Source organism: Mus pahari, chromosome 20 (genome assembly GCF_900095145.1).
Source record: "Mus pahari chromosome 20, PAHARI_EIJ_v1.1, whole genome shotgun sequence".
Classification (NCBI taxonomy): domain Eukaryota; kingdom Metazoa; phylum Chordata; class Mammalia; order Rodentia; family Muridae; genus Mus; species Mus pahari.
In genome coordinates, this window is record NC_034609.1 from 46,944,039 (window position 1) to 47,004,088 (window position 60,050).

Below are 60,050 nucleotides of genomic sequence, written 5' to 3' on the forward strand. Positions count from 1 at the left end.
TGTGTGAGTGTGTGGTGTGTGTGTGGTGGGAGTGTGTGTGGTGGGAGTGGGGGGTGAGTGTGTGTATGTGAGGGTATGTTTGTGTGTATGTGTGTGTCAGTGTGTATGTGACTGTGTGTATGTGTGAATTTGTGTGTGATGTGTGTATGTAAGTATATGGTGTGTGTATATGTGTGTGGGTGTGGGTGTGAGTGTGTGTGCTCAAAACCAGGCTTACAGCAGTGCAGAATTCCAGCTGCAAGGGATCGTAGCAGCAGACAGGGTGCCTGAGCTCAAAGTTCACTGAAGAGGCAAGCAATGAGGCCAGTCCTTGAACCGATATGAGGATGGTAAATCTGTGTGTGCACAGAGACTGATAAGGAGCTGAGGAAGCAGTTCATTAGGAAAGAACTGGTGAGCTCCAGGTTCCATGAGAGGCTTTCCAAAAACAAGATGCAGAGGGCCAGAGAATGACGCCAGAAAGGCAGAGAATTGAGAATAAAGAATGGACCAAGGGAGAGATGGCTCGGTGGGTAAGAGCACTGACTGCTTTTCCGAAGGTCTTGACTTCAAATCCCAGCAACCACATGGTGGCTCACAACCACCTGTAATGAGATCTGCCGTCCCCTTTTGGTGAATCTGAAGACAGATATAGTGTACTTATGTATAATAATAAATAAATCTTTGGGCCAGAGAGAGCTGGGACTGAGCAAACAGGGCCGACCAGAGTGAACAAAGGTTCTAAAACTCCAATTCCCAACAACCACATGAAGACTCACAACCAGCTGTACAGCTACAGCGTACTCACACACATAAAATAAATACATACATCTTTTAAAAAAATTGACCCAGTCTGGCTTCCATGTGCATGCTTATACACGTGACTGTGAGTCCACACAGACATGCACATATATATCACACACACACCCCAAAACACACACACAAAAACATGTACATACACATCACACAGAGAGAGAAAGAGAGAGAGAAAAATATTATTGTCAACAACAATATTTATTTAAGAAGTCCACAGTGGTAACATACACCTTGGCACATGGGAAGTGGAGGCAAGTCAATCAAGGAATTCGGGGTCAGCCACGGATATATAGAATTCTCAAGGCGAGCCTGGGCTCCATGAGACCCTGTCTCAAAAACAAAACAAAAGACTAACATTTGGGTCTTACAATGTTCAGCATGGCACCTTTGTTGGGTCTCCTGATCCTTGGAGAAGCCCTGAAGTAATAGTTCAGCTATCAGCTATCAGAAATGGGTCCTAGACATGCAAAGGGACTTACGTGTGCATGGGAGCACATCTGGGAAGCAGGCGTGGGGAGCGAAAGGCACAGGAGAGGTTACATAACGTAACAAGTGGCCGGCGTCATCTAAAGAGTGTCAAGGATGCCCAGTGTCCATCTTTAGCCCTGCTACCCTAGAAACCAAAACAAACAATCCCACAAATTAAGTGGTCAAGACTGCTGTGTCGGGCTGCGCCATAGGAAACCAGCTGCTACCCTCCTTGGTTGAACATCTATTCCAGCACCAGGACCACCGGGACCCTAAGCCAAGCAGTCATGAGGCCTTGGGCCACGGGAGCCCAGGCGTGGCAGCTTCACAGTAAGTCGTCTTTCAGGTTTTGAAAGGAATGTGGCCTTGCCAAGGACACAGAGAAAGGTTGGCAGAGACACAGAGACACCTGAGCCTCACTCCAGGTCCTGAGACCAAGAACCCAAGTTGCCCTCACTCTTTTCTCCCCTGTGAGGTGTTCTGCACTGCCTGTCTGGCCAGAGAGGCCGTGAGCCCAGGGTAAAATCCGTCTTGACTGACTTCAGGAGACTGGCTCTTCCCCAGACACACAGGCTGCTCTGGGGCCCCCAAGGAGACAGAAGCCATCAATTGACTCCCGGTGATAGAGCAGTGGCTGTTGCCCTGTCAAGGAACATCAAGGTCACCCTGGGACCATGTCTCCATTCCACCCAGAGGGAAAAGCAAATGAGTAGGGTTGCGGTGGAAAGTGGCTGAGGCAAATGAGTTCGAACCTTGAAACCTGAGACCCAGCAGGTCAGGCCAGCTTTGTACCTACTTTCCAAGGAAGGACCCTGGCTCCAAAAGTGCCCAGCCAAAGTCAAGGACCAAGCTAAGTTGGCACAAGCTAGAGCCCGATGTGCCAGGGACATTCCGTTAACAAAGCACAAAGGGTAGAGGAGGAGCAAGCTGTCCCGTCTCTGTACAGGCTAAGCCTGGCTGTGCTTACCCAGCAGGACAGAACATTCTCTGTTGAAAGCTCCTTGGTGGCCCTACTGTCAAGTCCTCAGACCCCAGACTCAGGTCTGTGTACAGAGTGAGCCTCCCACAGCATTGCTGGAAGAAGCCTATCGCGAGATCCTAAAGCTCAGCTCAGTTAGATGTGGCCACACGCCTCTTCTCGGGCTCTCAGAAGCAGCAGGAAAGGAGCTGCTGGGGTCCCACTGAGGCTGGGCAAAGAAGGCCTTTGGGGACAGAATGGCACAGAGAACTACTTCCTAGTACCTACATCTTACTACTTCTGGTTATGGAAACCTCCCAGCTGGGCGCTCTGCAGCCCTGAGCAGCCACATTAGCATTCAGAGGCTCAGCCTCAGCCTCCCCAGCACCGCCTCTTCCTGTCTCTCATCTCTGCTCGGTGAGATGACTGACAAGGGACAGTGCCTTGCATCAGCCTAGAGACTATCCCAACCAGGCTGAGGCAGGAAGCTCATTTAGAGTTCCAGACAACCTATTCCAGACAACCTAGGCTACAGAGTAAGTAAGACTTGGTCAAAATGAGAGAGAGAAAGAGAGAGAGAGAGAGAGAGAGAGAGAGAGAGAGAGAGAGAGAGAGAGAGAGAGAGAGAGAGAGAGAGAGAGAGAGAGAGAGAGAGAGAGAGAGAGAGAGAGAAGGGGAGAAGGGAGGGAGGCGAGGGAGGGAAACCTTGAAAGGACTTGGTAGTAGTGCATTTCTTGCCTAGTGTGCAAGAGGCCCTGGGTCCACCGGAAGGAGGACCACCCTTGGTCCATAGGAGGGAGGAAAGGAGAGAGACAGGGAGGAAAAGAAGGGGAAAGAAAGAAGGGAGGGAGGGAAATATCAAAACTGAAAACCTATAAGGCTCAGAAATAAAATAGCTGGCAAAGAAGGTTCCAATACCTCATCCTGTCACTAAGCCTTGACGCCAACACCTGACCCACCAATATTATCTCTAAATGAGTTCTGTTCCCACTGAACCCTGCTGGTCTAGTGTCCCAGGCCTCTGTGTCCTCTCATCTCTACCCCATCCTCACCTGTCAGATCAACCCTAAATACCTTTGAGCCCTCGAGAAGCCAAGGAGAGGAAATAGAAGGCCATGTGCCCCACAGCTGAGGGGCGTGGCCCCTCAGGGTGCCTGCAGTCCAGGGAGCAAAAAGCAAGGCAGAGAAAAGGGGAAAGCGGACAGGAAATAGCACAGGCAGCAAGGAGCTGAAATGGACGTTAGGAAGCAATCGACCCGGAAGGAGACTCCAGGAGACTCTCTTCTGAGCAGAGCTGCGGTCCACAAAGTGGAGATGAGCATTTAGCACTGTGCACTGTGTCTGGAGCTCTGGGATCACACCAGAAGTCAGCTCTGAATTAGCTCAGCTTTTCTACAGACACCTCAAGTGTCAGAGCCTGCCCCGCATTTCTGTTTCCTCTCTGGATGTTACGAATTATCTGGACACAAGGAGACCAGACACAACGTTCTACAGGTGAACTCACAGTTCGAGGCAGTAGCTGGCTAGTGGAGGTGCGGCTGCTACTGCTGGGGTCGGGGGGTAGGGAGGACAGTGGTGGTGGTGGAGGTGGAGATGGTGATGTTGGCGGTGGTATTAGTAATAACGGTGGAGATTCTGGAAGAGAAGTGCAAATTGCAAGTTGCAAATGACTTGACAGCCCACAATTATAATCCCAAAACAAATAAAATAAAATAAAATAATAACAACAGAGAAAATGAGTGATTCAGGTGGTACAAAATATAAAGGTTTCTCTAAGATCCTAAAAAACACCACAGATCTTAGACATTCAAAGACTGACTCTGAGGCTGGACCAGCACAAGAACAACGTACCTGGCATGTCGCAGGGAATTTTCTAAAAAACCCAAAAATACAGAGAAGAACCTTAAAGGCAGCCCAAAATAAAACAGCTTGTGTGGGGTTCAAAGTTGGCAGAGCTGCAGTTGGCGACCCAACAGAAGCCACGGACACCAGCAGGCAGCACTGGAAGAAGAAAAACCTGCTGACCTAGAATCTCACGCCAACAAATAACACCTGTCAAAGCTGAGAGAAATAAGGTTTTCAAACGAGCAAGGGCTAAGACTTTAAGACTTTCACTGTAGGTATCCTTGTTCCGCAGAATGTCTTGGTGGGGGTGGGGGAGAGGGAAGGGGGGAGGGCAGGTGTGGGAACATGGGGGGGGATTTTTAAAGCCTTTTGCTTCAGATGTGACTCTTTAAAAGCCTGTTTCCCGATTTTGAACACAGAAAGCTTTTTTTAAAGTCTATGTTTGTCACTTCGGTGTTCCCGTGACGGAAGTGAGTAATTGCCACAAGGACTCTGTGACCCTCAAGGTCTGGAATTGTACAGAACTCATGCCGCCACCGCTGGTCTAAATCAAACCGTGGAGCTCGCATTGCATGAAGCATATATTTTCCTGGCCTCAAATTCTGCCTCTGCCTCCTCCCAGGGACTGTGATATGTGCCACCTCGTTTATGTGGGATGGGACCCATAGCTTTGAACACGGTAGGCAGGCATTCTACCAAGGGAGGGACAGCCAGGGCCCAGAAAGAGAAAATTTATTTCAGATCATGTTTCTTCTGTGAAGTTTGGGGTACATTTACTTAAAATAAAAGCTACCTGTGTTAGCAGAGTTCTGGGAGCTTTGTTTATTTTTTATTTTTTTTTTTTGTTTAAATAGAATAAGGAGCCCAATCCAGTCTCTCTGTGTGTCTCTCTCTCCATGTCTGTCTCTCTCTCTCTAGCTCTCTCTCTGTGTCACTTGCTAGGCTACAAAGAGGCTTTAGCAGTACCGTGTCTCTCATAGCTCAGGAGGCTAGAAATCCACCAAGATGTGAAAACCCAGTTGGAACTGACTTAGGCCCTCCTGGGGCTACTGGTTGGTAATCCTCATACTTTTTTGTTTATAGATGCTCCCAGCTCTGACCTGCTGTCATGATGTTCCTCCCTCTGTATGTCTCTTCTCTTCGTAAGACACAAGGAACATTGGCTTAAGGGGCTACCCTGGGGATCATTCTTCCTTTCTCTTTACAGTGTGTGCAGGAGAGTGTGTTCACACATGCACACGTGTGCTGCATATGGGAGGTAGAGGACACTGGGCAGGAGACAGTAACATCCTTCCAGGGGTTGAACTCAGGTTGCCAGGTTTGCTGCCAAGTTTATTACCCAGTAAGGAGGAGCTATCTCAACAGCCCGTGTCTTATCTTCCTGTTCTTTGGGTATGAGTGCTTTGCCTGTCTGTCTGTCTGTCCGTATGTATTGTATATGCCCCCTATGCTTGCCTGGTGGCCAGCAGAAGCCAGAAGCTGGAGTTCCCGGTGGTTGTGAGCTGCCATGTAGGTGTTGGGAACCAACCCCAGGTCCTCACCGGGAACAGCAAACGATCTTAACTGCCAAGTCATCACTCTAGCCCGGGTCCTGTCTTTCATAATAGCATCTGCAAAGAACCTTTTCTCCAGGTAAGTCACATCCCTGAGGTACACAGCTCAACCCACAATACTTCTATGAACAGCACACTCCATCAGCAGATAGAGTGTTGGATGGTCACTCCTTCTCAGGCTACCGTGACTGTCTGGCTCTGCCGGGAGCTAGAGATTCGGTGCACAGGCCACCAGGAGGCGCCACAGGACCAAAAATGATCTCCAATGAACTTTATTGTGTTTCCTATGCATGAAGGCTCAACTGTTTCCAAAACAAGGGTCTTCAGGCATGATAGGCAGAGAGGGGGAGGACGTCCCCGGGTCTCAGTCACGGGTCCTAAGCAGCTCTAAAGCTCCCTGGTCTCTTGGGCGGTGATAACAATTTTAATCCCAGCACTTAGAAGGCAGAGGTAGGCAAATTTCTGAGTTCAAGGCCATCTGGTGTACAGAGTGAATTCCAGGACAATCAGGACTACACACAGAAACCATGTCTCAAAAAACAAAATGAAACAACCTCACTGGTCTCATGTGTCTCATGTGTCACGGCCCTGGGAGATAATGGAGAAGCTGGAACTCCCCAGCAGCTCTGAGAATCCAGAGAACAGTGTGTCCATCCAGCAATGGCTTAGAACAGACGACCAGTGTGAAGTTGGAAACCCAGCCTCATCCCTGAGGGGAGAGGGGACATTTTAAGGCTTCAGGGAGGACATCGGAGGTGGCCACTTCCCTGCCGGTCCTATCACTGGTCTCCTTCCTAGTCCCTCCAGCTTTCACCTGATGTCACTGTGCAGCAGGCTTCATGGAGCCTCCAAGTCCCAAAGCCTTCTGCAATCCAACTTCTGGTTATCTTACACGCAGTGGTGAACAACAGTTCCTCCTTTCCTGGGGGAGACAACATTCTCTTGGTCCTCTCCATCAGCAGGGGTGGGGGAAGAGACACCAGGGGGCAGTGGGGGCACACAGAGAGAAAGTGGCATACACACACAGAGACACACACAAAAGAGAAGCACACACCCACATACACACATACACAAATGAGAGAGGCACACACACACACAGGCACAGAGAAAGAGGCACAGAGAGAGAGAGAGAGAGAGAGAGAGAGAGAGAGAGAGAGAGGCATGCCCATAAAGAAGAGAGGCGCATACACACACACACACACACACACACACACACAGGAGATAAAGGCTCAGACAGGCCTCTTGACTACCTCAGTGGGAATCTGTCTTAAGATTTAATGCCTGGCTGGCCCTAAACAAGCTCCTGGGCTGGGCCTTCGTCGAGGCTCACACAGCTCCGCCGCTCCCTTTCTGCCTGCTTAGGGCTGTGTGACAGACAGCACGCTCTGGTTCTAGTTCATTGATTCCGAAAATGTTTGCTTGGGGCCTAAACTGCACCTAGGTCTGGAGAAGGCGCTAGAGGAGGAGAAGTGAGAACAAAGACAGGTCTCCAGGCTCGGAGCTCGAATCCAGGGTCAGCGGCTACAAACTCCGTCAGATCAGCACAGAACTGTCCTGGAAGAGAGAGGGCTACAGGGGGGAAGGGAATTGGGAGATGTTCAACAGCAAGAAGACCAGCGACTGCAGTGTTCAAGGGGATGTTGAGGAGAGCTCCCAGCCAACGCCCTCCCTGGGGACCACAGGGAGCACAGAAGGGCAATGCAGAGTCCTCCCCACCTTCTGGAGAGTCTTCGAGGCCTGTGTCCTGCAGCTGCTCTGAGCGAAAGAGGAATACATGTCTAACCATGCTTTCTTCTGAAGGACTCGCCCAGGAGGGTCCCCGAAGATGTCCTCACTGCCCAGACACACAGTTATCTGCACTGCTGGCACGCATCAGCCCCTCCCTGCCTCTCCACTCTGTTCTCCATAACGGGCTGTAAATCAGTGGCCCCAGGAGCAGAATCACTCCCTGGGCCCCCAGGCCTGGCCTTGGGATGCTAGACCTGGACCCGAAAGAGGCCAGGGTTCCACAGAGATGACCAGCTGCTCAGAACCACCCATCAGTGACCCTGTCAGGTGGGCATGGGTGCTATGGCCTAGCGGCCTCCCTAGGAGCCTGCAAAGACCATCAGGTGTTTGGCTTGCTGTGGTGTACTGATACCCAACGTACTTCCAATATTTGCCTTGAGTTTGCCTAGAAATACACGCAAGGCGTGTCTTCAAAATGACCTCCCTGTCAGGGATGGTGGGTCATGCCTGGAATTATAGTACTTGGGTGACTTTAAACAAACCTGGGCTACATAGCAAACAAAACTATCTAAAAGAAACAAAGTAGCAGGGGCTGGTGATACGTCACAGGGGCAAAGCACTCCCTGAGCATGCGTAGGCCCTATGCTCAGTCCTAGTGCCAGCAAAGCAAAGTAAAGCAAAGCAAAAGGCATCGCGCCGTGGCTAAACCAAGAAAAGAATCACAGAAAAGCAGTGTAGATGATCAGGTGGTCATCAGACGCTCAGGGCGGAAACCTATGATGCAGGTAAGTAGTGACTCAAACATTCAGACGCAGGGCTAGAGAGCTGGTTCAGTGGTTAACAGCACTTGTTGTTCTTACAGAGGATCTGGGTTCGAGACCCAGGACCCAAATGGAGGCTCACCACCTCCTCAGGCATCAGGTACACAGACATACAGGCAGGCAAAAAGACTCACACGCATAAAATAGTAAGCCTAAAAAGTTAATCTAGATGCAATATCGAAAAACGTCTAATCCAGGTGTTGCGTAACTGGATTAGAGGTGGGGCTCCTTCCATCTGCATGGGAGTGCAGCCCATCAGAGTTAGCATCGGTGATGTGTTTGACAAAGGGGAGCTGCTGTGCCGTGGGAGATTTTCCATCAGTTAGAGGCTGTGTGGGGTTCTAGCCTGGCTACCCAAGGAGTTATATCTTGAATTTCTCCATTTGTTTTGAATTCACTCACTTCTAGACACTCAGCCTACTTTATTGTTTTTAAATTAAGTTGCAAAACGAACAGTAGCTGCCTTTGGCAGAACACAGGGACCAGTGATGCCCAGAAACGAAGACATCCAGGAATGAGTGCTTTGTGGTCCTGTGTCACATAAAGGGAGAAGAGAACTGGAGGCATCTGCTTTTAGCGTCAGTCTGAGGAGACCCTGGGGTCCGTTCTGAATAGGCATGGGTTTTGTCCTGTGATTCGGATACACAGAGCATAGCAGCGGCGGAGAACTCTGCTGCTCGATTTGTTTATCAGCTTTGGAAATGGGGGCTTTTCAGACACAATAACCGAGGTGAAACCTTGATGCTGGACCTTCATCCATATGACTGACATCTTCACAGATGGGGGATGTGAGGAGCCCAGCCATCTGACAAGCATGAGAACTGAGTCCAATCCCCAGAACCCACAGGAAACAAGCAGGCACGGCAGCCCAAACCTGTAATCCAGCACTGGGAAGACAGACAAACAGATCCCTGGGGCTCGCTGGCCAGCCAATATAGCTTACTTGGCAAGACCAGGATGAGACCCTGTTCCAAAAACAATAAACCCCAAGGTAGATAGCATTCTGAGGAGCAATGCCCAGGCCAGCAAGATGGCTCAGCAGGTAAAGGTGTTTGTCACTAGGTCTGCCAACACGAGTTCGATCCTCAAGACCTACATGATGGGAGAAAACTGACTTCCTACAAATTATCCTCTGATCTCCACAGGAGCATCATAGCAAGCTAAGGGTGAAGGGCCAGCACTTCGAGACCAGCCTGGGCTACACAGAGACCCAGTCTCCAATCATACACATACACACACACACACACACACACACACACACACACACCTTAATTAAAAAAATAAAAAGCTGTGAGTTTAGCTCAGCATTAGAGTACATGGTTGACGTTCAATCCCCAGCACCAAGGGAAGAAGTTCCTAGTCCCACTATTTATAATAAAATAACCTCATAATTCAAGTATACTGTGTTGAACAGAGTGCTCTCAGGATGTGGCAGGGGCATTAAGTTGCTCCTAAGTGATTTATCTGCATGTGAGAAGAAGGCTCAAGCACATCATCTGTAAGTAAACATCCCAGAGCCTGACAGTCAGTGACAAATCACCCCGGATGTGAAGTGGGCAAACACTGCCCATGAGGAAGAGAAAAGTCAGCCACCAGAAACAACTTCACAAATCACTCACATGACTGTACTCAGTGGAAAGCAAGACAAACTCCAGTCTGGACTGGAGAGAAGACTCAGGCGGCAAAACGCTTGCCTTGAAAAGACAAGGATTTTCCTGTGAGCCCCAGATCGCACACAAAACAAACACACAAACTCACGCTTGCTGCACATGCTTGTGATGCTAATGCTGGGAAACAACAGGCCGATCTGTTGTGTAGGTCTCTGTGGGGCTCGCTCACTGGCTGTCTACCTTAGTGGGTAAGCTGCAGACCAGGGAGAAACGCTTAAGAGGCTCTCTGGCCTCTACAAACACATGAACAGAATTTCATGCACATCTACACATCTACACACACACACACATACACACTCCACACACGCACTCTCTCACACATACACACACTCCACATATACTCCACACACACACACCCTCACACATATACACACTACACACCCATCACACACATCACAAACACACACTCTCACACACATACACACACTACACACACTCTCATACATACACACACTACACACACATACTCTCTTTCTAACACATACTACACATATACCACACACACACACACAGTCATGCACACACAAATGCACATACACAGACACAAAGTAAAATAAAGACTGTGCAATCAAGAGGCTGGCCCAGGGATGGGAACTAAGATGCAATCACAGAGCTCACAATCTCACACTCCAGGTAAACGGAGAGTGGAGAGCCTGGTGTGGTACCTGTGGGGCCCACAGTGGAGAATGGAGACCGCTGAAAGATTCCTCAAGTTAGAGACAGAAACAAGGAAGTGTATGAGATGCAAGGGCAGAGGATTCCGGAGAAAGGCAAAGGCAGGCATCCCGGGGGGCGGGGGGNGGGGTGGGGGGTGGGGACAGCTGAAAAGACAATGGTTGACGACATTCCAAGGCAGATTATAACCTCCAAACTCAGAACAAAGAAGCGTTAACAAACTCAAGGACAAACACCAAGGAGAGATGCCCAAACTCAGAGGGATGAAGTCACAGAAAGCCGGGAGCGGTAACTCATTTCACATGAAGAAATGAAGATAAACAGTGGCATCCCGCGGCCCACTGGGAACTGCATGGACGGGATGCAGTCAGCCTATATGTGAGTCGGCGTTCCAGGGGCAGACTGTGTAACACACCTTCAGAGTGCCCTTTGTTTATTTTTTAGCTGAACCTGTGTGCAAGCTGAGCATGCCCAGAGGGGTTCCTGTCCATTGTCTTCACCCCGCAAACACACGCTCCCTGCCTGGAAATGTGCCTGATCTCTTTATCAGCGATGACCACTTTATATTGAGTATGGGGGACAGCTCCGGGCCACAGTGGTGCTGAAGGAACTCACCATTAGTACATTCGCTTCCGGATCTCTTAGGAAAATGGTACCAGGAAACACAACCCCAGTGTGGGGCTTAGTTGATTTCTTCCCGTTTACTTACCATACGCACGTGGACACACGCCTGCCACTCAGAAGCCATCTTGGAGGGTCAGTTCTTTCCTTCCACCACTTAGGGATTGAGGAGCGAAGAGCAAGGGCCTTGATTTTACCCACAGAGCCATCTAGCTGGTCCTTAATTTTTTTTTTTTTTTTCTGATTGCAAAAACTATTTAAAAGGATTGTCTAAACTAGTGTCTTAGTCAGGGTTTCTATTCCTCCACGAAACATGATGACCAAGAAGCAAGTTGGGGAGGAAAGGGTTTATTCAGCTTACACTTCCACACTGCTGTTCATCACCAAAGGAAGTCAGGACTGGAACTCAAGCAGGTCAGGGAGCAGGAGCTGATGCAGAGGCCATGGTGGGATGTTCCTTACTGGCTTGCTTCCCTTGGCTTGCTCAGCCTGCTTTCTTATAGAACCCAGGACTACCAGCCCAGGGATGGCACCACCCACAATGGGCTGGGCCCTTCCCCTTTGATCACTGATTGAGAAAATGCCCCACAGCTGGACCTCATGGAGGCATTTCCTCAAGGGAGGTTCCTTTCTCTATGATAACTCCAGTTTGGGTCAAGTTGACACACAACCAGCCAGTACAACCAGTATAGTGAAGAATGCCTACAGTCCTAGGAGTCAGGAGATGGAATCCTAAGGATTAAGAGTTCAAGGTCGCCCTCAGCCACATAGCAAGTTTGAGGCCAGGCCAGATTACTGAAAATATGCAAATGGCATATTGAATACTGTTTGGGCAATAAAAGAAATTATGCTGAGATGTGGCTCGGTTGGTAGAGACTAACCTAGCATGCGCAGAGCCCTGGGTTTTGTCCCCAGCACCAGCCCAGGTGTGGTGGCCTGAGCCTGTGACCCCAGCACTTAGAAGCAGGCAAACCAGAAGTCCAAAGTCACTGAATTTGAGGCCGGCCTGGGCTACATGGGACATTTTCTGCTGCAAAAAAAAGGGAAAGAAAGAACATAAACTTTGTTGTTACCATTGTTTTGATTCTTTGAAATAACATATTACCCTGTCGCTCAGGCTGTTCTGGAACTGCGGTGCCCTTCCTGGGCCTCCCTAGTGCTGCGGTTAGAGGTGGAAGCCACCAGACATGGCTAAGCCATCGCTTTTTAAAAGCAGGAAAAGAAAACAGCAAAGTTCAGGGGATGTGGGCAGGGAAACAACACCTCATCTTTTAATCTGATTACATTTCCTATAGGCCCAGAGTCAACAAACTTCCACACAACTAACAAGGCTGCCTACAGCGAGTGACTCCTGCTGGCTCAGGGCCAGACAGGACCTTTGAATTTAACCCATCAGAGCTCCCCCTTATCCCTGCTCGGAAACAATGTGTCTCCTAAGCCCCCTTTCCATTCAGCAAGGAGCAAAGGAAACCCCCTCAGCAAACAGCTGACCCAGCTGACTTTTTTACCTGACCTTTAAGCCTTGCTTATCTTTTGACCTAGTTGTACATTATGTCCTTTGAGCCACACAACCCTAAAAACCACAAGCGCCGCATATCTAGACAGTGTTAAGACTCTCAAGTTTGTCTTAACAACAGTCACATTTGAAAGTAAAGCACATACCATGCCTTTCTCCTTTTGAGGCAAGATCTCACGTAGCCAAAGCTGGCCTCCATCCAACAATGTAGCTGAAGGAGACTTTGAACTCCTCATCTTCCTGTTCGACCCTGAGCGCTAGGATCAGTCCTGGCATTCTTCTTCACTGCTTCCCATTAAGGGCCTGCTTCATCCGTGCATATCCCAAAGCACAGAGCTCCTCCGGCTACAGTTGGCCTCCAAGCTGTGTCTCCACCTGAGGCCAGACACTAAAGGGTACGTGCTGTCCAATGTTACTCTTGTGACATTCCTAGAGTGGTCAGGAGTGTCCAATCGAAAGTCAGGTATGTGCTGTGGATGCTGGGGAAAAGGACAGGATAAAAGTTTGTGAGACTCCATCGACTCTTGCGCATGCATGCTGCTGGAAGGCTCTCCGTTGCTCCGAGAACCAGGAAGGACGTTGGTGTAGAGGACATTGGCTACCATGAGTTCCGGTGCGCTGTTGCCCAAACCACAGATGCCTGGTCTTCTGGCCAAGCGTCTGCGGGTTCATATTGTTGGTGCATTCATTGTGGCCCTGGGAGTTGCCGCTGCCTATAAGAATTCTTTGGATTGTGCTTCATAGAAGTTCATTGCTGACCTGTGTTCCTGAACTATGAAACATGAATATGTGGGCTAAGGAGTAGTTTCTCTCAATAAATAGTAATTATATGGAAAAAAAAGTTTGTGAAACAGGGGTTTGCTATCGTGAGTATAGACAGTTGAGATACAACTTTTGTAAGAATATTTCTTACACATACACACACACACACACACACACACCCCACAAACACGGAGGGGGAGAACTGGCCACTTAGCACAGACGTTGATAAAGCAGAGGCTACACTACATACTACACGGGCATAACCACGACACCCACAGGATGTGCGGTGATTATCACAAAGCTCTTACCCGTCACAGGAAGTGTGGGCTGTGACGATACGGAGACCTATGCTAGCATCCCAGAGCCACCAGACAATGATGAACCTCACAAGACGTTATTATAGAGAAGTGCCAAAAGGAACCACCCAGATCACAGGGCACAGATGTGGCCGTTGAACCCGATAAGAAGCGGTGGCCCCTGATGCGACAAGCACAGGTTCCCACAAACACAGAACGATCAGAGTGTTAACTCACAGTGCCTGTTGGACATCAGTGAAGTCGTTCCGATTAAACACAGAATGAATCACCTGGAGCAGAAACTCCAGTGTGGTTGGAAGAGCTCCCCGTACATCCTTTCTTTCCCCTGGGGGCATGGTAGCTCACTTTCTATCTGTCCTCTTGAGAGTTAGCTATAGTCACAGGATTCCTCTGGCCCGTTAGTTCCTGGGGACATCTTCCCTGGGTAATACATGATGTTTCATTTCCTGCCCCAGTGATTTGGGAGTGTGTTCAGATGCACTCACTCAGTTTAAGGCTACAAGGGCCACAGTGAACCGCATCACCCAGCCTAGGAGTGCCAAGACTGGGCAAGCCCTGGACACCATGGTGTTAGGTTTTGGGCTGGTTCTGCCCCTGTAGCTCATTCACCCCATTCAGGCCAAATAGTTCTGGAAAGCAGGTGTGCCACAGAGGTTTGGGGGCTGTTTGTCTGTTTGTCTGTTTGTTTTGGTGTTGGAAGGCTGTCCTCCAAGACATCTTCCTACTGCTGACATTCATTCATTCATTCATTCATTCACTCATTCAGGGATCAGTCCCACTGGCCTGGGTTTTAACTAAATTCACATTTCAAGCTTCCACACATAGCTGCAAAGCCTGGCTCCTCCCTGAGGTAACACCAGATGCTGCTAAGCGCCAACTGTTGGCTACGTTTGCCTCATATGCCCCAACTCTAGCTATGGAGGGCCACAGGCTATGGAGGTTCTTCATCAAGCCTGGCCCCGAGGACCCATGTCACCAAGTCCTAAGCCTCAAACTGTTGTCTTTAAATAGGAGGTCCTGTCACACCATCTAGCAGAGTCTAGAAGCAGAAACAACGTACTGGCTGTGTGGGTAGCCCACCAACCTGGGAAGGAGTGGGATTCTGGATTCTTTGGGAGAATCCCTTCTCCTCCCTCTCCCCTTAGATAAGTCCCCCTGCACTTGGACCTACTTTCAGACTGCCACAAACCTCCTGAGAAGAGAAAGAAGATGATTAAAGAGAAATGTAAATTAATATGTTGGTAAAATTTCCATGCACAATTAGCAATGTTTCAGAGTCAGAGCAGCCTCTAGGAACGCCAGCGGAGGCTCACTTCCTCCTGGACCCAGGCTGCCGAGATAGAGAGACCTCTCACACTGCAAAGAGTTCTTGGTCTGTCAAAACTGTGTTTCCTGTTCTAGTTTTCCCACAAATTTTACTGGTCAGCACAGAAGGATCTCTCCGGGTTTTGTCTTACATTTCCCACTGAGCAGGATCCTTTCCCAGAGTCCTTCCGCCTTCCATTTCTCACAAAACACACAAATATAGCTTTAGAGGGGAGCATACTTTTGACTCGTCAGGCGCGCAGCAGTAAGAGTGGGGAAGTGTGGCACCGAAGTCCAACTGTAACTGACTTTAAACGATTCAGAGAATTCACAACATCCTGGGGGCTGGAGAGATGGCTCAGCAGTTAAGAGCACTGGGTGTTCTTCCAGAGGTCCTGAGTTCAATTCCCAGCAACCACATGGTGGCTCACAACCATCTGTAACAGGATTCCAATGCCCTCTTCTGAAGACAGCGACAGTGTACATACATAAAATAAATGAAGAAGAAGAAGAAGAAGAAGAAGAAGAAGAAGAAGAAGAAGAAGAAGAAGAAGAAGAAGAAGAAAGAATGATTGTACAATCTTCTAGCCAACCAAAAGCAGCCCCCTCTTTTTTTTTCCTGCCACCCTGAGTAGGTTTCCGAGACATCTGTGTCCAGTTTCTCTCAACACACAAATTAGCACCATGCCCAGTGACTTCCCCCTGGCCTTTTCCTGGTGGGGGAACCACGGTTCTTCTGAACTCTTTAATCGGAAGCAGCTGGAGTCAGCCAAGCCGCAGAAGGCCAAGGAGGGGTATGTGCCCCAGTCCTAGCACTAGAAGATCAAGATGCAAGGATGGTGCCCGTTCAAGGCCAGTTTGGGCTGTATAGTAAGCTTAGAGCCAGCCTCTGCTACAAAGTAAGACCTTGTATCAAAAATAAAACCAATAACAACAAAAAGAAAGCAAGGAAGGAAGTACTTGAGCCCAGACTGAACTAGATACAAAATAGTTCTAGGAAGTTAGGACTCTTTGGAGCATTTCAGCCCAGAGGTCCCATACTCATTTGCTCCTAGGATCGGCAACAGTTGGAAGCAGGCAGCCCTAAGCAGCTGCAGCCTGGGGTCTTTTCAGAGATCTTTTTCTCATTGGGTGATGCAGGGTTTGTTTTGTTTTTTAACACAGGGTCTATCTAACCATCCCTGGTTGCCTGGGCTACCTCAGTACTCACTATATAGACCATGTTGGTCTTGAACTCACAGATATCCACCTGCCTCTGCCTCTCCAGTGCTGGGTGGGATAAAGGCATGAGGCACCATACCCAGATGAAACCAGGATTCTTGACTGCACAGCACAAAATAATTTCAGTAATTTACAAGTTAGTATGAAGCAAAGTTGGAGTTTATTAAGAATAATGGAGGACTGGAGAGATGACTCAGTGGTTAAGAGCACGCTGGCTGTCCTGGAACTCACTCTGTAGACCAGGCTGGTCTCAAACTCAAATTTCTGGCTGCCTTTGCTTCCCAAGTGCTGGGATTAAAGGCGTGTGCCACCACCGCCCACCTTACTTGATGCTTTTGCAGAGGACCAGGGTTTGGTTCCCAGCACTCCCATCAGGTGGCTCATAACCTTCTGTAACTCCAGTTCCAGGGGATCTGATGCCCTCTTCTGGCCTTCAAGGTCTCTTGCATGCCTGTGATGCACACACATGTATTCAAGCCTACACACATACACATACAATTTTAAAAGAATGACTTTTGTTTTGTTTTTTTGAGACAGGGTTTCTCTGTATAGCCCTGGCTGTCCTGGAACTCACTTTGTAGACCATGCTGGCCTCGAACTCAGAAATCCGCCTGCCTCTGCCTCCTGAGTGCTGGGATTAAAGGCGTGCGCCACCACGCCTGGCAAGAATGACTCCTTTTTAAAAGGCTTGTTTAATTTCCTCTTACGTGTATAGGTATCTGACTGCATATGTGCCTGTGAACCGTGTGCATATCACTCCCATGGAAACCAGAAGAGGAACTTGGATTCCCCTGGGACTGGAGTTACAGAAGGTTGTTAGCTGTTGTGTGGATGCTGGGAATTGAATTGCATCCTCTGGAAATGTAGCCAGTGTTCTCGATAGCTAAGCCATCTCTCCAGCTCTCCTAAAGTTTTAATAAAGATTTAATCACAGGAGAAAGACAAAGGAAAAGAAAAACAAAAGAACATTGTGTCTTAGGGTTTCTATTGCTGTGAAGAGACACCATGACCATTTATAAAAGAAAACATTTAATTGGGTCTGACTTACAGTTTCAGAGGTTTAGTCCATTATCATTATGACAAGAAGCTTGGTGGCATGCAGGTAGATGTGGTACTGGAGGAGCTGAGAGTTCTACATCCTGATCCACAAGGAGAGACATTGTGCTACATATACTGTACAGAGCTTAGCATAGACCTCAAACCCCACCCCTACAGGGACACACTTCCTCGAACAAGACAACGCCCACTCCAACAAAGCCACACCCCTTAATAGTGCCATTCCCTATAGACCAAACATTCAAACACATGCGTCTATGAAGGCCATAGTTATTCAAACCACCACAATTTTGTGAGGGGGTGTTCTCAAAAGAGAAGAGGCCTGGCTGAAGATGGGATCATGAAACCTAAATTCAGTCCACAGAGCTGTACACACTTGGCATGGGGGTACAAAGTTCCGACCTTAGCATTCAGGCAGAAGCAGGAAGTCAGAAGTTCAAGGTCAGCCTTAGCTTCCTAGCAAGTTGGAGACCAGCCTGAGCTGCAAAAGACCCTGTCCCCTTAAAAATGAAGAAAAAGAGACAGCTTCCAGAGTCTGAACAATAGCGTATGCGTGGTTTAGGTTTTAATTTTGTTTTGATTTTTTTACATTTATTTATTTATTATGAACATGCATCACGGGTGTTTTCTATTTATTTTGCCTGTGCATGAATGAGTGTTCAGGTTAGAGGAGGAGTCTTCTATCATGTGGGCTCCAAATCATCTGGCTTGGAGACCAGTACCTTTACTCGCTGCCATTTGTGTGTGTGTGTGTGTGTGTGTGTGTGTGTGTGTACACACATGGATGCACATCTGTGCACACATATACGGAGGCCCGCTGTTGATGCTGTGTACCTCTACCAATGCCTTCTTTTCTGAGACAGTTTCTCTCTAAATCTGGAGGTTACTGATTCTGCAAGAATAGCTGACCAGCAGGCCATGGGTCCCTGTCACTTTCTTCCCAGTGTTAGGGTTGCAGTGTGCACACTACAGTGGTATTAGGGCTACAGGTGCACACTACAGCAGTGTTGGGGTTATAGGTGCACACTATAGCACCCGGCTTCTTGCACTGATCTGAGAATCTGCTTGGATCCTCACTGTTTGCCTGGCAAGCACTTTACCAAATGAGTCGTCTCCCCAGCTTTTTTTTTTTTTTTTTTTTTTTAGCAGGCTCTGTCTTAGTTGGGGTTTCTATCGCTGTGATAAAACACCAGGACCAAAAGCAGCTCCAGGAGAAAGCTTTATTTCAGATTACACTTCCACACCAAAGCCCATCCATCATTATAGAACGTTAAGGCAGAACCTGGAGGCAGGAGCTGATGCAGAGGCCATGGAGGGGTGCTGGCTTGCTTCCCATGGCTTCTTCAGCCTGCTTTCTTATAGAACCCAAGACCACCTGCCTGTGGTGGTATCACACATAGTTCAATGGGTCACTAATTGTCACTAATTACAAAAATGCTCCCGCAGTTTGCCTATAGGACAGTTTTATGAACAAATTCTCAATTGTGCTGACTTTTTCTCAAATGCCAGCTTGTGTCGAGTTAACAAAAATATCAACCAGCACAGAGTGGCTAAGTCTGGCTGGCCTCAGCTCTCGGCCCTCCTTCCTCCATTTCTTGAGAGACGGGATTGTAAACATACCTCTGCGCTTGGCAGTTTTTAATGCCTCCCTTCTTTCTTTTTAAAAAATGAGATCATAGAGTTTGTTCCTGAAGTACACTGGATAGGATCAGAGGCCAAGATAAAAACATAGGTCATAAGGATCAAAAGATTCTTTACTGTATTAAGTCACAAAAGACTAAGACATATTTTTCCCTTTTGTTTGCTAGTTTGTTTGTTTATGAGACAGAGTCTCACAATGCAATCTTGGCTTGCCTAGAACTCAGTATGTAGCCCAGACTGGCCTCGAACTCAGCGCTGCTTGACTTTACCTTCTGAGATTCGGAGTTTAAGGCCTGTGCTACCACCCATGTGCTTTGAATGTAATCTTGTTTGTGAGTGACTCAGAACATTACAGATTTGCAGCTGGGAAAGAAACCAAGCCGAGCTCAAAGGTCGCACACTCTCAGGCCTTCAGCGCAGTTCCTTGCTATTTTAACATTCTTTCTTTTTTTCCTTTTGTTTTTTTGAGACAGGCTAGATCAGGCTAGCCTGGAACTCACAGAGGTCCACCTGCCTCTGCCTACACAGTGCTGGGATCAAAGATATGCAACATCACTGCTGGACTATTTTAACATTCGTATATGAAATATCTCTATATCAAATGAATTATGCAGGCAGTCACTCCTGTTATTTTAAAATATATTTACTGCTGGGCGTGGTGGCACACGCCTTTATTCCCAGCACTCGGGAGGTAGAGGCAGGNGGATTTCTGAATTCGAGGCCAGCCTGGTCTACAAAGTGAGTTCCAGGACAGCCAGGGCTATACAAAGAAACTCTGCCTCGAAAAACCAATAATAATAATAATAATAATAATAAATGAAATAATAATAACAATAAAATATATTTACTTATATATTTTTTTGAGTTGCATCTCTATCATCTTTGTTTCCCCTCCTTGCTGTGTAGCCCAGATAGACCTTCAACTTGATACGGTCCTGCCTGTGCCTCCTGAATGCTGGGATTATAGGCAACGGACATCATGGCAGACAATCTCAACAGCAAACTTTGCATGCTGTGCCAGCAAGAGACTTCAACAAGATTCCAGGATGAGGCTGAGTGGGGGGTCCTTTCTCTCCCCACATCTCCTTAATCTTCTGTCATAAAGCACAATAATGAAATATTAGGACAGGCAGCACCTAGGCAGGAGAGAATGTCTGACCCTTGGTAGAGCCAGACAGCCGAGGTTAAAGGTACACTGTAGGCTTTCCACGGGCCAGGCCTCTGCTGCTGTGACGAAGGTAGGATCTTACTTAGGCCCTGGGTTGCTCAGGTGGGTCAAACTCCCGACCCCGATTTGCCTAATGTCCCGACCCTTTTCCTGGGAGGAAGGAGTAGGTTCTGACCTGTATTGTTTCATAAACCGAACACACCTTCGAAATTAGCCTGCAGTAAGAGCCAAGCAACACTGCTCTGTCCACTAACGTGGTGAGCAGGAGAGTTCTGGTGACCAGATACACCTGCGTGGCTTTCTGCTAGTGAACCCCCTTTCTGTCAAAACAAGCCCTCGGGCGGCCTCCTGTCCACCCTAGCCTGGTAGGTCACTCTTAAGAAAGACTGAGTCTGTACTGCTAAGCCATCTGGGAGGATCTACGGGCGCAGGCGCCCCCTCCCTAGCCCCGCCCTCCCTCCTTCCTGGTCCCCTCCTTCATCCTCCCTTGCCTTCACCTCCTCCTCCAACTAGGAGCCTCCAACCATTTCTCTTGCCCTCCCTCCTCCCCTTCCCCAGCCCCGCTCCTCCTTCCTCCAGCGACCCCGCCCCTCCCCCTGCGCCGCCGGGCTCCTTCGCCGGGCGGCGGTGCGCAGGCGCGGAGCCGAGTCCCGCTGGGCCGCTGCCGGTGGCCGGCTCGCCGTGGGCCCGTACCCGGCTCTCCACGCTCGGTTCCTCTCGCTCTGCGGAGACTGGAGGACGGACCCCGCGGAGCTGTGGCGGCAGAATGGCGCAGACCGCCATGTCCGAGACTTACGGTAAGACGCGCGGGTTTGCGTACGTGTTTAGAGGGGGCAGGCCTTGGGGTCCCGGAATGTTGGGGGTTGGGGTCAGGGTCTCCAGAGCCGGTGTCTAGAATATCGAGATATCCTGCAAACCTCGCGGTGTCAGGGACCAGGTAGAGGTATTTAGAGTCTTGGGTTGTTTAGGGTTGGCTTGCTGGGATCCTGAGAATCTGTTAGGAGCCTGGTGGAGATACTGAGAATCCTGAAGTGTCAGCGGCTGGGAAGGATCCTGAGATTCTTGGGGTGTCAAGGTCGAGCTGGAACTTGAGAATGTCTGGGTGTTTCAGGTTGGGCTGCAATCTTGAGGCTCTAGGGGTGTCAGGCGCTAGGCTGGACTCTCCGACCAGCAGGTGCCCCCAGCTGTGCAGAGCCGCTGTGCTTCTACCAAGTTCCCTCCCGCTTTGGTTTCACCCTACATTTTCCTCCTTGGATTATTTAAATCTCTCAGGGTTGGAGGAGCCAATTTGTCGTCGATTCTCGCCCTCCTCACTGCAGCACCAACCGCAGGGGTGAAGGCTCAGGGCCACGCCTGCGTTCTGTGTCTCTGGGGGCATGGTTGTGGGCCTCTGGGGGGGGGGGTGTTGTTGGAATTCCTTTCTTTGCATTGAGATTATAATGAGTTTTAAGTGGATGAATGCGTCTCTTTTCTGGAGACCCCTGGCCTCGTGTATTTTTACCTCCCTCCCTCTCTCCTCCCCTCCTTCCCTCCAGATATGGTTGCACTATATTATATTTATAAATACAAATATATGGTCCTCTGATGACCAGAGGCCTTGGACATGGAGCTGTGGTTTTTTGTTTTTTGTTTTTTTTTTTCATCTTTTTTTCTCCTGCAGCACCCAGCCATTCTCAATGCACGTGCTGGGTGCTCCCCCTCCCCCAATCGAGGCAAGAATAAACAACCACTACTATGTATGGTTGGCCCGTGCCTGCCAGACTTGAACCTTTGACGTGGTCTGTGCTCGTTCAAAGGAGGGACTCCCACGGAAAAGCATGGTGATCTGTCAGGTTATCTGCAATATGTGTGCCCCTGCTTCCTTCCTGCCACAGGGTGGGGCCAGGGTCTGGCCTGGAAGGCTCTACTCATTGTAAGAGTGCTGTGGAAACTTCCCCAAGAGTTTGTGGTCCAGCGAGGAGCAGATTTTTAAATTCACCTGTGACCTTAATGGATGAACAATTAAAAACCAGTTCTGAAGGATTCAGCTTGGCTGTGTGAGAAAGAGCTGACCTAGATGGGTTAGAGAGGGGCAAGTGGACAGGCAGACCTGGGGTTCAGGCCTGGGAGCGTGGTTTGGGCATCCGGGCACCCAAAGGGTGAGGACACTGTTGAACTTTGGAGGTTTGGACTTTGAGAGGGTGGGACACTGGAAAGGGTGTCATGAGGCACACAGCAGCCCGGTCCACTCTCTCCTGGTACCAGCATCATCTCTTCCTGTGGCATGAAGCATAATGCCTGCCCCTGTAAGCTTAAGGCACTCCCCAGGGGGTGACTGGCTTTGTCAGGGCCACAGGTGACCTACACATGCCTCTGTGTGGTTTCTTCTGCAGAAAGCCACAGTAAGAAATCCCTCCAGCAGGGCTGGAGAGATGGCTCAGTGGGTAAGAGCACCCAACTGCTCTTCCAAAGGTCCGGAGTTCAAATCCCAGCAACCACATGGTGGTGGCTCATAACCATCCATAACAAGATCTGACGCCCTCTTCTGGAGTGTCTGAAGACAGCTACAGTGTACTTATATATAATAAATAAATAAATCTTTAAAAAAAAAAAAAATCCCTCCAGCAAAATACACTCTGTAGCTGATTGTCATCCTTTTCTTTGAGCTGGATAAGGAGTCCCTGGCGGGGAGTAGAGTCCTCAAAGAAAGCGTGGCGACCAAGTGAGGCATGGGGACAGCACAGGAAGCAGCTTTGTCCCTTGGTTCTCTCAGGCAGTGGTAGGTATAAGACAGACATCACTGCACACCCCCGCTTCACCTCAGATACGGTTAATTACAGTTTGCTCACCATAGCCCTACTGATTAATCTCTGATCATGAAGCTGTGACTGTTAGTGTTCTTTCAGGGGCTGGAGATAAAGCTTAGTGGCAGAGAGCATCTCTAAGCAGGTGCATGACCCCAGGAGCCACACACAAAATGCATGTGTCTGTTTATTCATTCACTTATTTTTATTTTATGTGCACTGACTGGTGTTTTGCCTGCATGTGTGCTCGTGTGAGGGTGATCTTGGAGTCACAGGCAGTTGTGAGCAGCCCCATGGGTGCCTGGAATTGAACTCAGGTCCTCAGGAAGAGCAGTCAGTGCTCTTAACCGCTGAGCCACCTCTGCAGCACCTGTGTATATTTATCTCTTCCCTTATTTCAAGGTATTTTCCCAATACGCCTTTAGTTGTTTGTTTGTATGTTTTGAGACAGGTTCTTTATAGTTACAGATGGCTTAGAATTCACCATGTAGCCCAGGTTGGCCTCACACATACGGCAATACCCTGCCTCTGCCGCCCGAGTCCTAGGTTTATAGACATGTGTCCCCATTTCCAGGGTTTTTACTTTTTTTTTTTTTTTTTAAGATGTATTCATTATTATATGTAGGTACACGGTAGCTGTCTTTAGGCACACCAGAAGAGGGCATCAGATCTCATTACGGGTGGTTGTGAGCCACCATGTGGTTGTTGGGATTTGAACTCAGGACCTTCGGAAGAGCAGTCAGTGCTCTTACCCGCTGAGCCATCTCGCCAGCCCAGGTTTTTACTTTTTAACTAAGTCTGAATCTAATATTTGCTTTCAGTGGGGGGAAACATATGTGTGTATATACATAATATATATATAATATTAATATATAATGCATTATATATTAATAAGTGGAAGCTTATCTTTAGAAAGAGTCACAAGTGGCCCCTAAGGCTGCCAGCTTAAAAAGAGAAGTCACCCAAAATCAAGACAAAGACTGTCACTCTCCCTTCTCGTTGGCTGTATTTACAAAGTATTGTTCCCCAAATTAAAACAACCAGGTCCTCTCCTTCCGGACGTTGGCCCGTTGGCTGGCAGAGGAATGTTTGCCTAACCTTTAAGTTCCTTGTGTTGGGACCGGGTCCTCTTTCTTCTGTGAAAGAGAGGCCCTGCCCAGCTTGGTGGGAGTTGATGCAAACTAGGGACCAGTGCTTTTCTGGCTTCTGCTCACCGCTGCTAACTGCTGTAGACGGGCTGCTACCCCTCGCACTGGCTGGGTGATGTCCAGCACCTCCTTGACCCGAAGCCCCAGACTCCACGATTGCTGCTTTAGCTCACATAGCACCATCGCACAAATTGGAAGGTTAAACGGGTAGGCTTCTGAATGAAATGTGCAGTGGTTACCCTGGTCCACTTGGTTAGACTGAGGCACCTAGGATATTAGTAAAGCATAGCTCTAGGCTTGCCTGGGGTGGGTTTCTAGGGGGTGGGGGGGTCTCTACAAATCAACAGACTAATAATCGCTTGATAGATTTGTGATCTGATGTTATTATCAACGACCCGTCTCTTCTTGCATGCCCTTAGCTCGCTCTGCTTCCTGGCCTCTATTTCCATCTTCCCATCCCCGATGGGCTGACTCCGGTGAAACTTAAGCAAAACAAATTCTCCTCCCTTCAGCTCTCTTGGTCCCAGCAAACAACACTGAACTCGTAACCTGAGTCCTCCTGATCTAGGGAGAGAGGTCCTCCTAGTTATTGTTAGAGGTACAGCGCACTGTGTTCAGTGAGCACTAGCTGGGTCACCCCAGTGCTAACCCTAGTGTCAGCAGCTTGAGACCCAAGAGCTTGGAAACAGGGCTGGAGAGATGGCTCAGCGGTTAAGAGCACCGACTGCTGTTGCAGAGGTCCTGAGTTCAAGTCCCAGCAACCACATGGTGGCTCACGACCATCTGTAATGCCCTCTTCTGGGGTGTCTGAAGACAGCTACAGTGTACTTACATATAATAAATAAGTAAAAAAAAAATTTTTTTTTAAAGGAGCTTGGAAATTAATCCTTAAGTTAAACTAACCTTTACCAAATTGCTGGTCACAGAAATCGCTAAGCAGTGTATGCGATGGGAAAATGCCAGGGAGCTTTTTTTTTTAAAGAAAACCAAAAAAACAAACAAAAAAAACCCCCAAAAAACAAAACTTCTAAGTGCTAGAAAAGACTGGCATTGAGGAAGAATTTGAGACAAGTGTGAACGCACTCTGATCTACGCATGTACTGTGGGAATGAGTCCTGAGACAGCAGTCCGCTCACGTTGCTGGCCCCATGGTTGCTTCTGTCGTAGTATATGTATGCAGCCTAGACTATTTCACCTAGAAAAGAGCGCACAGCGCTCTGATGTCTGACGTGCAATGCCGAGATCAGTGTTTCCTGCCAGTTATTCATCCTTGCTTGTGTGTGTGAGGTTTCAATTGTGTCCTTGAAGTCACTCTTAAATCCTACCTCTGCACCTGTGTGTGTGTGTGTGTGTGTGTGTGTGTGTGTGTGGCCTTCCTTGGAAGAGGATCTTTGGGTTGTCGATGGAAGGTGGAGTCGTGCTGGAGTACCATATCCCAAACTCAGGGACTCTGTCCTAGGGAGACCAGGGAAGCCTGGCCGCAGACACACCCCAGGAGACTGGGTTGTGGTAATGAGCCTCGGGTTGGAGAGATCCAGTCCCAGCCAAGGTGCCCCAGCACCACTGGCAACTAACTACCAGGAAGAGGGCTAGGCAGGAAGCACCCTGCCCTGAGCCTGCAGGAGCTCCATCCCTGCCACACCTCACAAGGCTTCTGGTACTCTCTGACCCCTGACGGCCAGTGTCTGCCCCGTTCATCCAGCTGACTTAGGCCCTTTGAGATGCAAACCTTGGAAGCTAACTCACAAGACTTAGACATCATAAGATGATTTCTGAAGACATGTGGGCTTGATAAGGCAATTTGGATTAACAAGGATATCCCAAATTAAAATTTGTTTTCAAAAGCCCTTCGTTGATAAGGCAATATTTATTTTCTGTTAGAAGGATCACCTAATTGCCCTAAGTCACAACCGACAACATATTTAAACAGTTCAAGCAGACACACACGCAAAAAGGACATCTATTCGATTCAATTTTTTATTTATTTATTTATTTATTGTGTGTTTGGTTTTGGGCTTTTTCAAAATAAGGTTTCTCTGTGTAGCCCTGACTGTCCTTGAACTCACTTTGTAACCCAGGTGTCTTAGTCAGGGTTTCTATTCCTGCACAAACATCATGACCAAGAAACAAGTTGGGGAGGAAAGGGTTTATTCGGCTTATAATTCCATACTGCTGTTCATCACCAAGGAAGTCAGGACTGGAACTCAAGCAGGTCAGAAAGCAGGAGCTGATGCAGAGGCCATGGAGGGATGTTCCTTACTGGCTTGCTTCCACTGGCTTGCTCAGCCTGCTCTCTTATAGAACCCAAGACTACGAGCCCAGAGATGGCACCACCCACAAGGGGACCTCCCCCCTTGATCACTGGTTGAGAAAATGCCTTACAGCTGGATCTCATGGAGACATTTCCCCAACTGAAGCTCCTTTCTCTGTGATGACTCCAGCTGTGTCAAGTTGACACAAAACTAGCCAGTTACACCCGGGTAGCCTTGAACTCACATAGATCCACCTGTCTGAATGTCCGGAGTGCTGTGATTAAATGAGTGTGCCACCATGCCTGGTGATTCAGTACTTTTTTGTTGTTGTTGTTGTTTTTTGATTGTCAAAGTTGTATTTTTCTTTTTCACATTCACTGAAAACTGGTGAGCATTGCAAGGAGCAGGGCAGTGGCTGAGGTGGGAGGAACACATGTGATCCCAGCACTTAGAAGGTAAAAACAGAAGAATCAGAAGCTAAAGGTCATCCTTGGCAGGATGTATGCGCATGTGAGTGCGTGTGCGTGTGCGTGTGTGTGTGTGTGTGTGTGTGTGTGTGAGTGTGTGTGTATGAATATGCTACATGTGTGGCTGTCCACAAGCCAAAAGAGGCCATCTGATCTCTTAGATCTGGCATTACAGGTAGTTGTGAACTGGGTATTGTATTGGACTGAACTCTCGTTCTCTGGAAGGGCAGGAAGTGTTCTTAACTATTGAGCCATCTCTCCAACCCTGAACATTTCTTCGAATTATGAAAGGGCTTATTGTTTCTGGAATTTCTTCTCTGAAGCTCTCCTAGGGGGAGTGGTCAAACTTGAGCTGGTATGTTTTGATCATTCTCAGTAATTCTAGGAGAGCATTGCCCAGTTAAAGTGGTTTGTTGGAAGCCTTTGGGGGCCTGAGTCCTGGCCTATGACTTAACCCCTGTTGCCATGACAGAATTTCTGAGATGGGACAAGTTTAATTGTTTGTTTGTTTGTTTAAATATTTAATTGTTTTTATGTGTCTGAGTGTTTGCTTGGATGTGTGTGAGTATTCCGTGTGTGCCTGTTGCCCGCAGAGCTCAGATGATCTGAGGGCATCTGTTTTACTGAAGGACTGTTTTCTGTGCATTTGAAGGATATGCGACATTTGCTACTTGGTGACTGCAATTGTGCAGTAAAATATAAAATGACACAGGACACATATTACAGGGTAGAACTGGGTGTCATGGGCCGTGCCAGTGACCCCAACACCTCTGAAGTAGAGCTGGGAGGGTAACCTGGGCTACATGAAACCCTTCCTGTCTTTAAAAAAGATAAAAGAAAAGGAACCACATTATACCACAGGACATAAGGAAAGGAAGCATGGCATGCTTACAGGTTGGATGGTTGGTTGGTTGGTTTTAGGTTTTTTGCTCTCTTTGTTTGTTTGTTTTTTGAAGCTTGTCTAAGAGTTCTAAGGAGCTGGGTGTGTTGGCACAGCCTTTAATCCTAGAACTCCCAGGGCAGAAGCAAGCAGATCCAGCCTGGTCTACATAGAGACTCCTCCGGTTTAGCCAGGGCTTCAAAGAGAGACCTCGTTTCAAAAGCAAGAGTTCCAAAGGTAGTTTATGTTGTGAAAGACTCGGTCAATACAAATCAGTGTGTGATGACGGTGAATTTGACACGTACTGCTGCGCCAAAACAAGTCCCGCCTCCGACAGCATGTCCCAGCACCCATTGGCTGCGTCTTGTGGCGGTTTCTGTTTCCTCTGTCTGGTTTTGTTTGTTTGTTGTTGTTGTTTTGTTGTTTTAAGGCAGGGTTTCACACTGGAGAAGTGCCTCGGTGCTTAAGAGTGCTTGCTGGCTTCCAGATAACCCAAGTTCAGTTCCCAGCACCCATATCAGGTGCTCACAACCCCCAATCCAGTTCCAGGGGCACCCAACAGATCTGGCCTCTACAGGCACTGTATTCATGTGCATGTCCCACCCCACCAATACACACACACACACACACACACACACACACACACACACGGACACACGTACATGTTTGATTAAAAAAATAAAAGACAGTGTTTCATGTAGCCCAGGCAGGCCTCAAACTTGCTTTGTAGCCCAGGCTAGTCTTGATCCTGATCCTCCGCCCTCCACCTCCTGAAACAGATTACAAGATTGAGCCACCATACCTGGCCCCATCTTCTCATAGGCGCAAGTGTGCTTTGGCATTTTAGCCTTATGGAGTCAGTGATATTAAGATGGAGAAAAAGGACACTATTCATAAAGTGCTAATAAATTATGAATGGGAGGTTTATTTTAGAGAGATGTTTATCATTTTTCTTTTCCAACATAAATTTTTAATCATGCAGAAAAGCAAGTGGAGGTTTAAAAACAAAGCATTTTGTCATACCTGGCTCTATACCTAAAGTGTGCGTTTAGTAGCCCCCCTGGCTTCTGGTGTGCCTGACATAGTGGTTTGCTGGATGCTGAGAAGAAAACACAAGTCTGAATGCAGTCCATGGGTCCTCTGCTCTCGCTTAGGATCAAAGCCAAACCTTCTTTCAGTATTAGAAAGCAAACTCTCGTCTTTGGGAACAGAGTGTCCAGATGACCTGTCTCGGTCCTCTGTGCAACCCAGGGACAGCCAGCCAAAACAGGCTTTGATGTGAATCCATTTGAGAAACAATGATTTTGCTCTCAGAGAAGATGAAACAAAAAAACCAAAAATAAATAGACACTTGACGTGGAGGCCTGGTTTTATTATTTTGTTTGTGACAGAAATCAGACAGTCCCATTGTGGTGGTGGAAACGGAACTAATAAAACCTGTCCTGTAGATCGAGTTTCCTGGACTGAGAAGATCACACGGACACCTCATGTAGCCTGAAAATAGGCAAAACAAGTCTCCCCTCGAGGACACGGGTCTGGAGCCAAGGCCCTGCCAAGCCTTAGAGCAGAGCGTGGGAGGACCTGGTTCTGCAGCCACCAGCTTCAGGGGTGCTCCTGGAGAGACTGTGAGAGTCAGATGGGGGCGGGGCGGCCGAAGAAGGAACGGGGTGACAAGCCAGGCCTTGGATATGATCCAGGGGCTGCAGGGGCACATTCGTGCTCAGGATGCAGCTCAGAACCCAGCGTCATTGTTACTGTTTTCAGGATGTCTGTCCTTTGTCCCAGCTCATGATGACCTGGTAGCCTCTCATTCACCTCAGTCTCCAACGCCCTGTGTAGACAGGGGGTGACCTTCAACTTCTAAGGCTCCTGTTGCTACCCTCTGAATGCAAGATTATAGGTGTGCACCACCATGCCCAGTTTATGGACACTAGGTATCAAACCCAGTGCTTTGTGTAGGTCAGGCAGGCTCGCTCCAGTCATAAAAACATTACAAATGTTCCGGTCCATTCTTCAGGAACAGTTCCTGCTCCTTAGTTAAGAGTGCTCATGGACAGACTGTTTCTAGTTGTTTCCAGGCCTCAGCTTTCAGGTCTGGTCGAAACTCCTCTGACAGGAATGATGGTCCTCTGGGCACTGCTACACTGGGGACTTTCCTGGCCGGAGAAGCAGGTATGTGCCTTAGTCAGTCTTCTCTGTGGATGGGAGTGAAGCCATATACTTCTTGCCCAATGTACTGATACCCAGGACTCAGTCAGACCCACTATGAGATGTGCCTAGATTCCACATGCAGCTGGAGAGGACCAAGAGGCTAGCCTTCATCACCCCTACTGATGTGACCAGATTCTGTTGACTAACCGTGAGCCATGTGGATCCAGGGCTAACTATGTTAAAAGGTGGGAGCGCACAGTGGTACCTCAGACCCATTAGGCCTCTAGAGCGTGGACACTGTCCCTCTGTCCAGTATACTGTTTGGAGGACCCACGCTTTCTGTGTGAGCCTGTGGTGGCCTGATCACAGAACTCATCACCATAGGAGGTCAGACTTTTCAAAGACGATGAGACCTCAAGTCCCTGCCCTCAGTGGGTCAAAGCTGACACCCCAAGAGCCAGCTCCCCGTAAAGGAAGAGCTGAGAGCCAGCAGTCTGTTCTCTGCATAGCATGTGTCAAGGCACCTCAGGCCAGCCCATTGACTCAGCCTCCAATCAAGCTAGCTGTTCACACTGGGTGGGGTTACTCACACCTGTGATCCCAGTATTTGGGAGGCAGACGCAGAACCCCAGGCTGCGTAGTAAGACCCTCTCTGAAAAGGAGAAGCTATTCAGCTCTCTCCCTCCTTCTCTCCTCTCTGTCTCTCTTTTAAATGAACTATTCTGAAAATCGTCTTGACAGATCATTTGCCCTTGTTTCTTTATAGAGTTTGCCAGGCTTCATCCTTCCGTTAACCTAATCAACTTCAACAGTCTACTCTTTAATACACTTAAGATTTGTTCCTGACTGAGGGCGTCCGTCCGAACCGGACGTCGTTATCTTTAGCTCACTGTGTCCCGCACTGGCGCTGACCTCTCCTTCTGGGCTGCCTTTCCCTCAGGAGGGCAGCAGACTCTGCATTTTCCTGAAATACGCGTGCCCTTCATGCCGAGCCCTGCCAGCTCTTTAGGTTGTTGCTGTCCGCAGACGTTTGGGCTAGCCGTCATCGGAGACATCTGCTGGCCATCTTATCTTGCTTTGTCCTCAGTTCCTGACTGACCTGGTGACTGATGCATCTGTACAGAGGACTGGCCGGTACCTCAGCCTCACAGCTCTGTGGGGTCACTTCTGGCCACCTTCTCTTCTTCTGCTTCAGGTATTCAATTCCCTGGCTTTACCCTGGGCGCCTGCCTTCTGCCCCCTTCCCATTGCTGACTGCATCCATCCTGAGGTAAAAGCTCCTGGTTCTTCGATAAGTCCTGGTCCATGCCCTCCCCAGATATCCTGCCCTTCACTCCCAGGTCCAGGGTCTGCAGTTGCTGCCACTGCTTCTCTGTGTTGCTAGGGTATGTGCTTTGCAACATCCTGGCCCAGTCTTCTACCAGATCTGCTGCTCTACGGCTGCAAGCTTTGTAGGGGCAGATGGTCAGGATTCTGCCCCACCTCAAAGGCACAGACTTCACCGGGGGTCGGGGGGCCTTTCATGATCAACCCATGTGAGGGAGGTTTCTGTAGCCTCAACCTTGGTGGCTCACAGGATTTTCCGGCTGGATCTGCCAGGCAGTATCTCAAAATAGATTCTCCTTGTATCCTTCAACATCCCTTCCATTGGTCTTCACATCTCAAACTCTAAGCATGAAAGCGCGGAAGCCCCAGATCTTCCATCCTGCCTACCCAAAGCCGAGCAAGCACCTGTTCGACTAGGAAGACCCTGGAGGGTGCACAGTTCAAGGCCCTCCATCCCTCTACGGCCTGCGGAAATCTCAACTTCAAAGTGGCAACGTGAAGGGAAAACTAAGCAGGCATTGTAGAGCTTGTGTTCAAAGCTCTCCACTGTGAGGCTGGGAACCCTGGAAAGGGGTCACCATGTTTGTGTCTCCTTACTGCTTTCTCCTTCCCTGGAGAAGTGGGCAGCATTCTTGGGAGGACCAGGTTGGTGTCTCCTGAAGTCTAGTGCTGGGAGACTGCAGGTGGTGAACACACACTCACACACACACACACACACACACACAACATGCACGCACGTTGTGACATTCTCTCATCTTGGGGGTTGGACATCCAGTTTCAGATCAGTTTTATCTTAACAGCCAGTTCCACACTGAGCTCAGAAAAAGAAAATAACAGGGTCCCAAGATGCAGAGTGGGGCCATGATCTGAGCCTGAGAACAGGACCAGAGTTAAAGCAAAATGGGGTCACAGCGGGCAGAGCTGCACAAGCAGCGGTACTGCTGGCCAAGCAAGCCTGAGGTCGTGGGCGCTGGCTGCCGAGCACAGTGTGCAACGCTGTCCCGTCATTTCTACCGACTGCACACTGGCTGCCGAGCACAGTGGGCAACACTGTCCTGTCATTTCTACCCATCCCCGACTGCACACCGTGTTCTGTGCCTTGGTTCCTGCTGTGGGTCTATTGGGGTATGGGGCGGAGGTGGGGCACTGAGTGTCATGTCCCCTGGCTGCTGTGACTTTTTCTGCCTCCGTGGCAGGGTGCCTGTGTCTACACACAGCTGCTGATTGCTTGGTAGCTTTCCCATCATCCCATCTGACATTTATCATATGGAAAGTTAAAAGCACGCTGGCATAAGGTCCCGTTTTAGCATTCCTATTTTGGGGTACAGACTCTTCCCTGCCTTCAAGCTAACTCCTCCCCTGAAGAAACCATCATTACCTGTGAGTGTAAGAGCCATGGGATTTTTAAGAGGATCCTGAAAGGAAATACCCTGAGAATGGAAATTCATCCCACCATGACGTGATTTAGGAGGGAACAGAGCTCGCTCGCTCTTCTCTCTCTCTCTCTCTCTCTCTCTCTCTCTCTCTCTCTCTCTCTCTCTCTCTCCTCTCTTCTTTCTTCTCTCTTCTCTCTCTTCTCTCTCTCCAGCCATGTAATAAATATTCATAAACTATAAAATTCCTCATCTCAGAACCCCTGTGCTGTTCCTTCCACAACCCCTTGCCACGTTAGTGAACTTCCCCTCTGCTCCCTGCCTCCTTTCTGTTGATTGGCCAGTGGGTGGGTGGGTGGGCGGTGTCATTTCATATATTGTTGTTGTTGTTGGGTTAGGGTCTCTCAGATCCCTGGTTAGCTTCTAAAGCCTTAAATAGCTGAAGCGACCTTACATTTCTGATTCGGTTGCATCTACCTTTGAGTGCTGAGTGTTGTCCCATACTGTTCTCTTTACAGCTTCTTGGTGATTGCTCGGGTACAGCATCATGGTACACAGCGTCCCTGTCATACACTGTAGTGTCATTGTCAGATGCACAGCGTCATCTGCTCCATGGTATTATTACCTTACTAGATAAAGTGAACGGTAGAACCCTTCCTTGCTTTCCTGTGTACCTACCTTCCCCTGCTTTTAATGTGTCCCTTGCTGTGTGGCACACGTGTGCAGTGCCCTTGGAGGCCGGAAGAGGGCATCGGATTCCCCAGGAGGTTGTTACCTGCCTTATGAGTCCCACTGGTCCTCTGCACAGGTAGCGAGTGCTCCACCACCCAGCCGTCTCTCCAGCCCCACTTTGTATCTCCTGACGTCCCCACTTCTCGTTAAGCAATTCTAGTAGGATTTCTTCAATCGCGTCAGGAAGAGTTGCCATTTTCCTTTCCTTTCTTTAAGATTTATTTATTATCTATTTAATGTACATGGGTACACTGTAGCTGAAGGTTGTGAGCCTTCATGTAGTTGTTGGGAATTGAATTTTTAGGACCTCTGCTTGCTCCGGTCAATCCCCCGCTCGCTCTTGTCAGCCCCACTCGCTCTGATCAACTCTGCTCGCTCAGCCCCTGCTCACTCCGGCCCAAAGATTTATCTATTATTATAGATAAATACACTGTAGCTGTCTTCAGCCGTGACAGGAAGTGACAGGAAAGAGCATGAGATCTCATTTCAGGTGGTTGTGAGCTACCATGTGGTTGCTGGGATTTAAACTCAGGACCTTTGGAAGAACAGTCAGTGTCTTCCTGCTGAGCCATCTCACAGCCCAAGAATTATTTATCTATATGAGTACACTGAAGCTGTCTTCAGACACACCAGAAGAGGGCACTAGAGTCCACTACAGATGGTTGTGAGCCACCATGTGGTTGCTGGGAATTGAACTCAGAACCTCTGGAAGAACAGTCGGCACTCTTAACCACTGAGCCGTCTCTCCAGCCGTTTTCCTGCAGCCTCCATGTGTAGTTTAGAGCCCAGGAGGAAGCCTGTTGCACTTGCTCATAACTCTGTTACCAGACTCTGAAAACTTGTGACTTTTGAAGGAAGAGGGACACTGGGGTAAGTAGCTGCTGCAGCCATGGGTCTGCCCTCGCAGCTGGGATGTCCCCACGGCCCTGAGGGGGGGGGTCTTCCTTCCTGCTGACCGCACCGCACTCTCTGTCCACCTCGTACCCAGGTATACGTGTGCGCAACTCCTCTCCATGGTTCAAGGTTATGTTCCTCCTGACAATTTCTTTGGTTGTTGCTGCTGTTTATTTATTGTCACTGCGTGTATATGCATATAGGCATATAACGTGTATATGCATGGGGGAGGGCATATAACGTGTTTCCGTGTTTGCACCTTTACCTGGGCTCCGGGGATTGGCCTCGGGCTGTCAGGCTTAGACAGGAAGCCCCTTTCTCTGCTGAGCCATCTCGGTTAGAAGCAGGGTCTCACACTGTAACCCAGGCTGGCCTTGAACTCTTAGTGACCCCTCTTGCCTCTGCCTCCCGAGTACTGGGAGCCCAGGTGTGACTTATCACACGCAGCTGATTCCTTTAGCATTAGTGTCATAACGCCCCAGTCACTGCGCCTTTTGGGGTTAGCCCTCTCTCTCAGATGTTAGGTTTCCCTTTGTCCTCATCTTTCAGGGTCCCCCTGTGTGTTTGTTTTGTTGTTGTTGGTTTGGTTTGGTTTGGGGTGTGTGTGTCTGTCTCGCTCTGTGCCTGCTGCTAAGTTTTCTACAGTTTCCACTCTACTCATTGTCCCTTCACTGTGCCCATCTGTGCCTAGATTTGCGTTGAGTACTGATTTTGTTGTTGTTTTCCAGCACTGGGGACCGAACCCAGGCCCCTGCACATGGCAGGCACATGCTACCACCAGTCCTTGATACAGCCAGCCCTCTTCTCTGTTTTTAATTATGAAACAAAGTTGTCCAGGCTGGATTTGAACTTGTGATTTTCTTGCCTCATCCTCTCAAGTAGCTGGGTGGAAAGCCTGGAGCACCAGGCTCTGTGAGAACTTATGTTCCATGGTTATCATTGGAACCACCTAGACTGTTCGACCCGTTCTCTCAAGCCTGTTCCTTCCTTTTTCACCGTGTTTCCGTGTTATTTGCCATCCTGATGGCCCCTGACCTGGCTGCTCTTTGGCAGGTTCTGGAGGCGGGGTCTGCACACTGTGAGGCACTGAGGTACATCCCCAGCCCAGTGCCCCTGTTCTCTGTGTGTGAGCTCCAGGAACCTCACACAAATGGATCACACTGGCTTATGTCTCTTATCATAATGTTCTCAGGAGGAGTTTTGTAGTTTTTGGTTGTAAACTTTTCTTCAGAGGGCCATGTGTGTTGGGGTGGGGAAATTCTGTGTCTCTAGTAAAGGTGTCCTTCTGAAGCAATCTGCATTGCTTTCTGGGGTTTTTATTGTTGACTTCCTGACTCAGGCTTTAGTGTCTAGAATAACTACAGTATTGGCTTATAATTCATTTTCCAAGGGGACTGTTCCCATCCTCCTGAGAGCAGCGAGTGGGTTTTTCCAGTTGTCTGAGTACTCCAGATCCCACCCCCACCCCCACCCCAGGGTGTACCTGCACTGTCCCAGCAAGGCACTGTTACTCCTGCCTTCCGAAACACTCAACCATTCTTGAATATTTGGCCAAAGTGATTTCAGACAAAATGCTTTCTGTTTATAATCTCCTAGCTTTCTGAGCTTCCGTGTTCTTGCATTGAGATCAGGGATCTTTCCTGTCCTTTCTCCGTCACAGCACACTAACATGTCACCCTCTAGCCAGGCGTGGCAGTGGTACAGTCTGGTACAGACGGCAGTTTATGGAGGATAGTTCAGCAAATCTGAACCAAAGTCCATGTTCAGCTACATGGGTCCAAGGTCCAGAGCCAGGGATTGGGTCCTGGAGCAGAGTCTTCAGTGTCATAGTAACTCTGCGTCCTCTGCCCGCATGTCGCCAGCCTCTGTTCCTTCTCCCACCACACTCAAGGCCACAAGAGACCCAACATCTGATTCCTTTTTTTTTTTTTAATGTTCTCTTTACATCTTATATAACTTTATTTCCTAACAGAAGAGAATGCTGAATAAAGATGAGACATTCCAGTTCCCTTAGCCTGGCGATCGTAACCACCTCACCTTCAGTTTCTTGGGGTGAAAACGCTGTTTGGTGAGAACGATTAGGCTTGGTTTGCCTTGGTTTGTTTTGTTTATGTTTTTTCCCCTGTGGATGGGAATACACACTCTCTCCTTCCTCGCTTTCTCCCTATCTTCCCACCCCTGCCTCCAGGAGAACCCATGTGTGATTCCTCCAAACTCACATAACAGCTGAGTGTAGTAGTGTAACACACACCTGGATCCTGGTGTTCCTACGTGGAGATGGGAGTTGAAGATAGGAGGGAGAATCGAGAGCTCTCAAGCCGGCAGGTCTGGCACATGCTGGGTTAGATAAAAAAAACCAACCCTGTCTCAAACAAAACAGAATGCAAGAGGCAGCACCCAAGACTGTCCTTTGACCTCCACATGTGTGTCATGGCACAAGCATATCTACATTTGTACACATCACATATTTCATGTGTATAATATAAAGACTGAAATGTTATATATACATTTCAGTGGTTTAACGTTAAAGTACACTCACACTTCTTAATACAGAGGGGACCACCACACATCTCTAGAACTCTGTTTCCAAACTGATGCTCATGCCATCAAATGCAGTTCTCATTTCTACCTCAGCCAGACCTTGGCAACCCTCACCCCACTTTCCTTCTGCTGTAAGGCCTCATGTAAATAGAATCATCAGTATTTGTCATTGTATGACTGGTTTATATCACTAATGTCCTAAAGGTCATCTGGTATAGCAAGTATTAGAAACATGTTCCTTAATCCTAGCACTCAGGAGGTAGAGGCAGGCAGATTTCTGAGTTCGAGGCCAGCCTGGTCTACAACGTGAGTGCCAGGACAGCCAAGGCTATACAGAGAAACCCTGTCTCAAAAAAAAAAAAAAAGAAAGAAAGAAAGAAAAGAAAGAAAGAAAGAAAGATGTTCCTTCTTAAGGCAAAGTTCCATTCCATTGTATGGACACATTATATAGACACACTGTATGGACACATTGTATAGACGTACCATGTGAACACATTGTATAGGCACACTAAGCTTATTTTTTTTATCTTATATGTGTGTTTTGCCTGTGTATATGTAACTGCACACTGTCTGTGTACCTGATCCCTCAGAGGCCAGATGAGATCCCTTGGAGCTGGAGTTATGGATGGTTGTAAACTGCCATGTGCATGCTGGGAAACAAACCTTGGTCCTTTGCAAACACAGCCAGTGCTTTTAACCAATAAGTCACTTCTCTAGCTCTTATTATAACTTTTTTTGAAGCGTAAAGTCTATTAAAAGATACTTTAATATACATTTTATACATAATTATTAAGAGAAAAGCACTCAGGAAAAAAGATCGAAGTCCCCATGTCATGCTTTAAAAACATGTGGGGAGAAGTTGAAATTATTCTAATACACTGTCCCATGATTTTCTGCAACCATTTGGACATCATTGGAGACCAAATAGGCTTAATCTCTGAGTGATGGTTATAGTTCCAGAAACTGGTGGCAGGGCCATGTCAAAAACTAGCAGCTGTCTCAGCTGAATGGGGGAGAGCAGGAGTGGCTAGGGTCATCAGTACGTGGTCCCATCTGGAAGAGGATGTGGTCTGGAGAGAGGAATGCAGAGCAGTGCTGGACAGGGAGGGGCTTTCAGCAGATAGGGCTACTTCTGGAACAAGGAGCCAGTGGTCTGCAGCTCCCAGCCATGCAGGACTAGAGTTCTTACTAAAGAGATAGCAATTGCTTGGACAAGGTGGTAAATGCCTTTAATCCCAGGTCTCATGTGGACAGACAGATCTCTGAGTTGAAGCCAACCTGCTCTACAGAGCAAGGTCCAGGCCAGCTAGAACGACATAGCAAGATTCTGTACCAAAAAACAGACCGCAAGCTAGCTAGCACATCTTTAATCTCAGCACTTGGGAGGTGGAGGCAGGCAGATCGCTGGGAGTTTGAGGTCAGCCTGGTCTACATAGTGAGGTCCTGTCTTAGAGGAGTAGGGGATGGATGAATAGAGCGAGGGAAAGATGGAGGGAGGGAGCAGTTGAAGTGCTGGGGATGTTGGCACACTTGTAATGGTACACTTAGGAGACAGAGGCAGGAGAATCAAGACTTCAAGGCCAGCTTCTGCTACAATGAAAGTTTTCAACCCTGACTTTCTGAAACTATGGCATATTAATTAACAAATTCCATTTTGGAAATCTTTTATTCCAGTCCTGTAAAAGGAATACCCCAGGGGCTGTAGAGATGGCTTAACAGTTAAGAGCACTGGTTGCTCTTCCAGAGGTCCCGAGTTCAATTCCCAGCAACCCCATGGTAGCTTACCACCATCTGTAATGGGAATCTGATGTCCTCTTCTGGTGTGTCTGAAGACAGCTACAGTGTATATATAATAAATCTTTTTTTTTTTTTTTTAAGGGAATACCTCAGGAGCTGGAGATGTATCAGAGCCGTGGTTCTCACCCTGTGGGTCTCTGTCCCTTTGGGGGGTCCAATGACATTTTCACAGGGTCACATATTAGATATTTATATTACTTTTCTTTTTCTTTTTTTTAAAAAAAGATTTATTGATTTTATTTATATAAGTACATTGTAGCTGTTTTCAGACATTCCAGAAGACATCTGATCCCATTACAGATGGTTGTGAGCCACCATGTGGATGCTGGGAATTGAACTCAGGACCTCTGGAAGAGCAGACAGTGCTCTTAGCCACTGAGCCATCTCGCCAGCCCCTATATTACTTTTCTTAACAGTAGCAAAATCACAGTTATAAAGTAGCAATGAAAGTAATTTTATGGTTGCGGGTCCCCATAACAGGAGGAACTGCACTATAGGGCTGCAGCATTAGGAAGTCTGAGAACCAGTCTCAGAGCTTAAGAGCACGGGCTGCTCTTACAGAAGATTCAGGTTTGATTTCCAGCAGCTCACAACCATCTGCTCGAGAGGGATCTGGTGCCCTCTTCTGACTTCTGCAGGTACTGCACACACATGGTGCACAGACATTTAGGCAGACCACTAAATGACCCTGCCTGTCTGTATTGAGTAGTAGACCTGCAGCCTGAACTTGACCTCAGCTGCTTTCCAGGAACCACAGCCAAGGGATGAAGTGACACACAGCCACGTGTCTGGGAACTCACACGTAAACGTGTAGAGAAGGAAGAAGCAGGCGTCCGTCTCTAGGCTAATTATGCTTGCAGCTGAGTGTGTGTGTTCGTAGTGGCTAGCAGGGACCAGTTTTATTCATTGTCACAGTTAATTTTTTTTTTTTAAGATTTATTTATTTATTATATGTAAGTACACTGTAGCTGTCTTCAGACACTCCAGAAGAGGGAGTCAGATCTTGTTACGGGTGGTTATGAGCCACCATGTGGTTGCTGGGATTTGAACTCCGGACCTTCGGAAGAGCAGTCGGGTGCTCTTACCCACTGAGCCATCTCACCAGCCCGTCACAGTTAATTTTTAACCGTCACATTTATGAAGAAGTTATCTAAGGAACAGTTTGAAGCAGCTCTGAGCTTATCAGAAACACATGGACGTAAAATGGGTAAATAAGGACAGCGTGTGTGTGTCTTCACAGAAGACTTGGTTACCCGTTTCATTGTATCGGCAGCTAACGCTTCACCAGAGTTGTGACCATAGTTTAAAAATGCATTCATGGCTTCCTTTAAAGCTATTTCTTATTCTTTCTTTGCCTTTCAGATTTCTTGTTTAAATTCTTGGTCATCGGCAATGCGGGAACTGGCAAATCTTGCTTGCTTCATCAGTTCATTGAGAAGAAATGTGAGTACCACCAGGTGTCTTAGCAGCACATGTGAACACCCGCATGCGGTGCTTCTGGGAGAGATGGGCTCGCTGGCACAAGCATGGACTTTCTCGTGGGGAAGCAGAGCTTTCAGAGGGGAATCCACAGTTTCAAAAGACGTCACTTTTTTTTTTTTTTTTTAATTCCTTTTTAACTGTGTGTGCATTGGTGTATTGCCTGCATGTTTGTCTGTGTGAGGGTGTCAGGTCCCCTGGAACTGGAGCTACAGAGTTGTGAGCTGCCCTGTGGTTCCTGGGGATTACACCAGGATCCTCTAGGAGAGCAGCCAGTGCCCTTGACCTCTGAGCCATCTCTCTAGCCCCAGGACTTCCCTCTTAAAAATTTATTTGAAAATTTCATACATGTATATTTTAATAATCTCCTCCTCCATTTCCTTATCTCTTCCCCTTCCTCTAGAACCCTCTTCCTAACATACCCTATCCTCTAGAACCTCCCTCTAGGACCCTCTTCCTAACACACCCTATCCTCTAGAACCTCCCTCTAGGACCCTCTTCCTAACACCCCCCCACCCTCTAACACCTCCCCCTAGAACCCTCTAACACCCCCCACCCTTTAGAACCTCCCCCCAGAACTCTCTTCCTAACAAGTCCCCCACCACCCCTACTTTCCTGCCATATCACTGACTTTGATTAAGGTCGCTTGAATGTGTGGGGTCGTTTACAGGATCATGGGACAGGCAGCTTACCAGGCTACACCCCTGAATCTAAACAACTCCCCCTTCCTTAGCTGCCATTAACTGCTAATGTCTCCTCAGCTGGTGTGGCCTTTCCTAATGAGCCCCTCGCCCTTCTATGCTGGAATGCCGATGGGCTCGATTTTGTGCAGGCCTTACCCAGGTCACATGGCACCGGTGCTGTGTGATGTGAGTGCAGTGGCCACATATCCAGACGTGTGTGGTTCATAGCGCTCCTCCCCTCCCATGGCTCTTATGTCTTTCCCCTGCCCCATTCCCCCATCCCAACACTTCCCTGTGAGCGACACTCAGCTCTTATTCTTAGCACTTTGAGCAGCTGTGAGTCTGCATTAAAAGGAAGGTTCTCTGATGGAGGTTGAGAGCAGCCCTAACCACAGGGCGTAAATGTAAACACTTAGAAGGCGCTCTGACAGCGTGTCCGTTTAGCAACACAACCATAGTAAGTTCTCCACTAAGCCCTCTAACCTCTTCAGCATGGGCTCTTGACCAGGACTGCAGAACCATTATGAAGTTTCTCCCATGAGTCAGGCCTCAGATCCAGTCTGAGTGGTTGGTTACTCCTGTAACAGTCACGTTACTGTTGTCCCAGCGGGCACCTCCTGCCCGGTGGTCAGCACTGTAGTAGCAGGGCCTACTGCTGGGCAAGAGTACTTTTAGGCAGCACTACAAGGTTGTGGGTTTTTTGTTTTATTTGTTTTTAAATACAAGGTCACCTTATGTAGCCTTGGCTAGCCTGAAACTCGCTGCATAAACCTGAATGGCCCTGAACTCAGAATGGCCGTTCACCCAATGCCTCTGCCTTCTGAGTGCTGGGATTAAGGGTTTTGGCCACCACGTTCATATAGGCTGTATTCTTAAACCTTTACATGATGAAGTTTTTACTAAGTTAGTGCTTCCGTTCAATAGCAGCTTGGTGTGTAGCGTTTTCTTACCCTTACCCTAAGATGGTGAGCCCGGCAAAGGGTCCAATCGGACTGCGTCCCCTGGCAGAGTGGCCAGGCACACATCAGAGTGCCGTCGGGTGGGTTGCAGCCTTCAGTCACCCTTGGTGCCTCTCCTATCCTGCTCTGCAGGCCAGGAAGAGTGGAGATGACCCAGGTATCGGGGAATGTCTGTTACAGTGGACTCTGGACCACAGTGTCACCTGCTTACCTTGGCTAGTAGCATTTAGGGGAGGGAGCTCTGCTCTTCCTTCCACACTGTTTAAGACTATGGGAGCCTGTAAGTTCAAAAAGCCCTCACAGGAAGCGAAACCATGGTCATGGTGTGAGAACTGTGGAGAGTGACCTGCTCGTTGGGGCAGTCAGAGGCAGGCCCAACACAGACCTAAGGAGGGGAGCCCCTCAGGGTGGAGTAGGGAAAGGGCAGAGCATCTTGGCAAAGAATGAGAGACATCTCTGGAATTTGTTCCATCAGGGTCCACCATACATCAGATCCTCTGCCCCGCATGCACTGCAGCATGGCTTACCAACAGCATCCTCTGAACCTTCACTTATTTTTGATTTTTGGAAATGGATCGCCTCTCATCCTTTAGCTCTCTGGCTGGCCAGGAACTTAGTACACAGCCAAGGTGGCATCAAACTCACGCCAATCTTCTTGCCACGCTGCCCCCTCCCCCCCAGCTACTGGGATTGCAGGCATGGACCAACAGATGGCATCCTTCCTGTGTTCACAGCACCTCTTGAGGTCCTTTCAGGCTTGCTGCCACGCTGCACTGCTCTCTCTGAGAGCAGTTAACAGCCAGACAGGTTGCATATCCATTCCCGCCTGTCCCCAGAGCCGCCTGTCCCCAGAGTCTCAGAAGCAGCACACTCACCTTAGTGGGTCACAGCAGCGTGCCTCCACCTGGGTGACTGCTTAGGCCTCCCCCCCCCCCCACAGTTTGCTGGGGGACTGGGGGTGGGAGGAGGCCTTCCTACCTGATCACACACTTGAATCTTTCTGGCACAGGCTGGATTATCTGTCTAACCTCTTATCCATCCAAAAAAAAAATTTTTTTAAAGCATTACCATGCGGCACCCCCAGTTGCTGAAGTTGTGTCCAGGCATGAGCTGAGCTGAGAGCCAGCCGGTGAGGTGCAGCGTTCTCTCGAAGTCATGGCTTCCTCACAGCTATCCTGTACTGATGGCGAGGCCCAGATGAGTTTAGAAGAGATAGGACTGGCCGGGCGTGGTGGCGCACGCCTTTAATCCCAGCACTCGGGAGGCAGAGGCAGGCGGATTTCTGAGTTCGAGGCCAGCCTGGTCTACAGCGTGAGTTCCAGGACAGCCAAGGCTACACAGAGAAACCCTGTTTCCAAAAACCAAAAACCAAAAAAAAAAAAAAGAGATAGGACTGGTTTCTCCCATAAACCCACGCGAACGTTTGCTGTGCTCTGCTAGAACTAATGGACATTTGGTAATACACATAGAAAAGGACCAAATGAAAAAAAAAAAAAGATTTCTCCAGACAGACCCCAATCAGAGTGCTATGGTCAGGTTGTCTTTGGGGTCTCCTCTGCTCCAGAATAACACTTGACCACCTCGCTGCTGATCAAGTGCCCAGCTGATCAAGTGCCCAGCTGGTTACCAGGCACACGCCCTACCACACGGCAGTCCGGTTCCCATCGGAAGGTTTCTGGTTGCTGGTGTGAGTCTTCTCGGCAGACAGTCTGGTCTCTCAAGCTCAGGGCAGCCTCTTCCAGTAGCTATACCATGTGTTAGGAGACAGAGGAACTCTTTATTGTCTCTGTGAGAACAGGAATCGTGTCATATGCTTGGTGCCGACCATCAGCGGACTGTTAGAGAACAGGTGGCCGAAGCAACCTGCCTTTCCACCCACAGAGCCCCTGCCTCCCCTCCCCCAAACACCCCCCTTTTTACTGTTTTTTTGTTTGTTTTTTGTTTTTTTGTTTTTAGCTTTCCAGCCCTTGGTCTATCTTAATGTTACTGCCTAACTCTTGAACCGTTGCCGTCCATTTCTAACGTGTAATTATTTGTTCTTTGTTTTTCTTTTTAGTCAAAGATGACTCAAATCATACCATAGGAGTGGAATTTGGCTCAAAGATAATAAATGTCGGTGGTAAATATGTAAAGTTACAGATATGGGACACAGCCGGCCAGGAGCGGTTCAGGTAGCTTTCCTTCTTATTTACTAATAATGGAACTTGGACGGCTTAGCCAGACTCCTTCACTGTGTGTGGTCTCAAACCAGCATGCACACGGAATTCAAAAGCTCCATCTCCATCTGGAAGCTCTCCCTTCTGAGAGCCCTGACTAGATCCCAGATACCAAAACAAACAAACCATCACTAGGCGACTAGACTCTCAGAGGTGGCAACTCGGTCAGGAGGATACGGCGCTGTCTGTGCAGTCTAGGTAGACCTCCCGCCCACGACCTTCTTGTATCAAGTTCCTGAATGCCAGGGTGATGGGTGTGAAGCCCCATCCTGGCCATAGGATGCTTTTAGATTAAAATCAAGGCAAAGCGACAAGACAAATGGCTTTCTTCCATACACGTCTATGAGGAATTTTCAAACAGCCACGGAGGGTTCTTATTCCTTTACACGAACTGGAGCGTGCTCTGAGAGTTGCTATGGATCCTGCAGGGCAGGCTCGCACAGCTGGCACTCAGAAAGGCTAACTCCAGACCACCGCTCATCAGGCTGTGTGGTCGGCATCCTGTAACAGTGATGCACGGCCGTGTGTGAACATTTTAGTCACACATTCTGCAGAGTACACCAATCAAGAGTCAGTGTGGAAGAAGGGATAACACCCACCCACCCACCCACCCACCCTCCCCCCCACACACACAGGCTTTTCACTTTTTAATTAAACCTGGGGATAGAGTGTGGTAGTACCCAGAGTCCAGGGGATCAAGGCCAGCCTGGGCAATAGAGTGTGAGGCCACAGGAGGTGCCGGAGCAAATGGTATTCTGCTAGTATAAAAATGTAACAATATAGCTCAGCAGCTGAAGGCTCCTGTGGGCAAGTCTGACGGGCTGAGTTCCATCTCCATGCAAAGGTGGAAGAGGTGACTCCACAAAGTTATCTGACTCCCACATACATGCTGTGGCACCCACACGCACCACCCCAACATCATACACACAATCAAGTGTAAAAAACTAGCAAAGAGAGAGCAGTTGGTATTACAGGGGAGAAAAATACTAAAAAAAAAACAAACAACAACAACAACAAAAACCCAGTTCATTGAGAATGTGAGGTGGACAGAGGCCCAGTCCTCAGTAGAGCAAGGGGTGAAGAAGAATATTGTATGGGTCAGAGTAAGTGTGGCCCCTGGCAGGAATCTAGGCTGTTCCTGTCTTGGGCTTTTCCCGGGAAGAAGGGAGGGAACAGCATAGGGCACCTGGGGGTGGGAGAGGGGACAGAGATGTGAGGGTCTCCTGGTGCCTGCTGCCCACATAGAGCTCAGGACATTCGGGCCACATGCAGACCCATGAACCTCGTGACCTAAAGAGCTGCTCAGCAGAGCTCTCCCTGCTTTGGAGAGAGCGCCCTGCTTGTCCTGGCTCTATGTTGTGGTTCAAAAGGAAGCATGGTTCTGTGGGAGAAGTAAAGGGCCTTGATTGTCAGAAGCCCCTGTCATTCCTTCAGGTCTGTGACAAGAAGCTACTACAGAGGTGCGGCTGGGGCACTCCTTGTCTATGACATCACCAGGTAATGCCACCTCCCCGCCAGTCACTCAGGCTACTTGGTGTTCTGCATCCCCGTGTTGGAGAATGTATGATTTAGTATGGTCTAGATAGGCAGCATGGTTGTACCCAGGGGGATCCTGAAGGTGTGTGTGAGGTGCTGGGACTGAAACAAGCCTTTGGCCTCATCCTTCACCCTATGTGAGACACGCTCCTCAAGGTCTGCAAGGCTATGTGCCTTCTCAGACATAATCAAGAGGCTAAAGATACAGACTCAGACTCAGATCAGTGGACCCAGAGCCTAGCTCCAGTGGCTTTGCGAACTCCACAGGCCTGGGCTTCCTAAGGTAAAACTCTTGGGTCCTTAGAAAGCTGTAGAGGTGGTTAAGTCAACTACTGAATACTGCTGCAGCTGTAGTTACTGGCTACATGTAACAACTTAGTTTTACTCCTGGGTTGCTCTGGCCACATTTCAAATGGTCTCTGCCCCACAGGACTGGCCAGTGCAGCTCACAGCACATTCCTGTCTTGAAGAAAATCTCATCAATCCACTAACCTCAGAGTTAGCAGCATTGCCCTAGAAACATGTGATCCAAAAGGTCCCACCAAGGGGCCCTTCCTGGGAGGAACCTGACCCAGAGAGAACAGCCCTCAACTTCTGAGAGGGGGTGACACTCCTGACTTCACCCTCCTCATCCCCCAGTGCCATGAGAGACTCAACCTGCCAGGGTGTGACATCATTTGTGTGGGAGCCAACCTGCAGATCTGAGCTGGTCCTGGGTAGACAAAGCCAGGAAGTCCTGCGTAATGTCCCTATACCCCAGGAGGTCCTTGCAAAGTCATTGTGGTGTGTTCCTGTGGGTCAAGGTGCCCACAAATCTACAGGTGACTGTGACTAGTGTCCCCAAGCCAGGCACGTACCTTGCACATACTCGGGGTTCAGGTGCAACTGTGAAGAGAAGGAAAGCCCTTTTTTGAACCCAGAGTGTCTGACTCATGGGTTTCATTGTAATAGAAGTTAAACATAGCCCGTGGGTCTGACAGATCACCAAGCATTCGGGTTCCCAGGTCACCTCTGAGGCGCTGTTGATAAGCAGTGTGTGCATGGTGAGGATGACTGGAAACAGTTGCTAGTTTTATAAAATACATGTATCATTTCCACAATCTTATGTTACACAGCCGAGAAACCTACAATGCGCTTACTAATTGGTTAACAGATGCCAGAATGCTGGCGAGCCAGAACATCGTCCTCATCCTCTGCGGTAACAAGAAGGACCTGGATGCCGACCGGGAAGTCACCTTCCTTGAAGCCTCCAGGTTCGCACAAGAGAATGGCAAGTGACGTTTTCCTCTTAGAGGGTCTCTCAGGGTGGTCTGGGCACAGTGGCATTGGGGGGGTCTTAAACCACCTGGTGGAGTTTTGAGATTAATCTATCTTATGAAACTGTGGTGTCTCTACTGTCAAGAGGCTAGGTGTCTCTACTGTCAAGAGGCTAGTTCAGCATAGCTTCATCTGTGCCCGTTCTGTAGACAAAGATCAATGGGTGGAGGAAAGCAAGGGATTTACCATCTGCAGGGCTTTTAGGTCTCTGGTATGTTAGCCAACTTAGAGTGGCAGGTTTTTTAATGTAACCTGAAGCATAATTGGTAAAGTCATCCTCCTACACAGAAAGGAAGCAGATGAAACAGCCAGCCAGCTTCATTTTCTTACATTAAGTCATTCATTCAACGGTAGCAAACCTCTGCCTTGTTTGTTTCTGTTTGAGACAGTCTTTTTATGTAGCCCTGGCTGTCCTGAAGCTCACTCTGTAGACCAGGCTGGGTAACAATTTTATTAATGTCAAAACTACATTGTAAAATTGGCAATTGCTTGCAGAGATAACAGCTTTATAAGCATTCAGGAAGAGCCTTAATTCTGAGCCAGCTGAAACCAGTCCATCCTTAAGTCCACATATGGTGGAGGCAGACAGAAACCTGCTTTCCCACCTTGACAGGGGTTTACTAAGAACTAAACATGACCCAGGCTTGGTGTTTTAGGCCCGCAATCCTTGTACTTAGGAGGCAGAGGCAGGAGGATTACTGAAAGCTCAAAAGTAGCCAGGGCTATACAGTGAAACTGTTTCAAATGCTGGGGGTGGGGGTTGGGGGGGAGAGGCAGAAGAAGAAATGTAGGAAGAAAGAAAGAAAAAGAAAAGAGAGCCAATTATGTCTACATATGAGATGTGTGGGCCCAACCTTCCTAATGCTGATCCTGTAATACATACAGTTTCTCATGCTGTGGTGACCTGACCAGAAAATTATTTTTGTTGCTACTTCACAACTGTAATTTTGCTACTATTATGACCCTTAGGCAACCCCTAACCCCTAGGGTCAGGACCCACAGGTTGAGAACCATCGTTTTAGCATTAGCTGTTTGTATGGGTTTCTGTACAGCCCTGGCTGTCCTGGAATTCACTCTCTAGACCAGGCTGGCCTTGAACTCACAGACATCCACCTGCCTCCTGAGTGCTGGGATTAAAGGTGTGTACCACCACCCAACCTCCACCCTGCCACCCCTGTTCCCCCATCCCTGGCATTTCAGAGCTATTTAGAAAGTAGGAGCTGTTTAGCATGATCAGGAAAGTGGTCCATTAGTGCTGACCTGTTAGTACAGGCTAATAGCCATGGTGTACCTGCCAGCAGGAACAGGCTTTCTGCTGCTTTCCCCTGCTCTCGAGATAAAGGGACATGAATCCAAGTAATACAGTGGGGCTAGAGAGCCGGATCAGTGGATAAGAGCACTTGTTCTTGCAAAGGACTCAAGTTCGATTCTCAACTTAACCACCAGCTTGGGCACCAGGTACCCATGTGGTGCATAAACATCCATTCAGGCAAAACATGCAAAAATAATAATAAAAATACATCAAGTGGGACTACACAACCTCCCCAATTATTATTAATGATTATTAGTATTAACGATTAGAGGAGAGCCAAATTAGTAAAAATTATCTAGGGTGCCCAAATGCACACATTTTTAAACTGAATGTAAATTAGAAGCTGTGGACAGGGACGGCTTTTCTTGGACAGCAGGGCTGAGTCTGGCTGGGATGGGCATGGGTCCTGCTCATGTGCAGTGCAGTGCAGTGATTTGTCAGCACACAGATCACTTGGAGAAGGAAGTTTGGCTCCAAGTCATGATTTTAGCCAACTAGCCCCAACTCACGGAGTGACTGACACAGTGTGCTTCCTTCATCCTGTCAGCTCGGGGGTCAGGGCACAACCATGGCTGTTCTTCAGAAAGGGTTGGGCTCCCATAACTGAACACATCAGCACACCCGGACCAAATACCCTGTGATCCCAGCACGTGGGAGGCAGGGTGAAGAGGGCCAAAAGTTCAAGACCAGCCTCAGCTGCATGAAAACTTATCTCATAAAAACAGACAACAACAAAAATACACACACACACACACACACACACACACACACACAGTGTGTGTATTTATGTGTGTTAATTTTATATTTATAGAAAGAGAAGATTTAGGTACTGGCTTTTGCATGTTACTACATGAGAATCCTGAACAGGCTGTCAGCACTTAAAAGTCACTGTCATTGGGCCAGCAAGATGGCTCAGTGGACAAAGGCACTTGCCTCCGAGCCTGAGGACATGAATTTCATCCCTGTGGCCCGCACATAGGGGAAGGAAGAAAAGTCTGACCTATGAACTGTCCTCTGACCACTGCGCCCACACCATAGCATGCACTCCCTCCGAAACGAATGAGAATCAGCAATGAGATTTTAAAGATCACTCTCCCACTCTGCTAAATGTGGCTCCCTCTCTTCTTTGATACCATTTGTAGAGCTAATGTTCCTGGAAACTAGCGCACTGACTGGCGAGAATGTCGAAGAGGCTTTCATGCAGTGTGCAAGGAAGATACTTAACAAAATTGAATCAGGTACCAGCCTTTCCCTGGCCTCATCTGTGGGTTTTGCCCTGTAGCTCAACAGTGCCCCCTGCTGGCTGTGATGAGCAAGGCTGTAGTAAAGCACTGCTATATAGCCAGTCAGTCACGCTTGCCTGAGAGAAGCAAGCTCCCAGGAGTCTCTGGTCAGGGGTGGTGTGCACAGGGTGCTATCAGGTTGAGTTGTTACAAACTAGTAAGTGAGCATTGCTATTGCTGTTGTTTAAAGTTCTTTTTTTTTTTAATGCATAATACTGTTACATGATTTGAAAACTCAGGAAGCACACACTGTTTGGGCGGAGGATCCAAATTCCGTTCCGTTCCTAGTACCTATACTGGACAGCTCATAACTGCCTCTAATTCCAAGAGATCCAGTGAGCGCCCTCTCGTGGCCATCTTGGGCTCCTGCACACAGGTGTGCATACACACACTTTAAATCTATTTTGAAAAATCCAAGAGCCCCTGAAGTCAGCCACTCTTATGGGCTCTTTCCTAGGAATATTTAGTACCCTGTACTCAAATGAATATACCTCTTGTAGGCACTGGGGCGATAGCATATAAATGTGAGGACCTGAGTTTGATCCCTTGCACCCGTGTAATGATCTGGGTGTGGTAGTACATACTAGTAATCGAGACACTGGTAAGGCAGAGTCAGGAAGACCCCTGAGGCTCACTCGCCAGGCTGCATTGCCAATTTCGTGAACCCCAGGTCTCCGAGAACCCATGTCTCAAAACCAGTAGAAAGCACGCATGTTGAGTTCTGGCATCCATGTGTCACACACCTGCACACATGTGTTACACACTTTTTAAAACTAAGGCATTTCTTTTCCAGCCCAGCGTGGTGGCACACACCTTTGGTCCCAGCATTAGGAAGGCAGAGACAGCCAGATCTCTACGCCCAAGGCCAGCCTGGTTTACATAGTAAGCCAAGACCAGCCAGGGCTAAGTAGTGGGACCCTGTTTCAAGAAACAAAAACATCTTTAGATCTATTTTTGCTCTTCACAGTGAAGACACAGATGCATGGGACATCACACTTTGCCCTTTACTTACCATGTGTGGGGAACACAGAGTCACAGGCATTTTCTTGGTCCTCAGGTGAGCTGGACCCCGAGAGAATGGGCTCTGGCATCCAGTATGGAGACGCTGCCCTGAGACAGCTACGGTCACCTCGACGTACACAGGCTCCAAGTGCGCAGGAGTGTGGCTGCTAGGCACCCCAGCCACACAGGTGGGTGTTGGGGACCCTGCATCCAGGGCAGGAAGGAGGGGCTGTAAAACTGCAGGAGGAGGTGAAGAGGAGAGGAGGGGAGGAGAGGAGAGGCCCTTAGGAATAGTCAAGAGGTCACCCCCACAGGACTGGCCCTTCGGGAGCTCCTCCCAACCATTCAGAAGCAAAGGCCGGGGAGACAGGGAGAGCCCAGCGGTCCAGCTGTGGCCATTCCTAACTCAAACTCAAGTGCACTTGACCCAACTGGAGCATCTTCAGAACCAGCAAGCTCTCCCCTAAACTTTTAGTAGCTCCCTCTCCCATCTACCACAGTGGACATTTTTGTCAGGAAAGTTGAGGCAGGAACTCACTCTCTAGCCCACGTGGGCCTCCACCTTAGGACAATCCTCCTGCCTCAGCCTCCCTCCCAAGTCCTGGGGTTACAAGTCTCCGTGCCCAGCTCACAGTAGGCTGGCTAGCAGTGTAAGCCAGTGCTGATGCAAAGGCGAAGCTGTCAGGGCTGTTTGGCCTTTTCAAGCACAGAAGTATCTGAGCCACGCTTACTGGTTCTCAGGTTCAGCGGTGGATTCTGGGGCACAGCCGCCGGAGCCTGAAGAGGCTGGAGTTTTTACTACCATCTTTTCTACTCGGCACAGAAGTAGATCTTCCTGGGAAACGGTGCACACTGGCAGCCGGGGCTCAGCAGCCATTCTGCGAACTAACTCAGCGGACAGTACCTTTAGATGCCACCTGTATGCAGACCCCTGCCCCACACGTACCCTTCATGTTCCGTTAAATCCAGCTTGTGCTGCCCACGGCCCAGCACGTTCCCACAGCACAGAGCCGGTGTGACATGACAGAACCCTGCACTCAGTGAGCTTTCTTTTTAAATTCCCAGGAAATGCAGTTGTGAATGAGAGCGAGCGTGCTTTTCTCATTTCGTTGGTTAACTCCCAGGAGATGCCGTCGTGAACGTGAGCGTGCTTGTGTTGGTTACGCGTATGACCTGGTATGAAAGGTCTCTGGTCTGAACAGCCAGTGCGTTTCTTATTTAATCCCTCTCACCCCCCTTTTACACTGTTTCTGTGATCCACACCCGAAATGCTAAACCCACAGGACTCATTAACACCTGGAAATAAAGTGGAACGGAGTTTCTCATGCACAGTACACTGTCCTGCTCTGTGGACTCGGGCCAGCCTGCCCATACTGCTCGGCTTCCACGCCACCCCCACCGTCTCCCGACCAGAAGACACACTGTTGACTAAGACGCTTTTCCTCAAGCTCAGTGTAGGGGCACTGCTGCCGCCCCTTCACACGGGCCGTTGTTTCATGGTCATTTTCAGGAAACTCACTACCTCTAGAGCAAAGGATATTGCTTAAGAAGTCCTGAGCTAGGTTAAAGTGCTTCGGTTTGCATGTGCAAGGCCCTGGGCCTGATCTCCAGCAAACACCTCCACACCACACACATTATCGTAGGTCAGGCGTGCTGATAACACACCTATAATCCCAGCACGCGGCGAACTGAGACAGCAGGGGGCGCTCGTGAGTTCAAGACCAGCTTGGGCTCAAGAGACTGGAGTATGGTGTGGGTACCTCGGAAGAGGTGAATCTCAACAAAATATCTTTGTAGCTCTTCCTGACTACGTAAATGCCTTACTGCATACAATTATCATGTCAACCTGCTTCTGTTTTCAGACAGGGTCTCACTATGTAGCTAGCCCTGGAACTTGCTGTGTAGACCAGGATGATCTCAAACTCACAAAATCCACCTGCCTCTGCCTTATGAGTTCTGGGAGTAAAGGCGTGCACTAGCACACCCGGCAAAGCCTTTTCCCAACAAACAATGTTTCCTGAGCGCTACCTTGTGCACATTTTAATATGCCGAAACTTCATTTCTATCCTATTCTATTCTTCTACTTAAAACATTGTCCAATTTTGAGATTTCTCTTTGGCAATTTATTTTATGAATATGCTACTTAGTGTCCACCTCACCTCTGGTCTTCTGTCACCAATTTCTAGTTGAATTCTACCACAGTAGGATATAATGCATGATCTTACTTGCTTTGGCTGGCCAGGTCTGTTTATACAGTAGGACTGGTGTCTCAGTAATGCTGTCTCCCGAAGGGCTTGCACGGCTACAGCTGGGGGAAGCAGGAGCCTCTGCCCGTTGGCACATGGTGGTCACCAGGAGCCTCTGCCCGTTGGCACACGGTGGTCACCAGGAGCCTCTGCCCGTTGGCACACGGTGGTCACCAGGAGCCTCTGCCCGTTNCACCAGGAGCCTCTGCCCGTTGGCACACGGTGGTCACCAGGAGCCTCTGCCCGTTGGCACACGGTGGTCACCAGGAGCCTCTGCCCGTTGGCACATGGTGGGCACCAGGCTCTCCTGCATCATGGCTGATCCTCACCTGTCATCTCTAGTGCTCATGGGAGGTACAAGCCTGCAGCTCTCACTCTGAACTCCTTAGTCCTCCCTATCTGTAGCTGACCCATACGACGGCCCAGCCGGACCTGGCCTCACAGCCTCTGCTTCCCTCCCAATACAGCAGCTGCCAGGACGCCTTCAGTTACCTGCATCAGTGTGTGGGTGGGACGCTCACACGTTCTGCAGTCAGGTGGGTCCCAGGAAGTCTCAGCAGCTTTGCAGTGTGGTTGGCATGGAAACACCAAGACATGGTATACACTATACACTGATAAGTTTGGTTTGTTTTGCTTTTTTTTTTTTTTAATGCTGTTCAGCTTCTCTGAACCTGCTCCCTTAGGTAAAACATTTTTAGTATTATATATCTCACTGTAAAATTTCTGAATCATTCCAGTCTTTTCAGAGTCCCCCCTCCCCTTTAAGAGAGGGTCTTACTCTAGCCCAGGCTGGCCCCATACTCAAGATAATCCTGCCTCAGCCTCCCTCATGCTGGGATTGTGGTGTGTGCCAACATGCCCAACTCTGGATAAGGAATTCCCAGCTGACTTTCTTCCCACTAATGACTCACAACCTCTGGTCTCTATGAAGACTTTACCATCAGACGGTCAAAGAAGCACGTGGGTTTTCTTTGAGCACCTCATGATGTCTTTCTTTCGGGGCTGTTTGATGACGATGTGTCGTAATGTGGCCTCAAACCCAAATCCTGCCTCTGCCTCCCCCAGGATCAAGGGTGCTCAGAGCACTTCTTTGGGTCTTTCCTACGTATGGTTCGCTCAACTCCTTTCATCAGAGCAGAAGTTTCCGGATGTCGTTCATTCCAATCCTTTTAACACCTTCCGTGTCACTGGTCCCCTTGAGACTCTTCTTTTACCAGTCTCTCTCTTGTTACACTGATGGGTGTGTCTCCTCTCCATTCCACCACTGTGTCTATCCAGCTCTGCTCGCTCAGTTTGTTTCCATTTAAGGTTCATATTGACGGTACAGGCTTGCTCTGTAACCCTGATGGACCCAGGCTGGCTTCAAACTCTTGGTAATTTTCCTGCCTCTACCTCCCCCATTCTGGGATTGACATCCGTTTCCTTCCTGACCATTGAGTCTAGACGTTGAGAGCATTTCCATCGCTCCCTAGAGCCACTTGGATGCCTGCACTGTATTTGCTATCTTTCCTCGTGAGCCTCCCTGCTCAGATACTGAGTGGCATGGCCTTGAGGCTCACCGAGGCTCTCATGGTTAACCCTGTGGAACTGTGTGGACTTGCTTTCTGTCAGTAGGGTCCTAGTTTAGCATCAAGTCCTAGAGTCCTGGCTGCAAGTTGGATGTGCCCCACCTGTGACCCAAAGGGTCCGCCTGTGACCAGCAGCATCACTAGCTTAGGTTCCTTTGGCATTCTAGGATGGCCAGGTGACCCAAGAAGCAGAGGTTGTGTTCGGTATCCTGACACGCGGCCCTCAAAATAAGCTTAGAGCAACAGTGGAAACTTTTCCTAGATGCAACTTTGTTACTATTTAAGAAACCCAGGAACTGGAGAGATGCCTCAGGGGTTAAGAGCACTAACTGCTCTTCCAGGGGTCCTGAGTTCAATTCCCAGCAACCACATGGTGGTTCACAACTATCTATAATGGGATCTGATGCCCTCTTCTGGTGTGCCTGAAGATTAGCAGCAATGTACTCATATACATAAATAAATAAACCTTTGCCAGGTGCCTTGGGAGGCAGAGGCAGGTAGATTTCTAAGTTCAAGGCCAGCCTGGTCTACAGAGTGAGTTCCAGGACAGCCAGGGCTATACAGAGAAACCCTGTCTTGAAAAAAGAAAAAGAAAGAGATCCAGGATGCAAGATACACTGCAGGAATGAGGGCTGACAACTTCCAGCTTCCATGCCATAGGACACCCCCCCATTCCCACTGCCTAAAGACCCCCACTAAAGGTCCATGGAGTTAAAACTGCATAGACCAAAGCAAAACAAAAAAACAAACAAAAAACTCTGGTTCTTGTAAAGATTTTTTTAAAAAAATCTTCAGATACTCTCAGTTACTTAAAAGCTCTTGTACGTTCCCACGGATCTTGGTTTTTCTACAAAGGTGTTTAAGGATGATAATGACTGCGGTCCCGGGGTGCTGTCCATGGTGCTGACCTGGGTGCTGCTTGTGGTCATATTTGAGAGGCTCTGCAGGGATTGTCCCAGGAGCTGAACATCCATCTCGTGATATGGGTCCTATGTCTGATGTAACTGTGTCTTGTACAAGCCTGGATAAAGAGGGAAGTTGTTCATAAAGATAAATGATGGGTGGGCCAGCATACAGACTTTAATAAACCACGAACTCACCTCCTCTGTAGAAGTGGGTAGCAAAAAAATGTGTAGCTCTGCCAATCTAAAGCCTGTAGTTCTGCCAATCTAAAGCCTGTTTTGAGGACTGGGTATATAATGCAATTGGCAGAGTAACCACCTAACATGCATGAAGCCCAGGGTTCTTGCATCCCCAGAACTGCAGTATCTGGGGGCACACACCTGTTATCCCAGCAGTTCAGAGGTAGAGACAAGGTTATCCTTGCCCATTTAGTTCCAAAGCCAGCCTGGGCTATGTGAAACCCAGTCTCAAAAGGAGGAGGAGGAGAAAAAGCATCATCATCATCATCATCATCATCTACTGTGGTGGCGGATGTACTTGGGAGGTAAATGAATCTACATAGTGAATTCCAGGACAGTCAGGGCTACTACATAAGAAAGACTCCACCTCCCAACCCAAATCCACTTCAAATTCACATGCAAGTATTTTGAAATGACCCACAAAGACCTTACCTGGGCCAGGAACTGCAGAACTGGCCATGGGATAGCACTGGTTTAATCCAGAAAGTAGATCATGCAGCTATCCTGGTTTTCTTGAGGAATGAACTTACCAGGAAAGCAAAGTCTCACTGCCGCCCGCACTGGGCCTCTCCCGCTCGCTCCTCTCCAATTAACGTTTCCGGTATCCTCCAAGTCAGGGAGTCCCGTTCCATTTGCAAAGTCTTTTAATGAGGTTTTTAGCGTGAAAGCTTTGCAGAATTCTCTGTGTGTGCGGCTTTGTTTCCTGCCATGTGGAGACCCCAATGCCTCCTGCGTACCAAGCAAACACCTATCACCCTTGCTCGCTCTCCTCTCTGGCCATTTAGTCTAACTCTTGTGAGGTGAGCACAGACCTTTGGGTTAGCAGGCAACCCTCAGTGAGGGGAGATACAAACTGCAAAGATGTTGTCTAGCGGCTGAAATGCCGCTGCACTGTGAGCACAGTAAAATGCCTACGGTTACCTGCAAAAGTGTATAAATGTGTTAGGAACTTGTGGGGTGAGGAGAAGGAGCAGGCACACGACCAACCCAAGTGCTCCGACATCCTCTAAACACACTGTGTAAGAATACATTTCTATTTTCTTCTCATTCTCATCATTATGGCCAAGCTGGGTATCCTTAGTTCAATATTCTGTTTAATCCTACAGTAAACATAGCACAGAAAACAAAAATGCTTACGGAAAACTGTTTTAATTAAGACCTTAAAATCAGATTTTTAAAAAAGACTTGTATGTCGTTTATTTTAAATATGACTGGATTCTCAAACATTTTCAGATGTTTCCAGCATAGAAGTTAATTTTAAATTATTTCACTGCTCCTAGAATAGGAAAAAGTTGTTAAGATTAATTAAAATTAAAAGTAATCACCGTCTTTTTAAAAGGAGAAAATTTGAACCCTAAACATTAGGGACTCAGGTGTGGGAGTCACCACTAATTCATACTGACTTTGTGGTTTATGAACATTAAATGTTCTCCAAAGTCCTGATCATTTGTGCTCTGTGTAAAAAGAATATGGCAAGCCTTTCATCCCAGTGCTTGGGAGGCAAAGGCAGGCGGATCTCTGAGTTTGAAGCCAGCCTGGTCTACAGAGTTCCAGGACAGCCAGGGCTACACAGAGAAACCCTGTTCTGAGAAAAGCGGGGGAAAAAAGAATTTGGTAAAGACACTAGCAGGCCTCTCAGCACACCTCAGCCTGCACTTCTACACGCGTGTGCAAAAGGATACATGTCTGTTTTGTGAGCAAGGCTGAAGGCCAGGGTAGGGGGCCTGTGTCCCTCCCCGACCTGTCTTTCTGAGATTGTCTGGTGCTGTTTGATGATGTAGGGAATGCAGGCTTTCAAGGCATGGCTTTACAAAGAGTGATTCTCACCAGCCTGGGCTACTGTGCCAATCACCCTGATTATGCAACATTGGGGACTATATAGTTAACACAGTTATCACTAGCAAGGCTGTATTTGGACAACATGTCAAACTTATTCTTTAATTAAATATACACCTCAGAGGGAGGGCTCTGTACACGGGGACTGTACAAAACTAGGCAAATATTTTAAAAGTTTTTTTTTTTTAAAAAAAAAAACACTCATAAATTCTTTAGTGTGCATTTTCAAAACTTGATACAGTTTTCAGATGACATCGTGTGACAGTCTCACATGGAATGAAATCAGTCTGTGTTCTAGAAATTATCATACTCAAGAACCCAAAGTAAAAATGTGGAAATGCTCAGCCACACGCCCAACACTGGGTCTTACCCAGCAAGCTCAGATGCTGAGTGGGTGCAGGCAAAAGATCTCCCCGCCTCTCAGGAAGAACATGGAGCTCATCCTTCTGGGAGTCTCTTCTGCAGGGTGACCAAGGCACCCATCTCATGGAAACACACGTTCTTTAAAACCTCTTTTCTTTTTTTTTTAAAACCCTGACAGTGGTTCCCTATTAAAGGAAGAACGAACATTACCATCAGGCCAGCACCTGCCCGAAATTCTCCCACAGTATGGGAGCAAAGATCACCGGGCCAGAGACCAAGAGGTCAGGTTTCCAACCTAGCCTATCAGCACTGTGCACACAGCCACCATTAGGTTCTGTAAAGGGGAGGGCATAGTGCAGGCAGGGACACACTAACGGTGTCTGCTGGTCCCACCCCCACAGGCCAAACAAACCCAGGTCATTAAATGTCACTGCAGAGTACAACTTCTCAATATCTTCATCCGCTCTCTCTCCTAGAAGAGGGGAATGGCGGTCAGACTTAGGCAGCCAACTGCAGTTAAAGGAAAGTGATGCAAAAGAAATGTCATCATTGCTCCGAGCATGCTCTCTGCATGTCGCTCACCGGAATGTACCAGAACTATTAAACTATGTATTAAATAAATGTCTAAGGGATGACTTAGGGAGCAAAGGTGACCCTCCCTCTGGCCAGAAAATCCTGGAGTATCGCAGCCCACATGGAGACGAAGTGAAACGAAACCTATCAAGTGTGATGGGTCCGCAGCCGCCAAAGCTCTGGCTCGTCAGAACAGCCCAGATCTCCATCCTTGCTTTCCTTGGCTCCGGACATGGCGAGCTGCACAGCGAGTCCTGAACAGTGGACAGGACACCCTGCCAGTGTGGTGCTGGTCAGAAAGAGCAGCTCTGACTGGACTACAGGAGGGGTGGGTGGGAAGCGCCTAGAGCCGGTTAAAGGCACTCGGTGTGGGTATCTCCAAAGATCAAAATCTTTAGAATAAAACTCTTACAAGAATATCAAGACTTGGGGACTTGTCTTCATAAACAAGCCAGCATCTATGGCTTCCATGGTCTGTCCCACTACTAAGGCAGGTGACCAACCATCATGAGAGCAAAACCATCTCTTGGAATTTCCTAAGGGGGAGCCTTGCAGGACCAGTCGGTTTCTTCCACCCGTGTGCGGTCTCAGTTGCCAGTTTTTGTTTTCCTTTTCTTGCGTGAACACTTGAAAGAGGATGGCCCAGGAGCTACGCCCTCGCTGAGTAGCACCGCATGTACTCTGTCAGCCACGGGTTCTCGGCCGACGACGGCTTTACCCTCTGGTTCTTTTCCACATCCACCGAGTGAGCCCGCTGCCTCTGGGCAGCCAGCTTCCTTTTCTCCACCTGCCTTCTATTCTTGGCTCGAAGTGCTGATTCATGAATCTACAGAAAGGTCAAAAATAAAGGTAGTAGCTAAGTGGGTTAGAGCTGATTTTTAAGAATATCTAACTAAAAAGTCTGGGGATATGGCTCGTCACAACCTAGAACACAGGAAGTCCTGGGTTCTGTTCCCAGGCATGGTGGCACACACCTGTAACCCCAGCACTTGGGAGGTAGAACCAAGAGCCTTGGCTATATGGAAATCTCAGTGCCAGCCTGAGGTACGTGAGACCCTATCTTATGTTACCAGTCTGATTCCCTAAAGTAAGGAGTCAAACCCCACCAGTCTATGGCATCAATGCTTGCTTCGAGGAGTAAACTGTCCCATCGCCACCCATTACCAACGACAGTAAAGCTGAGCAACAGAAAATTACATTTGCTCTTGCAAAGGACCGGAGTTCAATTCCCGGAACCCAAGCTGGGCGGCTCACAACTGTCTACAACTCTAGCCCCAAGGGGCTCTGATACCTCTGGCCTCCAGGGGCACTACTGCACTCACGGATGCAGACCCACATAAACACATGACTAAAAACAAAAAATATCTGTCAAAAGATGAAAGTTTAGATAGAGGGCTGGAGAGATGGAATCAGTGGTTACGAGCACTGACTGCTCTTCCAGAGGTCCTGAGTTCAATTCCCAGCAACCACATGGTGGCTCACAACCATCTGTAATGGGATCTGACGCCCTCTTCTGGTGTGTCTGAAGACAGCTGCAGTGTACTATGTACATAATAAATATTTAAAAAATAAAAGAAGTTTAGGTAGAAGTGGTAACCAGCTAACTTGCATGCAATCTAGGAGCAGCTCGGGAAAACTGCTTTTAGGATTAGTTTGTTTTTTATTTATTGAGACAGGATCTTGCATGTAGCTCTGTCTGGCCTGGTACTCACTACATAGATGAGACTGGCTATACACATCAGGGATTCTTCTGCTCTGCCTCCAAAGCACCGAGATGATATGGGTGCCACCACACCAAGCTCTCGAAAACTGTAGGCACCCCTAGACGTTAAGCAGGTCAAAGATTAAGTTATCCGGCATGCTTGAAAATACAACACTAAGAATGTGGAGGACAGGGCTGATGGCTCAGCAGTTAAGAGCACCGACTGCTCTTCCGAAGATCCTTAGTTCAAATCCCAGCAACCACATAGTGGCTCACAACCATCAAGTACAGCTACAGTGTACTCATATACATAAATAAATCTTTTAAAAAAGAGAGAGAGAGAGAGAGAGAGAGAGAGAGAGAGAGAGA

General features: G+C 48.5%; 2 protein-coding genes across 2 annotated transcripts in view; one reads left to right on the plus strand and one right to left on the minus strand.

Annotated features, from left to right (window-relative positions):
* The first annotated feature begins 20,732 nt into the window (after positions 1 to 20,732).
* Rab4a (RAB4A, member RAS oncogene family) lies at positions 20,733 to 51,582 on the plus strand. The gene is made up of 8 exons (XM_021220273.2): positions 20,733 to 20,917; positions 39,827 to 39,907; positions 43,642 to 43,756; positions 45,236 to 45,298; positions 46,453 to 46,607; positions 49,109 to 49,204; positions 50,307 to 50,439; positions 50,993 to 51,582. Exons 1-7 carry the CDS (start codon positions 20,887 to 20,889, stop codon positions 50,420 to 50,422), a joined length of 657 nt encoding a protein of 218 aa, XP_021075932.1. The 5' UTR covers positions 20,733 to 20,886; the 3' UTR covers positions 50,423 to 50,439; positions 50,993 to 51,582.
* A 5,536-nt stretch (positions 51,583 to 57,118) lies between these two features.
* Positions 57,119 to 60,050, minus strand: part of Ccsap (centriole, cilia and spindle associated protein) — a 17,999-nt gene continuing 15,067 nt past the window's right edge. Inside the window, exon 4 of the mRNA XM_021220630.2 lies at positions 57,119 to 58,805. Coding sequence (XP_021076289.1) covers positions 58,629 to 58,805 — 177 coding nt within the window. The 3' untranslated portion in view covers positions 57,119 to 58,628. The remainder of the gene's footprint in view (positions 58,806 to 60,050) is intronic.

Bases quoted from the DNA above. Each gene is read 5' to 3' on its own strand.
- Rab4a (XM_021220273.2), top strand. From the start codon at position 20,887: ATGGCGCAGACCGCCATGTCCGAGACTTACG. The intron at 20,918-39,826 runs GTAAGACGCGCG...TTTGCCTTTCAG, and splicing joins CGCCATGTCCGAGACTTACG to ATTTCTTGTTTAAATTCTTG. The intron at 39,908-43,641 runs GTGAGTACCACC...TTTTCTTTTTAG, and splicing joins TCAGTTCATTGAGAAGAAAT to TCAAAGATGACTCAAATCAT.